The 71,196-nt window shown below is 41.3% G+C and overlaps 5 protein-coding genes and 1 long non-coding RNA gene across 9 annotated transcripts; 4 read left to right on the top strand and 2 right to left on the bottom strand.

The window, feature by feature from the left end:
* Positions 1 to 32,924: 32,924 nt before the first annotated feature.
* LOC122331591 (C-type lectin mannose-binding isoform-like) lies at positions 32,925 to 34,870 on the top strand. 2 transcript variants are annotated; one of them, XM_043229146.1, is made up of 4 exons: positions 32,925 to 33,014; positions 33,336 to 33,698; positions 33,896 to 33,984; positions 34,051 to 34,870. In XM_043229146.1, the coding sequence occupies exons 1-4, from the start codon at positions 32,981 to 32,983 to the stop codon at positions 34,177 to 34,179; spliced, it is 615 nt and encodes a 204-aa protein (XP_043085081.1). In that variant the 5' UTR covers positions 32,925 to 32,980; the 3' UTR covers positions 34,180 to 34,870. The 2 variants fall into 2 exon arrangements, with proteins under 2 accessions (XP_043085081.1, XP_043085082.1); XM_043229147.1 differs by lacking the exon at positions 33,896 to 33,984.
* A 1,177-nt stretch (positions 34,871 to 36,047) lies between these two features.
* On the top strand, positions 36,048 to 38,858 carry LOC122331599 (interferon-induced protein 44-like). The gene is made up of 7 exons (XM_043229153.1): positions 36,048 to 36,120; positions 36,238 to 36,271; positions 37,109 to 37,310; positions 37,400 to 37,546; positions 37,641 to 37,809; positions 38,041 to 38,141; positions 38,228 to 38,858. Exons 1-7 carry the CDS (start codon positions 36,081 to 36,083, stop codon positions 38,393 to 38,395), a joined length of 861 nt encoding a protein of 286 aa, XP_043085088.1. The 5' UTR covers positions 36,048 to 36,080; the 3' UTR covers positions 38,396 to 38,858.
* Positions 38,859 to 42,630: 3,772 nt separating this feature from the next.
* On the top strand, positions 42,631 to 46,462 carry LOC122331609. Of its 2 annotated transcripts, none has more exons than XR_006248231.1 (3): positions 42,631 to 42,788; positions 43,094 to 43,837; positions 44,469 to 46,462. It is a non-coding gene; the product is annotated as an uncharacterized LOC122331609 (long non-coding RNA). The 2 variants fall into 2 exon arrangements; XR_006248232.1 differs by having other exon boundaries at positions 42,646 to 42,788; positions 43,448 to 43,837.
* Positions 46,463 to 49,023: 2,561 nt separating this feature from the next.
* On the bottom strand, positions 49,024 to 50,761 carry LOC122331661 (protein MNN4-like). Its single transcript, XM_043229166.1, has 2 exons — positions 50,758 to 50,761; positions 49,024 to 49,604 (listed from the first exon to the last, which is right to left on the bottom strand). Exons 1-2 carry the CDS (start codon positions 50,759 to 50,761, stop codon positions 49,024 to 49,026), a joined length of 585 nt encoding a protein of 194 aa, XP_043085101.1.
* An 86-nt stretch (positions 50,762 to 50,847) lies between these two features.
* Positions 50,848 to 54,257, top strand: LOC122331562 (gastrula zinc finger protein XlCGF8.2DB-like). Of its 2 annotated transcripts, XM_043229078.1 has the most exons (3): positions 50,848 to 50,903; positions 51,494 to 51,601; positions 52,343 to 54,257. In XM_043229078.1, exons 2-3 carry the CDS (start codon positions 51,502 to 51,504, stop codon positions 53,326 to 53,328), a joined length of 1,086 nt encoding a protein of 361 aa, XP_043085013.1. In that variant the 5' UTR covers positions 50,848 to 50,903; positions 51,494 to 51,501; the 3' UTR covers positions 53,329 to 54,257. The 2 variants fall into 2 exon arrangements, with proteins under 2 accessions (XP_043085013.1, XP_043085012.1); XM_043229077.1 differs by lacking the exon at positions 50,848 to 50,903 and having other exon boundaries at positions 50,910 to 51,601.
* A 7,145-nt stretch (positions 54,258 to 61,402) lies between these two features.
* LOC122331545 (transcription factor Sox-8-like) lies at positions 61,403 to 64,507 on the bottom strand. The gene is given in 4 exon segments (XM_043229058.1): positions 61,403 to 61,794; positions 61,797 to 62,362; positions 63,131 to 63,360; positions 63,909 to 64,507. Coding segments are annotated over 4 exon segments (1,272 nt in total). The 5' UTR covers positions 64,286 to 64,507; the 3' UTR covers positions 61,403 to 61,695.
* Between the last annotated feature and the right edge of the window lie 6,689 nt (positions 64,508 to 71,196).

Genomic DNA, 71,196 nt, shown 5'->3' with positions numbered 1-71,196 from the left:
TCGGGTTCTGAGAGCCTGTGCTGACCAGCTAGCACCAGTGTTCACTGAGATATTTAATCTCTCCCTGAAACAGTCTATAGTCCCCTCATGTTTCAAAGAGTCCATCATTGTTCCTGTGCCGAAGAAACCTCAACCATCTTGCCTAAATGATTACCGCCCTGTAGCTCTGACGTCTGTAGTGATGAAGTGCTTCGAGAGACTCGTCAGAGACTTCATCACCGCATCACTACCGGACACACTGGACCCACTTCAGTTTGCTTACCGCCAAAACCGGTCTACGGAGGATGCCATCACACACCTCCTCCACACAACCACAAGCCACCTGGATTTTAGGAAAGGGAACTATGTGAAAATGCTGTTCGTGGACTATAGTTCAGCGTTCAACACCATAGTTCCCTCCACGCTCACCTCGAAGTTGGAGGTCCTGGGACTCAGCCCATCCCTGCGTCACTGGATCACCAACTTCCTAACTGACAGACCACAAGCCGTATGGATGGGAAAACACACCTCATCCTCCCTCACTCCCAGCACTGGAGCCCCTCAGGGTTGTGTTCTGAGCCCCCTGCTGTACTACTTGTACACACATGACTGTGTGGCCACTACAAACTCCACCACCATCATTAAATTTGCTGACGACACTGTCGTGGTGGGCCTGATCTCCAACAACGATGAGATGGCCTACCTTCAGGAGATCAACAACCTGGAGAGATGGTGTCAGGAGAACAATCTGCTCCTGAACGTCAGCAAAACAAAGGAGTTAATAGTGGACTTCAGCACGAAGCAGGTGCGCTCTTACCATCCCATCAAGATCGACGGGACCCCAGTGGAGAGTGGACAGTTTCCGGTACCTGGGTGTTCACATCACGCAGGACCTGTCTTGGTCCTGTCACATCAACACCCTGGTGAAGAAGGCCCGGCAGCGTCTATACCACCTGAGGCGCTTAAGGGACTTCAGACTCCCATCTCAGGTGCTCAGGAACTTTTACACCTGCACCATCGAGAGTGTCCTGACGGGAAACATCACCTCCTGGTTTGGAAACAGCACCATGCAGGACAGGCGAGCTCTTCAGAAGGTGGTGCGGTCAGCTGAGCGCACCATCCGCACTGAGCTCCCTGTGCTGCAGCACATCTACAACAAGCGGTGCTGTACCAGGGCCAGGAAGATCGTGGAAGACCTCAGCCATCCCAACAATGGACTCTTTTCTCTGCTGCGCTTTCGTTCCCTGAAGGCAAACACAGAGAGAATGAGGAGGAGCTTCTTCCCACAGGCCATTCGGAGTCTGAACCAGAGAACACCCAGCACCTAATTACCGGGATTCCCATGTTCACCCCTCTTTCCCCAGATACTCGCCACTTACTTGGACAATTGCACTAGCCACTTTGCACTGGACATTCGCACAGCCACTTTTACATTTTACACTTTATATTTTATATTCTACACTTATTTACACTTTATTTTTTTAAACTTTGCACACTTTTTATACATAATTTTATACATATTTTATATTTATACATATTTTATATTTATATATATTTAAATTCTGTTTTCTGTTTTCTATTCTGATGCTGGACGGTTGTAAAAACATGTTTCACTGCATGTCGTACCTGTTAGAGTTATGTATTGACATTTTGAATCTCGACCCTTCAGTTTGGTTTTCATCTAGGTGCCAGGCTTTGTCAGCCTGATGAGAACGGAATGTTGGAGTTAAATGTTGACAGTTATGCACCTGTGGCCTTTTAGTTTCAGTTTGATTCTTGGTCATAACATGGCCTCTGCATAATACTGATAGGGCCACCGGAAGAATCTGAAGGAGTGAAGACTCTGACGCATGAGAAAAGTTGCCAATTGTTTTCATTTACTGTATCTTGTCTTTTCCTCTATAAATAAAGCGACTTGCAATCTGAGCTTGGAGACAAAAGGGAGGTTAAGGAGAAACCTGTTTCTCTCCCGCTTGCATTCGACAGCGCAATCTTTGCAAGCCTTTAAAATCCAAAAACTTGTCTTGTGTTTTATTTCGCTTGAGTTGATCCTTCCTGGTAAAGAGCCGTTTGAGTGAAATAGTCTCAACATTTACTTGGTCCTTCGAGCCGGATCCCAACACGACAGAGCGGAGGAGGAGAGGACGAAGAGGGAGCTGAGAGACAGTCTCTGATCAGAGCCAGGCAATAGCTGCCTGCAAAAATCCACCAGCGTGAATTCGAGGGGGTCGGTGATTCTTCGTCTGGAAAAATCAACTTCTCCGGGCTGTCTGACGGAGCCGTTGGAAGGACAACTCAACGCACTGATCAGGTGATATACCGGTATTGTTTTTTTGGGGGTGAAGGTGTGGATGAGATTGCAGCTGCTTTGGAAGCACAGAGCGTAATCTTGACAGACCTGCTTCTGTCGACCAATAGTCTGGGACATTGGTTTGTGTGTGGATGAGACTGCAGTATAATGCCTGTACCGGTGAAGGATCTGAGTTCGTAGCACAGTGATTTGCCTGTTGAGGTGAAGGATCTGTATCGACAGTGAAGCCAAGATTACTAGCTGCTTTGGAAGCACAGTAATCTCGACAGAAGATTCTGTCGACCAATAGTCTGGGACATTGGTTTGTCGACAAAATTGTTCTAAGAGCGCAGGGTATGAATGGTATGAGTGTGTTGTATGAACGTCATTGTGAATCACTAGGATTTACGGTGAATAAGGTGGTTGTTGTGGTTTAGGAATAACACAAACTGATATTTTCCCCACTAGAAGGGGAGTTGTGTTGTTCAAACAATAAAATTTATATTGGGTTTGAGTCAAAATTGAAAAGTTGGTTTGTTCAGACGGCTGTATCCGCAGACAAATTAGTGTCTGTAGAAGCTTGGTGCAGTGGACGATCTGATCAGACGTGTGACTAATCGTTGACTCTTACCAAAAAGCAAAAATGGGTGCAGGAAAAAGTAAATTGAAGGGAGATCCAAAGTTTATGCATACATATTCGGCAGACAGTGTGCGATATCTCAATGAGTGGAATAAAAAATATGATTTCAGTGGTAAATTAGTCAAAAAGGACTGCACTCTCTTAATAAACAAAATAAAAGTTGATATATCCTTAGCCAAGGGAAAAAAGGTTGATCTGTTGAAACTTCAATTAATTGAAGCGACGAAGTGGCAAGAGCAGGCTGATAAAAGACAGGTGGAAGTCGAAGAGAAAAAAAGACAGAAACTAGAAAGATTGGTTGCAGTGCAAAAAGAAGAGGATCCAGCAGATTATGTTGGGAGACCAGAGGCATTGTATAGGCAAGAAAAGTTAAGGGTAGAGAGAGAAGCTAGAGGCCAAAAGACGGCTGCAGCAGCTCAGCAAGAGGAGCCGAGAGAGCAGGCAGCACAAAGCGAAGTGCGAGCAAAAGGGAAAGAGACAGAAAAACATGACCAATCCAAGATAACTGAATTCAGTCCCCCTCGTACTAGACGAAATACACCCTATGCTGAAGTAGTTGCCCCAATAGAGAGAATTAGGGAAGAAAAAGAGCATAACAAAGACCCCTTGAACCCCTCACACCCTTCATCAGAATCAGGTTCCGTTTTTCCAGCCATTCAAGTGGCAAATCCACATTACGGTGTAGAGGGCGATCGCAATAGATACCTTAATGTGTATCGCCCATGGTCAGACCAAGACATTAAAGAGGCAGCCGGGGCACTTGGTCCACTTGAAAATACCGCTGCATGGATAGAGAATTTTAACCAACTGATACGCACGTATCGTTTAAATGGCCAAGAGGTTGACAGAGTTGCGGGATTGGCTCTTAAATACAAATATGGCCTGGTTAGGGATAGTTTCACGGGTCTAGATGGGAATAATGATCCGTTAGCTTATGATGGAGAGGCATTGAAAAATGCAGTAGGAGCATTGACAGAGAGAATTAAAACCAACACCTTGAACGCGCCCAGATTACTCTAATATATCCCAGTGTACACAGAAAGATGGAGAAGATGTGCAGGAATACAGAGCACGTCTGGAAGAAGTCTTTAGGGGTAACAGTGGGATTCAGTATAGTGTCGTGGAGGCTAGTCCATACCAACAGCAATTAAAACAAGCACTCCTTTCAGGATTCAATCCCCAGTTGACACACTACATCAAAAAATATGATATAAGTTGGTCCACCGACTCAGTGAATAGCATAATGACTTATGCCAAACATGGACAGGGGGATTGTTGAAAAATAAAAAGAAAAAAGCAGACAGGGCCCATACTTTCGCTGCACTCACTGCCCTCTCCCAAGGCGGGGCCTCACTTGGTGCAGACACTTATTACCAAGCTAATCGGAGAGGAAGAGGGAGGGGGAGGAAAGCAGCACGTGGTCGAGGTAGAGGGGGAGAGTTGTTGAGACAGAGAAACGATGACAGAGAATATGATAGGTGTTTCAATTGCCACAAGGAAGGCCATTACATCCGAGAATGCCCAGAACTTGTAAAGCCCAGAACACAGGGTAAAAGCCCAGAGGAAAGCCAAAGACCAGCCCCATATAATGATCAATTATGACTAGGTGAGACCAATAATGACCCCCTAGATGACCCAGAAGATGACTCCGATCTAGGCGAGACTGATAATGACCCCAAAACTGACCTAGACTTGCAGAGCAGTATCGAGGCTTTTTAGCTTTGTCAGGAAATACTCAAAACCCGAACGAGAGCTAATAGTGAATGGAACCCGAGTAAATTTCTCTGTGACTCTGGGGCAGACAGAACAGTATTACATGACAGAATTCCAGGATTGCAGCCTAGCTCTAAAAAGATATATGTAAAATCAGCCAATGGGCTGGTTACAGAGAATAAGTTTCTCAACCAATCACCATTAACGATCCAAAAACGGGCCTCAGCACAGACACAGAAGTAGTGTTATGTCCAGGTTGTCCAGTAAACCTCCTGGGTAGGGATCTCATGTCCCCACTTCAAATCTCCATACACCCATTGAAAACAGGCATGGTTGCTATAGGCCAGGATGAGGAAGTGCCCACATACCCAGTGCAGTGTTTAAAAGGCCCAATTACTACTGGTCTTTAGATTTCCCCGATCAAGATCCAGGGAGGATAGGGAAGACTCTGCTAGATTTGTTACCAAACCAACACCCCAAAGACAGAAGTTAAAACTGACAGGGACCTACATGTGACTTTGTATTACAAGCTGTAGACCCAGGGCCCGACCCAGCCTACTCAGAAAGATTTTCAGGCTAGGGCCTCAGCACGTGACATTGAGCACACTATACACAGACAGAAAAGGAAATGCTGTTTGCTCTGTGAAACTTTACAGCCATCACAGCGACTTTTTGAAGGTCAAGACAGACCGCCACATGTATCTTTGTCCAAAACAGATAACATTCAGCCCAGGCAGCCGAAGTTATAGCATTAACAAAAGCGTGCTAAGATCGCGAGAAAAAGACGACACCTACACAGATCAGCCAATATGCATTTTCTACTTTACACCATTTTTCGATCAATGGGCGCGAACAAGGGGGCATGAAAACTGTAATGTCACCGTGAAACACGCCAACCCAGTACAGAGCAACTCATCACACAAAGACTGACCAAAAGTGAAGCAGCTAAGCAAGCTGCACAAGGGAAGCTAGAGATATGTGAAATACATAAAGTAACATCAGTAGAAACTCCATTAGACATGTCAGTAATATCAGACATGCAAAAGCAAGCACCAGCGTCTGAGAAACAAATGTGGTTAACAAAAGGAGCACAATTGTCAGATGACACATACAGACTTGAAGGCAAACTGTGCCTTCCACGAAGTTTGTACAAAACAGCAGCAATCTTGACACATGGGCAAGCACATATGTCAACAGGAGGGATGGTGCATAGGGTAGAACAGTACTTTTATGCACCAGGTTTTAATAACTACTCAAAAAATTTTTGTAAATCTTGTTTGATCTGCTGTAAACATAACTCACAGGGAAACTGCAGGCCTAAGAGAGGTCAATTTCCAAAGCCAGACTACCCTTTTCAGTTTATCCACATGGATTTTATTGAACTGACACCTTGCCAACAGTACAAATACTGTTTGGTGCTGGTAGATCCATTTTCCAAATGGGTTGAAATAGTGCCCAGTAAACATGCTGATGCACTAACGGTGGCTAAAGCTTTGTGTAAGACAATCATCCCAGAACATGGAGTACCTCAGAGACTGTACAGTGATAATGGACCACATTTTGTGAATGATGTAGTCTCTCAGATGTCCATTAATTTAGGCATAGAGCTCAAAAACCATTGTTCTTATCACCCACAGAGTGCAGGATTGGTTGAGAGAACTAATGGCACCGTTAAACTCAGATTGAGGAAAACAATGGAGCAGACAGGCAGAAATTGGGTTGAATGTTTGACGTTGGTCAAAATGTATATGAGAATCACGCCCACTGACAAAGGACTAACACCTTTTGAAATACTGTATGGTAGACCGTTCAGTTTACCGCTGTGTGATGATGTGTGTGAGAAACCACAAGAGCAGCATACACTAGCAGAATGGATGAACAAAATGTTGAAATTTAAAGATGTTGTGAGTGCAAATGACCTGCCAGCCGTTCCTCTGTCTACACAGGAAACCCGAGTGAAACCTGGAGATACCATCCTGATCAAAGCTGTAAAGAGGAAAAACTGGACCTCGCCCAAGTGGGAAGGACCTTTCACCGTGGTGCTGACTACCCCAACTGCCTTAAAGATCGCTGAGAGGTCTACGTGGATTCATCAGAGCCACTGTAAAAAGGTCACAGAGTTTCCTGCCTAAAACGACGAGTACGGGTGTGAAGTCCGGTTACAAAGGGTGGTGAAGGCAATAGGCCTCGCTGGTCTCAACCCGTGAAGAAACCAACAGAGCCCTACTCATTTTTAGCATGGCGTGGAAAAAGATCACCTTTGTGGCAGTAGCAGTCCTGGTGGGGGTCCTGCTGTGGATGGATGCGGAGGAAAGAGAGACAATTGCAGCGGAGCGGAAAGAGGTGAAATTTGACTGGTTCACAGAACAACATGAACTAAAAACTCAGTTTGACTTAAACATGTGGTACGCTTATGCAAAGTTCCTAGCGAATAGCACAAATTCAACCAACTGCTATGTCTGTACTAAAATGCCAGCAGCAAGCAGGAACCCGCGCATGGTTCCTAGACCGTATAGAAATGTTTCGACATTGTTTCCTGAAACACTTGTATCAGCTTACAGCTCTGCTTATTTGAATTCCACTAAGAACAACAAACTGCCTGCACCTGTGAATATGAGCACATTGACTTTCAAAAACTTGTTAATACTCAACACCACAGGGGAAGAGAAACTGTGTGGACCGGTGCACGTAGAAGCAGGGTCCGCTTTTACCTGTTATGAGAATCGAGAGACACTAGGTGGCGCTCCAGAGCAAGCAATGGGAGATGTCCCCTCTGCATACTGTAATCAGACATTTACAGCGTGTGTAGCAGGTAAACATAATGGAATTAATCCTACACTGACAATTTGCAAGTCATATTTTACAGTTCCTGACGTCATGGGAACCACGCCGCAGTCAACACATGTATGGTTATGTGGCTACAATGTTTATTCCAATCTACCTGCGAGGTGGACCGGACGATGTGCCCCTGTCCTGCTGACAGATCATTCCTACATCGTAAGTGCACATCCTAGCAAAGTAAGACTGAGAAAAAGGTCTTTTGAGAGACATGACTCTATCTGGGGACGGACGCTCCCAAAGACCACAAGCTATGGACTGATGGAGAGAAAGTTTTACTGGCCCTTTTTCCATGGGATGGGGTTGGTAAACTAATGTTACGCATGGAGACGGTGGACTACCGTTTTGGTTTGTTCGTGAATAACACCATAGCCGCCATAAAAGGAGTACAGGCAGAGCTGAGAGCGCTGAGACAAATGGAGCTTCAAGACAGACTGGTATTAGATCAACTCACAGCCTCCACAGGAGGAGTGTGCGCAATAGTTGGAACATCATGTTGCACGTTTATACCAGACAATGATGCGGACGGAGGAGTAATCGAACAAGCAATAGCCAACCTCACTGCATTGAGAGATGCCATGGAGAAAGACAGCATAACAACTCAAGGACTGCTATCCTGGCTGTTCAGTGGGGGATGGTGGAATGTGCTGTTGAAAATGTTCACACCAGTAATTGCAGTTTTAAGTTTGCTGTGTTTGTGCATGATCTGTGTTTTACCATGTTTAAGGGCAATGATTACTAAAATGATTAGCCAGACATTTCTCAGTTTTACCATGCTTCTCCACCAAGAGAGAACTGGAGAGCTTTAAGTATCATGTATGAAGTCTCAGTTAAAACCACAGCTGTGACATGGCTGAGTGCTGATGTTTATGATACAAAAGGTACACTGATAAGCTACAGTAGCCGTGCTGAGAACAAAAGGCACTGTTTTTTTATTTCATTCTTCCTTTTCAGTTTATTTTCATATTTTCCTGCTATGCTCATGTTTTAAATTTTATATTGTATACATTATGATTAAGATGCAAGCCTTACAGGTGATCGCCCATGTAACATCTTGGGGGTCGGTTGGGAATTTTTCCTCAGATACTGGGGTTTTCGCCCAACCTTGCTGTTTAAAGTAAGCATCGATTATTTAATCAAGTAATCAGTAGAGATGTAGTTTAATATGCATATGCTTTATTATGTTATTTTTCAGGTGCTAAACGTCAAACAGGAGGAATATGTTAGAGTTATGTATTGACATTTTGCAACTTTGATCCTTCAGTTACAGCTTCCATCTAGGTGCCAGGCTTTGTCAGCCTGATGAGAACGGAATGTTGGAGTTAAATGTTGACAGTTATGCACCTCCTTTTAGTTTCAGTTTGATTCTTGGTCATAACATGGCCTCTGCATAATACTGATAGGGCCACCGGAAGAATCTGAAGGAGTGAAGATTCTGACGCATACAGAAATGTTGCCAATTGTTTTCATTTACTGTATCTTGTCTTTTCCTCTATAAATAAAGCGACTTGCAATCTGAGCTTCGGAGACAAAAGGGAGGTTAAGGAGAAACCTGTTTCTCTCCCGCTTGCATTCGACAGCGCAATCTTTGCAAGCCTTAAAATCCAAAAAACTTGTCTTGTGTTTTATTTCGCTTTGAGTTGATCCTTCCTGGTAAAGAGCCGTTTGAGTGAAATAGTCTCAACAGTACCATGTATGTATGTGTATGTGACAAATAAAATTTGAATTTGAATTTGAAATATGCAAAAAAGGCATATTATAACTTTAATAACTTAAAATAAATGTGTATTACACACAAAGCAGTATTTATGTTACCGTCATTATTGCAATAATGATAAATTAAAACTTACAAATGTTTTGTGCACAATTTTTTTTTACCTATGTATGGAATCATATGTAATGTGATAGATTTGAATGATTGAAATAATTTAGACCTGGAAGCTTTTATGCTCAATACCAGGTAAACGTGTCATGTGGTTGTGATGAAGGAGTGTATGTTTGTGTGTAGGAGATGGGCGATGTTTAGCCTACCCTAATATCTTGCATAATTTAGATCCAGTGCTACACTGGGGGGTCAGGGAATTATTCATTCAGTGTTATGAGGTGTGAACGACCCCTTGTAGTGTCTCCACACCCATCTCCTTGGTGTAAGTTGGTGTAGGTGTGACCAGACATCCCTGTGGAATTCATTCCCCAGGGTTGACAACAGTCAGTCTGAAAAAGAGACTGCAAAATGTTTAGCCTTTTTACAAATTGATTGAATACTGGAGCATCCTGGTTTTCCTGTAATGGCCGCTGCCAAGCAGTTATTGCTGGTGGTTACAATCTAGGATTGCATACCATCAGAAGCAAATTTGTTTTAGTTTACAAAGACATATCACAGTCTTGATCATGCTTTGAAACAAGGCCAAAATGTACAGTGTCAATAGATTTAGAAGTTGGTGTTTTAGCATCTTGCACCTTTTAAGCTGCTGTTACAGCTGAATTCACATAGTCCGCTGTGTTTGCAGGCATCCTAACACCCATATCTGCTGGGAACTTTAACCTTTAAATGATAATGTTTACACTAGACAGATCTGTGTTCAGGGCATTCATTTGCCTGTCTTTGGTGCTGTGCTATTAGCTTAGCAACTTGGGTTTTCTCAAGCTCTTCATAAATTTGACCACTTCCATCTCTGCAGTCTGTAAAGACTTGTGACTTTCCGCCTGACTTTTACATTACACACAACTTTAATGTATCCAGTAAAATTAGCTTTCTGATCAGATTTCTTATATGCTGTCCTTCCCAGGAAGGAATGGTTTAGTTTGCTAGTACTTGCGCCACTGTGTTTGTGTTTGTGTTTTTGTTAAAAGCAGGACAAAAATTATACCTACACTTGTTACTGGATGGAGGATCCATAAAATCTAACTTAAAGCATTTGGGACATTATTATTTTTCTCATTGGAGATTCTTGCACCAATTGCAGATAATAAAGAAGTTCTTTCTCATTAGTTTTTATAATTCCTTTCATTTTCCTTTCTTACCAGTATCTTTACTCACTTTCTATTTCTCTCTTTCTCGTCTCCCAGCACTAACAGAGCTCCCAGATTTCCCTACATACACATTCCCTCTTTCTACATTCTTGATCCTTCTTCATACCCTTCTACACCTTTCTCTCTTCTTTTAAATTGGTGCCAAACTGCTGCTCAATCTGGGGATTTTTGTGATTACAATTTGAAATTGGGCACAATTTTCTTTAGTCTTGAGCTGTGATGTCACTAGGTGCATTCATTCAAGAATCCATTGAGGTGTGAGAAAGTTGGGCAAACCCAGAGCAAATGCAAATGGAACAAACACATGTTGTTTTGATTCCCTTTGATGCTGTTTGTCTAGCTGTCTTTTGCTTTTCCAATTCTGACCCTTCACATAATTTTATCTGATAACACATAACATGTTTGTGTTAATAAACGTAGCATCGAAACCACAGTGTGCAAAATCGAAATGTGTTGAGCTGAAGTCAATGAACCACATTCTTACAAGAGTCTTTCTGTTCCAGGTGATTAAGAGCTAAGTGGAGAGTGTTAGGTATTGCGTCGTCCATGGAGCGGTTTGAATGGTATGCAAACTGGAATGCGTCTAGCGTGTGTGTGTGTGTGTGTGTGAGGCTGGACTTGATGGGATGCATAACTAACCTCTCAAAGCACTTGGAAAGGGTTCCTCCTTTCCCGAAGAACGTGACCTAGTAATCTGTCTCCAATTTCAAGTGATTTTAGTTACATTTTAAATGTAATATAACTGCTGATCCCTCTAGGTGTGTGTGTTGTTGTTTTTGTTGTTGTTGTGTTTTTGAGCATTAACTATAATACTTCCTAATTTCCATTTATCATTCGTTAGGAGTTGCTTGGAGGTTCGCTTGGAGATCTGTTTGGCCAGAATAGACCCAGGGGGGTATTCCATAAAGCTTGGTTAACTTATCATTTGATAAATCATAACCTCTGGGTTGATTTACCCCAAACAGGCATACCATGAGTATGTTGGTTCCAAAACACCTGAGAAGAGTTAGTTTAATCAACCTCCAACTTAGAGTAACAAACATTGTCCTTTCACAGTACATACCTAGGAGTTGCCCACAGATGAGGGTCCTTCAACCTCAGCACACAATCTAAGCAGGGTAACAGTTTGTGTCCAGGTGTCCATATTTTAATTATATTGTCTGACCAAACAATCTCATTTATGAATTTTTTGCCACCTTCCTAGTTGCCAGCAAAGGAGCTGTATAAGGTCCATCTTCAAAAACAAATAAGGAAAAGTGACATGGACCTTATACAGCTTGAAATGGAAGAGAAAAGGCTCCTCGTTAAAAAAGCAGCACTTGAAATTGAATTACTGGAGCATCGCCTTAAGGTGAGAACATGTCTGAATATTAATCTGTTGCATGTTAAAAGTGTTGTGAGTGTGTGTGTGTGTGTGTGTGTGTGTGTGTGTGTGTGTGTGTGTGTGTGTGTATAAAGCAATATAAAATAACATTTTATTGAATTTTACTTTTATTGTTTTTCAGGAAATAAAGAAATAAACTGCCTGGAAGACCAGTGCAAAAAAAACTAATAAAAGTAATTTTGACAGATCCTGTCTCTCAAAAAAAAGTTGGCCTATAAAATCTATAGGTGTTCCTCTGGGTGGCTCTCTCCTCTTTTAGTGGCAATATTGTGAAGCACAACACAAGCCACTATAATGTCGCATGCCCTCTCTGGAGTAACCCGGAGCCCACACAGACACTGAAACCGAGATTTGAGGATCCCTATAGTCATCTCCACCTTGGCCCGTGTTCGGCTGTGAGCCAGGTTAAAGCGTGTCTGTGGTCCAGGCTCAGGTTCAGGGTAGGGTGTCATTAAATAGGGCAGACAAGGGTATCCTCTGTCCCCCAGCAAGTAACCATTGTACTGTCCTGTAATGATTGAAGTGTACAACACAAATATAGTAAAAAGGAAAAAAAATAATTAAGTAAAACATACCCTGCTGAAATGTCTGGCATAAGGATGACTCATGGAATATTCTGGCATCATGCACAGATCCTGGCCATTTTGCCTCAACATCGGTAATGATTTGGGTTGCCTCACATATTACCTAGTTAGTGGAAAAAGATGAATACATGTATAGATATGAATAATATGACTAAATATTAACCAACAGAGATAGAGGGTGCTGTTTGCTCTTTTTGAAGTCCTTCATTCCTTTTTGGAGATCCCTTCTCAGATTAGTTGGCAGTTTTTTTAAAGAAATTAAATTTGCTCCTTACAACTTCATCATGATTGGGGTCAGTGCTATGGGACGGTTAGTCATTCAGACAGGACACAGATGACTTCTTTGGGACTGGAATTATGGAGCTAGATTTGAGACACATTGGGACGACTGCATGCAGCGAGGTGTTGATGTCCTTTAGAACATGCAGCACAGTTTCAGCAGACAACCAGGTACAATATGTTGTACCTCATTTGTACGTCGCTTTGGATAAAAGCGTCTGCTAAATGACTAAATGTAAATGTAAATGTTGTCAGGGCCCGCAGATTCATGTGGGTTAATCCTGGATAGGGTCTTCTTCACATTGACTGGAGAGAAACAGAGTACCGTCATTTGAAGATGTGTGGTTTCTTTACAGGTTTGTTGTTCTGTTGGGATGTTGTCGATTTAGCCATGTTTCAGTGAAAACAAACCATGCAACAATCCCTTGCCTCATGCGGTGTAGACTGAATGACTGAATTTGATTTAAGCCCAGCTTGTTTTCCAGAGAGCGAATGTTTTGAGAGCGTGAGTCAATCAATCAATCAATCATTTTTATTTATATAGCGCTTTTAACAACACAGGTTGCATCAAAGCACTGTACAGTATAATGACAGGGATGTATAGTGACGAGAGTGACCAATTTCTTATTAAATGCAGAGACGGTCTCTGTAGTCAATTCAACGATAGTCACTAGAAGTTAAGTGTCCCCAACCAAGCAAGCCAGAGGCGACAGCGGCAAGGAAACAAAACCCCATGCATACAGAATGGAGAAAAAAAAACCTTGGGAGAAACCAGACTCAGTTGGGGTCAGTTCTCCTCTGACCGGATGCCCAGCACTTAACTTCCAGTTCAATTTTAAACGCAGCTGTGTCAGGTAGTGTAAATGACTTAGTGTGTGCGTGTGCGTGTGTGTGTGAGCATCAGGATCTGGTGATCTGTCGACGGGCGCATCTAGGTGTTCTGGTCTCTGATGAACATAATCTCTGGGTGCTGATCCACCATCTAGTCTGGATACAAACTGTGAAAACAGATTGAGAAAGAAACAGGACTAATATTAGCGTAGATGCCATTCTTTTTACGATGTCACAAGTACATCGTATTGTAGGAGTAGTGTTCCCGGTTCCAGCAAATCTAAGTAATGCAGCCTAAAAATCCTTTAACGGATTTGAATAATAAAAGGTGTGTTGGTGTGTTATGTGTAGGCTAAGTTAAAAGATGTGTCTTTAATCTAGATTTAAACTGGCAGAGTGTGTCTGCTTCCCGAACAGAGTTAGGGAGATTGTTCCAGAGTTTAGGTGCTAGATAGGAAAATGATCTGCCGCCATGTTGATTTTGATATTCTAGGTATTATCAGATGGCCAGAGTTTTGAGAACGCAGCGGACGTGCAGGACTATAATGTGATAAGAGCTCGCTCAAGTATTGAGGAGCTAAACCATTCAGGGCTTTATAGGTAATTAATAAGATTTTAAAATCTATTCGATGTTTGATAGGGAGCCAGTGCAGTGTTGACAGAACCGGGCTAATGTGATCATACTTCCTAGTTCTAGTAAGGACTCTGGCTGCTGGGTTTTGGACTAGCTGAAGTTTGTTTATTAAGCGTGCAGAACAACCACCCAATAAAGCATTGCAATAATCTAACCTTGAGGTCATAAACGCATGAATTAATATTTCTGCATTAGAGGTTGAAAGCATAGGTCGTAATTTAGATATATTTTTAAGATGGAAAAACGCAGTTTTACAGATGCTAGAAACATGATTTTCAAAGGAAAGATTGCGGTCAAACAGCACACCTAGGTTCCTAACTGATGATGAAGAATTAACAGAGCAGCCATCAAGTGATTGTTGAGAATAGCCGGTCTTGTGGGGTTAGCCCTTAGCCTAGCTCATATACCTCCACGCTTACGGTGCTTCTGTCCTCTCTCACTGCTTCTGACGCTGCCTTGTGTCGGTAGGAGTCTCAGGGTCTGGCTTCAGCAGTAAGCAAAGGCCTCATAGCTTCCCATTATCTCCCACAAGAGTTGGTTTTGCATGAATTGCCAATATCTAAAAGACATTGACTATCATAGATGTGGTTTTAAATGACTGCCTTTTATAATTTAGCGGTAGACTGACATTATTTGGAGATCAACAGATGACAATAAAAGACTTTGCATCAGGATCGGCGGGCAAGTTTTATGCTGGCAACAGCCACTGTTAAAAATCTTAAAAATCAGGCTCTCTGTCTATCAACAGGGATGCTTTTATGAGAGGTTATTTGCCTTACGCTTTTAACTTCATGCCTAATGAAGACTATGGTCAGCACATTTCGCTCATCAGGTTTGGCAATATCATTCTCAAAGCATGCTTCAAACAACAACTGATTTACGCTATTAACCTCATTGTCTACGCAGAGTTTGGCCGTATCATCAAGGTGTCTATCCGTAGATAGGTCCTGGTCAATTACTACTGATCAGAAAATGGATACTTCATAACTCGCAGCTATCATGATCAAAATCTTGTGTAACACATTTTCTCTGCATTCTTCAGACCGCTTACCATCCTACAAGACCTCTGAGAACCCACCGGCGATGGCCATCATTAACACACCCGTCCAACTTGTATGGCGATGACGGTGTTAAAAATTATAAAATGGTTTCACTCTTTGAGAGAAAAAAAATTAAGATCTACTGCTTGTATTGAAAACATATTTTGTATACAAACGTGCAATATCTCTGTGATGCATGATTATAAATAAAGATGCTTAAACAATATCATCGGTCTTACTGCTTTTTTTTTTTCATCAATTGGTATACAAATAATTAGTATGAGGCTCCAGGCGTCCGCAGAGCCATAGAAATTCTTGTTTTGCCAGTCTTTTTATAAGAACGTTCAGATTCTGATCTGTGAACGATCTCTCCAGGCTTATTTTTTAAAGAACAAATTGTGTGTCTAACGTGATGATTTGGTACTGTGGAAAATGGTATGTTTAATTCAGCAAACGCCAGTAGAAACTCTGCCCATCCTAGAGGTTTTCTGCCATACCAGGCCTGATGAGGAGCAGTCACATTTTTTAGCAAATCACACGCAGCAGGCACCACAGCTTCAGCCCCCATAAGCCATTAGCCTAGCCCATACCCACTCTGTTCATTGGACCAGATGAACCCACACCAGTCGTACTATGCCCAAATCTCTCTCCCCTATGCCTAAATCATTCCAATTTCAACCAACATATCCATGCTCATTCTCCTTTTTTTAGTTAAGTTAGTAGCTTTTTGGGGGAGCGCTTATGTGTGTTTTTGGCTGTAGTCTTAATTGGCTTTTTTGGGGGGCACTCAGGGAGTGGGTCGGACGCCGAGCCCTGTCCGTAAAAAAACTCTGGACTCGGTAGTCCGCAGAGTTCCAAGCCCTCTCCCTGACAGCACTCTAAACACGCTTACTTTTACCGTTAGTATGATTAACTATATGTAAGTGCAAACGTGAAATACAGATTTTCAGATACAGGTGCTAATTAGCAGATTCAATCAAATACAATCAGAGTTACAAAGTGTGACATTAAAAAAAAATGTACAAGTAGGCATAATCATAAATGTGTGCATAGTTACATCAACATACAGTCATGGCAGAGGCAACGAAAAATAGAATGGTACAGACATTCAAACACAAAAATGGAAATGCAATCAAATCTACCACATTACACATACAAATGTCAGTTTACATGCACAAGATTTAAACTGAATAGTTTAAGGGTGCTTGTATTATTACAATTAAGTTGTATTTCTTTAAAACGGAGTACATTTTAATTGTCTGTCTGCTTTATTCAGACAGCGGGTGTGATAAAGTTGAAGACACAGCCGGATGGACTGATAGCCAGATTCAGGATTGGGATACTGTTTCGTGGAGCAGCGGAAATTCCCCTAAAGGAGGACGCCAAACACCTTTCAAGATCCAGCGGTGAGTGATGACGAACCGGCTGAGAACCACCAAACGACATGCATTCATTGCCCATCAACAAATCTTTTTGCATAATGTACTTTTTTTTTTTTTAGAAAGATTTGTTGATGGCCAATGAATATGCTACATGTAGGATTTGTGGTTTTAATCTTAGGATGCAATACAACACTGTAAAATGTTGAATAGTAATTTAACGATTTTTTTGGATCTAAATTATTTATCTAAGAAAGCATCATAAAAAGAGGCACGGCTTGTGGAGAGGTGTGATGTATCTCCCTCTTTATTTCTGCTTCCGTTCTTTCCACTGTTCTTCATGCACTCTGAATGTCTGTATGAAGTGAAGTGTTTTGTGTACTTTGTGTATAAAAGATGTCATCCACATTTCCATTTAACTGCATCAAGCAAGTATGAAGCTCTATGTATGCAATCAATCAATCATTTTTATTTTTATAGCGCTTTTAACAACACAGGTTGCATCAAAGCACTGTACAGTATAATGACAGGGATGTATAATGACGAGAGTGACCAATTTCTTATTAAATGCAGAGACGGTCTCTGTAATCAATTCAACGATAGTCACTAGAAGTTAAGTGTCCCCAACCAAGCAAGCCAGAGGCGACAGCGGCAAGGAAACAAAACCCCATCCATACAGAATGGAGAAAAAAAAACTTGGGGAGAAACCAGACTTAGTTGGGGTCAGTTCTCCTCTGACCGGACGCCCAGAACTTAACTTCCAGTTCTATTTTAAACGCAGCTGTGTGATGCCACTCTTAGTTACCTTTTTTTGTTGTAATGCTTGCTGCTGCATAATGGCGCCCTATAGTTGTGTACGTTATAATAGGATACTTTAATGTACATTCAGTTTATAAATTTAGCAGACACTTTTGTTAATGTTGCAGACTACGAAATAGCAATTGAAGCTCACTTGTTCTGAACATAATAAATAATACATGTACATTTTTCATTACATTGTTTGTCTCTCTCTGCCCACATACTGTATTCTGATGCATTTTAAATTCTCAAGTGTTTTCCGTTATCAGACAATGGGATAAATGTGAAATAATGACTGAAACACAAACCGTTAAGCCAGCTCTACCTATCTAAGATATAATCGTAATTTGTATAATAATCATAATGTTACAATGCCATTCTTATATATATATGTGTGTGTGTGTGTGTGTGTGTGCACATCATCATAAACAAACAAACAAATATCCTTATACAAGAAATTTAGAATAAAGACATGTAAAGATTTTTTTCATACATTTTTCATCAAGTTTTCATACATTTTGTAAAAATAAATGTGTAATAAAGAACTTTAAATATTTGAGGCTAAAAGTGTAGTACAACTACAAGGTTCTGTGATAGATATAGATATACATAAGAATGGTGCAGTTATCTTGAAATTGTAGTTTACAGTGTAGACCCTGTGTCACACCGTCACTTCCGCCTTCCACCGAACTCACCACCTCAGCACGATCTCAGTCACCTGAGTACTAATCACCAACATCTGCAACCACTCATCTACCACCCCTTATAACCCACGCTCACCACTTCTACGACGGCTGTTCTCAAGGTTACCAACCCGGAACTCTGGTCGTCGCCCGTCTGCCTGCCTGTCTGCCTGCTGCCTGTCTGCCTGTCTGCCAGGAGTAGCTTACCCGGAGGCTCTCAACCCGAGGGAAGAAAGAATTTTACCACCTGAATACCTTCTTGGTTTTTTGAGTTATGTTCGTATCTGAGGCTTGACGCCGATATCTACCTTATTTTCATTAAACACAGTAGATTGAATCTCACCTTGTGCTCTCCTCCTTGACCAGAGTGTGACAGAAGAACAGCCCTCTTTAAAATTGAGATGGAACCCCAAGAGGGCTCAGCCCTCGAATCCCTCCACGCACTCATTCGTGCGCTACACGAATCTCTCGCCGCTTCACCCAGGTCTGCTAGCCCGATAGCTCGTCCAGCCGCCTTCACCGGAGAATCTGCCTCATGCGCAGGTTTTTTACTACAATGCTCGCTGTATCTCGAGATGCACCCGCACCTCTTTTCCACCGAAAAGGGCAAGATTGCCTTTGTTATTTCTCTCCTGACTGGAAGGGCATTGCAGTGGGCAGAAGCGCTCTGGACGGCTAACAGTCCTCAAGTTAACTCCCTAGAGGATTTCTTGGAGCACTTCAAGGAGGTATTTGGCCAGCCCTTAACCGACGTCTCCGTCCATGATGAGCTACTTCAGCTCCGGCAGGCAGACCTCCCCGTCCATGAATATGTCCTGCGTTTTCGTACGCTAGCCATCCGCAGCGGGTGGAATGACACGGCTCTCCTCTCGGTGTTTCGCCAAGGGCTAAACCCTTCTATTCGCCAACAAATGGCGATTTACGACGACAATGTCGGATTAGAGGCATTTCTACGCAAAGCGACCAGCGTGGCTCAACATCTCTCTGCCTGTCTTCCCTCTCCAGAATCACCAACCACCTCTATCGCGCTACCCGCGCCGGAACCTATGATCACGGACACCTATCACCTCACCAGTCAGGAACGATCCTGCAGAATTAGGGAGGGGCGATGTTTATACTGCGGCGCTGCAACTCATTCCCTCCGCACCTGTCCCATTCGTCCACCCTTACCAACGCCTTACCCTTACCCTTACCTTACCCTTCCGCGACATGCTCAACCAGTTCGTCCTCGTATACATAGATGATATCCTGATATACTCACCCAACCTCTCAGTACATCGACATCATGTCAAACAGGTCCTTCAACGCCTTCGCCATCACCACCTGTACTTAAAGGCAGAGAAGTGTGAATTCCATAAAACCACCATTCACTTCCTAGGTTATATCCTCACACCCACCGGAGTCCGCATGGACCCCGATAAGGTTAGCTCAGTACGCAACTGGCCGTCTCCAACCTCTATCAAACAACTACAGAAATTCCTAGGATTTGCCAACTTCTATCGTCGTTTTATTGCCAAATACAGCCGGATCGCCGCACCACTCACTTCTCTGCTACGTCACCATCCCAAGACCCTCCAGTGAAATCCTAAAGCCGAGGCTGCCTTCACACATCTTAAGTCTGCCTTCTGTTCGGCCCCAGCTCTGTCCCATCCAGATCCAAACCAGCCATTCGTGGTGGAAGTGGACACAGCCACCCTAGGAGTCAGAGCCGTTTTGTCCCAGTGGAAAGGTGAACCTCCAGTACTCCATCCATGTGCCTACTTCTCCCAAAAGCTGTCCCCGGCGGAGCAGAACTACGATGTAGGTAATTGGGAACTGCTTGCCATTAAGCTCGCCTTAGAGGAGTGGCGCCACTGGTTGGAGGGAGCCAAATACCCTTTCCTAGTCATAACTGATCACAAAAATCTGCAATACCTGAAGGAAGCCAAACGTCTCAATCCCGGCAAGCAAGATGGTCTTTATTTTTCACTCGATTTAATTTCAAGATCTCCTACAGACCCGGAACTAAGAACATCAAGGCCGATGCGCTCTCCTGTCTACATCAACCTGATCCCACTACTGAAAACCCTGAACCCATCCTACCAGCTTCAACCTTCTTAGCTCCCATACTGTGGTCCCTAGATGATCAAATATGGGAAGCTTCTGTTACGGAACCTGCTCCGCCAGGAGGTCCAGAAGGAAAACTGTATGTTCCATCTACGCTACGCTTGAGCCTTCTGGACTCAGTACACACCTCTCCGGGATCCGGGCATCCAGGTAGCTACCGAACCCTCTCGCTCCTTCGTAATCGCTACTGGTGGCCCAACATGGCCCGGAATGTCGGTCGATACATCAAAGGTTGTGCGGTTTGCGCCATCTCCTCCACTCCGCGACGCTTACCTGAAGGGAAGTTAGTACCACTACCCATTACACGTCGACCATGGTCCCATATTGGCCTAGATTTTGCCACCGACCTACCACCCTCCAATGGATATACCACCATCCTAGTGGTTGTAGACAGATTCTCAAAATCCTGTAAGCTGATTCCCCTACGTGGAATACCCTCTGCGATGGAAACGGCAGAGGCACTATTCCACAATGTGTTTCGTCATTTTGGTCTGCCTGAAGACATAGTTTCGGACCGGGGTCCACAATTCACTTCCCGAGTCTGGAGAAGTTTCTTCCGCCTCCTCGGGACGTCAGTCAGTCTTTCCTCTGGCTACCACCCGCAGACTAACGGCCAAACTGAGCGTAAGATCCAAGAAATCGGTCGATATCTCCGGGCCTACTGCCACCGACACCAAGACAGCTGGAGCCAGTATCTACCCTGGGCCGAATACGCACAAAACTCTCTCCGCCAGAATACCACAGGGTTGACTCCATTCCAATGTGTCTTAGGTTTCCAACCACCTCTGTTTCCCTGGACCGGTGACCAAGCCGAAGTCCCAGCGGTAGATTACTGGTTCCGAGAGAGTGAGAGGCTATGGGACTCAGCTCACGTCCATCTCCAGCAGGCAGTTCGCAGACATCGACACCAAGCAGACACCCGCAGATCCGAGACCCCAGTCTATCACCCCGGGGACCGGGTTTGGGTGTTCACCAGGGACATGCGTCTCCGACTGCCCTGCAGGAAGCTGAGTCCCCGGTATATAGGTCCTTTTACGGTCAATCGGCAAATTAACGAGGTCACCTATCAACTTCACCTTCCTAACAGATACCGGATATCCTCCTCTTTCCATGTGTCCCTTCTTAAACCCTATACTAACCCTCTCCTTCCTCCCTCCACAGAACACCCGAACCCCCTCCTCCCGAGGTCGAACACCGAATCCATCTACCGGGTCAAAGAGATTTTCGACTCCCGACGGCGGGGCGGCCGGCTCCAATATCTGATTGACTGGGAGGATTACGGCCCTGAGGAGAGGTCCTGGATCGAGAGGGACGAAGACTTGGAAGACTTCCATCTGGCCCATCCAGACCGCCCTGCTCCCAGGAGGCGTGGTCGCCCTCGCCGTCGAGCCAGAGTGTCGGGAGATGCTCGTCGAGGGAGGGGTAATTTCACACCGTCACTTCCGCCTTCCACCGAACTCACCACCTCAGCACGATCTCAGTCACCTGAGTATTAATCACCAACACCTGCAACCACTCATCTACCACCCCTTATAACCCACGCTCACCACTTCTACGACGGCTGTTCTCAAGGTTACCAACCCGGAACTCTGGTCGTCGCCCGTCTGCCTGCCTGTCTGCCTGTCTGCCTGCCAGTAGTAGCTTACCCGGAGGCTCTCAACCCGAGGGAAGAAAGAACTTTACCACCTGAATACCTTCTTGGTTTTTTGAGTTATGTTCGTATCTGAGGCTTGACGCCGATATCTACCTTATTTTCATTAAACACAGTAGATTGAATCTCACCTTGTGCTCTCCTCCTTGACCAGAGTGTGACACCCTGCCTGTCTGTCAGAAACATTACAAGAACAGTCTCATAACAACTGCGATTTGGTCAAAGACAAAAAAACGAAAAAAAAAACAACAACTAATGATTGATAAGGAAGAACCATTTATATAACGTTTATAAATCAGTTATATCATAACATAGAAATGAGACTCTTCCAGAAAGTATTCAGACGCCTCTTAAATTTTTTTTCATTCTTATTGCAGCCGTTTGCTAAAATCATTTAAGTTCTTTTTTTTCCTCATGAATGTACACACAGCACCACATATTGAAAGGAAAACAGAATTGTTGACATTTTTGCAGATTTATTAAAATATCACGTGGTCCTTAGTATTCAGATCCTTTGCTCAGTTTTAGTAGAAATACCCTTTTGAGGTGGGGGTTGATGTCCACAAACATGGGATCAAAGGTAGTTGAGGGCTGGTCCCTGTTCCCTACCCATCTCTTTAAGAGACTAATATTATAGAGCTGGTCCGCTCTGCATCATCCAGGCTGATGTAGACAGTAGGTCACTGGCCCATTCCTTTCAAGTAAGGTGTATGGGCCCTGCCCAGGCACCTGTGTGAATGAGGACCATCATTCGGTTTCCGGGTTGGAATTCCCATGGTTGGGCTGTCCAGTTGTATTGGGGAAGAGAGAAGAGATCACTTGTCTGTGATTCTTCACTCTTCTGTCCGCATTCTCCACCAGTGTCACACGGTGAAGAATCACAGGTGAGCTCAAAAACAAGAGGTGGTTATATTTACAAAGGGTGAATCAAAGTGACAAAGACCAAACTGTGTGTATATGCTTTACATGCTCTCTCTCTCCCTGGTGGAGTGGGTCTGTGCCGTGCTGTGTGGAGCTGATTGGTCACACGCTGCTGTCTGGAGGGGAACAAGAGAAAGGCATTAGTCTTCTCTTCCATGGAGGCCATGCTCATCTTCTGGCATGCCTTGTATGGCTTATGTAGCCGTTCCTTAATGAGGAACAGGTGTGACCGATCAGCCAGTGATGGGTGCAGTCAGTTATTCCTTGTTTTCCAGGATGATGCTGATTAATCCTTGGGATGCTTATCACAATACATACACTACTTTGTTCATACATATCTGTGCCATCTCAGTGCACCTAATCACTCAAGCGTGTGGCTTCACTGTTAACATTTAGCTTAGCTCCATTCATTCCTTAGGATTGAAACAGGGATGAATGTAAAAGGCACCAAACAGCTCATTATATACATTATACTTAAAGATAACTATAATGTATATACAAAAGAGCACTTCATAACACTTCGAAGTAATATCATGACTCCTATAAAATATTCCTGTGTCTGGCCTTTTCCCATGTCTGGTATTGTTTCACCCCTGTGACGTGTGTGTGTGTGTGTGTGTGTGTCCTGGCTTCTATGTACACTCCCTTGTGAGTTGGCTAAATAAAGATTAAAATACTGTTATTGTGAATCCTTTATGTCTCCTGCACCGTGACACTGACATACTGATTACACTGATTACCATTTACACTGATTGTTAAACAATACAGCTTCCTTCTTATAGTTCAATTTGTTTTGAGAAGCAGTGCTTGTGTAAGGCGTCTCCCTGGTTGTGTTGTGTTCTTGGTAAAGAGAGCACAACAACTATACATATCGCTAAGATCACAAACAGCCACTGTATTCACTTAAAAGCAGATTTTGTGACAAATTCGCAATACTGTCACATTGACTAAAACATAATCAATTGTTGATATTCTATTGGTCTTCTCGTGTTCATAATTGTGTGGTTATAACTTGTTTCCCCATGCAATTATATAAAAAATGTATGTCCCTCAAATAAAAGAGACTCTTAGCAATTGTGCCAAGATACTGTAAGCATACTGCATATTTATTTTGGCCATTACTATATGGCAGTTAGCTGACTGTCCACCTGACCTTTTGTATTCCTTTTTTCTTTACTGAAAGTTTCCTTCTTTTTTTATCAAGAATTTTGACAATTTCCACCAATTTTAACAGATTAAAGACAGCATAAATGATCATAATTGTAATTTGTAAATCTTTATGTAAGGAGGAGGTGGAAGCCGACAATGAATCCATTTGCAGAACTTTATTAACACATAGAATACACAAACACAAACACATGGATAATCCAATAAATGATAGTGAGAAGGCAGGCAGTGAGTCGTAACCAGAAAGGCAGTTCCGTCAAGGCAAAGAGTCCAAAGGGCAGATCCGTGAAGCGTGAGTCAAACAGGCAGGCAAGGTCTAAACACGTGGCAAACAATCAGATAAACAAGAACGCTTAGTAAGGCAGGTAGACTGGCAATACTTTGCAACGATCTAAAGGAGGGCTCTTGGTTGTAAGGCCCTGGACAGGAAGGCCCAGGTCCAGGGAGTGGGGTACAGCTAGTGCTAGTGGCTGCCTCTGCTGGCTAGGCGTTAAACTTAAAAAAACGGAAATGTCAGTTTCTCAAAGTTATTCCTGTACATCTTCACATTTTTTTTTACAAAAAGACAGCAGTGAGAATGAGGTGTCTTAGTACACAATATAATTACAGAAGTTTTAAATAGGAAAAATATAGAAACATTTGTCATTTTTGAACACTATGCTACTGGTCTATTTGGACTCAATAATCTATGCTAAGCTATGATAAAAGTGCCTTAATCATAATATTATCTTCCTCAGAATAAGTTTAAAACTTAGATTACGGTTGTCCATGTAAATGTTGTCAATGAAGAGCAGAACTGTATGATTTAATAAAAGTCTAATCAAAGATTAAATTATCAAGGACTGATGTAGTGCTTCACAAATATCAGTGACTGCAATAAATTGCTTTTTATTTTTTTTGATGTCATGTAATGGTTTCACATGTTGAAGTTGTGGTTTCATGTGCATTAAACATTCATTGTGTTAATGCATCTTTTCTTCTTTCTTTCAGCTCATTATCTGACAGAATCCCTCTGTTTCCGGAGTGAATTCAGACTATAAAAGAACGAGCATCAGTTCACAGACACCATCATCTACTGATGAACATCTTCAAGACACAGTCTGATCCAGGTAAGGTGATCATTATGTTAAAATCATGTATTGTTTGTTTTTCTGTTTAATGTAGCTTTGAGGGTCTTCTTTCAGGTCCCTGTCAGAGCCTCTTCTCAATAATAAAGTGCTCAGCTCATAAACATCATTGTTATTATGATTTCAGTTTGTTGGTTGTTAACTATATTTGTATGACACTGACTGAATGTCTGAGTGTTTTATTAGTGTTGAACTCTGGATCCTCACACATCGGCTTCTGTGGATTCCTGTTTATTTCTCATTAATTTATTCTCCTTTGTTTGTATCTCAACTATGTTCTTCATCAGGTTAGCAACATAGAAGTGGAAAATGTGACGCTGAAAGCTCTCCTTTGACTTCTCTGTGGAAAAAGAAACGCAAACCATCTGGCCACGTTCTATCATAAATGTAAGTACTTCATATCACACTAGCAGTTGTACTTTATGTCACACAAAAATACTGATTCTGTCCTCATTCACTCACATTTATGTTGTTCCAAACCTGTAAGATTTTAAAGATCACAACTGAAGATATGTTTAATGAAAGAGATTTCTGTCAACACAAAGATCATAAAAGAGCCAAGAATAATTGGGCCGTTGATTTTCTAAATGAACAGATTTAATTGAGGCTTTTATTTAAATATAAACATGAATCAAAGCACACATAAGTTACAGCATTTCTTACATGTTGGAACTGAAGACTGATTTGTTTTTTAGTGCTTCTTACCAGGAATTTGTGAAACAATGGGGGAAAGAAACATCAGCATCAATGACTCAACTGAATCAGACTGGCAGTGGAAACAAGTTTATGCAGAACATGTATTTGTCTGGATCCTTTCAGTCATTGAGATTCCAGTCATGATCTTAACTCTGATTGCTTTGTGTTTTCTCATCAAATCTCGGCCTGCTGCATCAGTTTTTATTAGTCACTTGATACTTTCAGATCTCATACAGGTCTTTTATATGTTAAAAGAAACAGAAAAAAACTCAATTACATTGAATCTGAATTATGCACATTTCTATTGTTTGATTGTGGGTCTGTATTTTATGGCATGTGTTTCTTTTGAACGATATCTTCTGGTTTCTCATCCTATCTGGTACAAATCTCACCAATCACTCAAACTCTCCTGCTTTCTTTCTGTGATCGTCTGGTTTGTGCCTCTGATCTATGCAAAAATTCACCCCCCTGATTTGTATTTTAGTCCTCTACGCCTGTGTATAGCATGTTTAATTCCCTACCCCATAGTCATTCTCTGTTTTGTTGGAACTTGTCGAGGTCTTTCTCGCTCAATATCACTGACTGCTGTGAAGCGTAAATTAATTTTGGGCAGTTTGTTCCTGGTGCTGTTGACTTACACATTTCTTATTCTGCCTTTTGTGATTACATGTATTTTATTTTTTTATCTTCCTTTCGAAAAAACTGCGTTATTTTTTAAATTTTACTACTACACACGAATTCTCCTTTATGTGAATCCACTTGCTGACTGTATGCTGTATCTGTTCATGAGGCCTGATGCTGGTGATTTAATGAAGTGTTGTAGACATCAGAGATGGAAACACAATCAGGACGAACACTCTGTAGTGAATCCACAAAGCAGCTGCTCTACTGTAGTGTGCTGTATTTCAGCTCAAAAACCTGAATCTCATTCATTAAACACCTGCAGCTCAGTTTAACCTGCTGTTAAATGATCTCAAGAACACTGCACTGTATTAAATAGCTGTAATATTTTTGTGTGTTGTATAGATGACTGTATTGTTTCTTCTTTTCTGTCCTTTTATTTTTCATTTTTTGTATATTAAAGAAATCGATGTTCTCCAGTATCTGTTTCTGCCTCTACTTTTTTGACATAACTGTTGATGGTGAACTGTATGTGAATTAGGATTTTTTAAATGTAAATTTATTTATAAAGCAAGTTTATACAGTTAAAAATATAAAGATCGCAAATAAACACATTTCAATTAAATACAAGTGTAACAAGGACGCTGAGGCAGAGATGGATTCCATTTGTGGGAAGTTTATTGAGGGTTGAGACAACAATCATAAACAGGTAGGCAGGCAGCAGGTCAGAACCAGAACAGCAATCCAATCAGGCAGTCAAAACAGAAGGGCAAATCCAACGATCGAGAAACAGGCAGGCAGGCAGGCAATGGTCCTACACAAGATAACAATAGGCAGAATGATAAACGCTCAGTAAAGCAGGTAAACTGGTTATACTTCACATTTTCCTGTTGGAGAGCCTCTGAATATAAAGGCCTCCAAACAGGAAATGATCAGAGAAGAACTAGGGAGCGGGAGCCCAGCTAGTACTCTGGCGAGAGCTCCCTCTGCTGGCTAGATGCTACAACAAGATCAGAATCAGAATCACTTTATTGCCAGGTATGTTTGCACATACGAGGAATTTTGTTTTAGTGACAAAAACTCTACAGTGCAACACGATAACAAGACAAGACAGATATAAAGATATAAAGAGAATTATGTACAATGTACAGATATCTTCTCTCAGACACTTAAATGAATAGTTCACCAAAAAATGAAAATACTCTGTGTTGGAACTTCTTCTAGGAATATACATGTAGTTAAAAGTGGCTCTTCATTAGTGCATAATTAGTTAACATCTTTAGTAATCATTAGTATTTGATGAATTTGCATTAATGTAGACATTAGTAAATGATCTACCATAATTTATATAACGTCTAGGAGGTCCCAGCAGAAGAAGTCCTGACAGGCTCGGACTCAGGACTTCTAAGGGCAGGCCCCTCTGGGGTTTAGTGCCCAGTATCAGCTTACCACTCAGTTAAATTTTTAGGACGTTTAGGACGCTCGTCACACTCCCTATATTTCCCCAGTATTTCTCGCTTAAGGTCCCCATAGCGGCCAGCAGATGCGAGTGGGAGCGAGAAATAGGCGTGCTGAAATTCATTGTTCAGGAGGTGAGCCAGGATCCGTGCCCATTCATCGTGGTGCCAGCCCTTGGCAGTCGCTGTGTTCTCAAACATGGTGAGGGAAGACTCAACGTCATTGTGCACAGTATTTTGGGCAATAGCTTGGTGGCCTTGGCCACACAGATCCGGCAGCGGTACACATTGGGCAGCCGCCATCCTGAGGGCAGCGATCTCTTGTTCGGCTTCGCCCTGGCAGCTGACGAGGTATTCCATCATTTGCTGCTGCTGAGTCGCTGTACAAACTCCTCCATCTTGGGGGAGGAGCGCTTCACCCGGGGACTAAAAAAAATGGAACACAGAAAGAGGAGAAAAAAAAATTGTGCAGGGGAAGAAGATCACTTGCCGGTGATTCTTCACGCTCTTGCCCACATTCTCCACCTGTGTAAAAGGGGGGAAGAAACACACGACAAGGAGAGCTCAAAATAAAGCCCCCCGGAGAGTGGATTTATGTTAGTGACAATACAAAGGAGCGGTGAAGAGGTGAAAGTTCGGTTCTCTGGTGATCCAAGGTGCTCTTTATCCCAGTCTCCGTGGTGCAGTGGGTGCGTGGGTGCTCTGGTGCAGAGGTCGGTCACACACCGCTGTATGAGAGGAGAAAAGAGAGATAACATTAGTCTGTTTGCCATGGAGTCGTAGCTCAACTCGTGGGGCTTTATAGCTCCAACTTGATGAGCTACAGGTGTGACTGATGTCTGGTGATGAGTGCAGCCAGGTGTACTGCGTTGGTTGCCAGGGTGACACTGATTTCTTCTCAGGATGCTCATCACAAAGGGTTCCGCATCCTCACAGCTTGGCGATGAGATCATGGGAGTCAGGAATCAGTCAATAACCACTCGCTCCACTACCTGACCGGCGGATGGGGACCCCTCCAACAACCAGTGATGAACGAGCCGGAATAGTTTTGATGCTTGTGCTTGGGCTGGTAAATGGGGTTTGTATTCCCACGCGTGGAACTGGTGAACCACCAAGATCAATCAATCAATAATTTTTATTTATATAGCTCTTTTAACAACACAGGTTGAAACAAAGCACTGTAAAGTATAAAGCAGAAGAATACATTGACAGGGATGTATAATGACGAGAGTGAACAATTTCTTATTAAATGCAGAGACGGTCTCTGTAGTCAATTCAACGATAGTCACTAGAAGTTAAGTGTCCCCAACCAAGCAAGCCAGAGGCGACAGCGGCAAGGAAACAAAACCCCATCCATACAGAATGGAGAAAAAAAAACCTTGGGAGAAACCAGACTCAGTTGGGGTCAGTTCTCCTCTGACCGGACGCGCAGCACTTAACTTCCAGTTCAATTTTAAACGCAGCTGTGTCAGATAGTGTAAATTGACTTAGTGTGTGTGTGTGTGTGTGTGCATCAGGATCTGGTGATTGGTCCACAGAGTGTAAGGGTTCACCCACCGACCAGAATCCAGTGGCTGGTTGATGGCTGTATGCATGTAGACTCTTTCTGGCGCTTCTGCAAAATCGCTTATATTTATTAACCAATTTTAGTACTGACCTTATATAATTTGATCTGACTCCAATTTTTGTGATTCTGACTATATTAATTTTAATGTTACTGTAAGGGTCCCCCTTTTCCTGCAGAATGGAATCCAGAGGCCCTGGTTGAAGGTCAATGCGTGTTCGGTCTTTTCTTTGCGTCTCGTTTAAAATCACTAATATTTATTCATCTTTTGTGTTTCCAATTATAGTACTGACCTTAGATCTCAAAAACGTGCCCCCGGCTCCATCCATTGATCGTTGATCTGACTCACCCTAGCACGCCAACAATGCGGAAAACCTCAGAAGTCACTAACCTACTAGAAAAGTTATTTCAGACAATATTATAAGTTAACCAAGATTAATGTTTATTTTGCCAGGCAAGAACAGTTTCCAAATTGGTATAATAGATAAACATTTGCACAACTGATCAGCAGTACAAAAATAACACAAAACAAAATAAAACAAACTTAAAAGGTCAGTATACCTGGTCTTTAAAAAGTACATAGTGTAGTGTATGAGGACACACACCACACTACGGGCCGATCTGGCTACAGAATCACTCCTTGTTGTGTTTTGTCACTTTCCTTATATACTCAGACCAGACAAAGAGATCCCAAATGTAGTTGTATAAACCTTTTGGTGTTTAGGCTCCCGTGCTCCAGTGTCACACCTGGCTGGAACATCTTATTGCATTTACAGGTTTTGATTGACCTCCTTACATATCCTTCAGGTCATTGAGCATGTTGTTGTTCTTGTGTATTGTCTTTGGTGTTGTATATGCTTTTATGCTTGTTTATGATAGATCAATAGCTAAAATTACCCATGTTCAATATCTATGGACTCGTCTTGAAACATGCTGATTGAGAGTGTATATTACATGTCGATGCCTGTGCAACATTTCGAGGTTATAAGAATCTTTACTTGTTGCCTATCATACCCTAATCCAGTGTCTATGCAAATGACCATGCTTAGAGATAAAGAGTCATAAAACTCTCCCTCCAAAAGTTCAAGACTTCATTGGCACTTTGACGCACAAGAGGTGTGACCTTCACAGACCTCAAAAGGCCTTGCTTCAATGCCTTGCTTCAGTAGTCTTCTTCCTTCTCCTACATTTCACGACCGCTCGGCCTCAGGGGCTGGAGAACAGACCAGCTACCATCCTGTGGGACACTGAGAGTTTGAGCACCTCTGCAACCCTTAAGTCTGTATGCCAGGCCTCACCTTGACATTCCATTAAACCAATGATCCTCAGATCTCAGCAGATCTCTCTCTTAGCTCTCTTCACCAACCTGGGAAGAAACTCTTAATCATCATGAGTTAGGTCATCACTCTTCAAACCAGAAGTATGTGAGTGCAAGTCTAAAACCTTAAAACTGTCAAGACCGAAACTGCATCTGAACCCTCACCAAAGAATCAATGCAATTTTACACTTAACTAACCTAAACAGAGGTTTAGTACTAGTTATAGACCCCATTATAAACAGCACTGATGGTTTACAGGTGGTTAACTGACTCTTGATTCTCTGCTTTTCCTGATTGTTTACCATGTATTTATGCTTGCGTGTTAATAAAACGTTTGTGCACAGACTACATGAGTTTCTAGTTCTGCCTTGCACTGGTATTCAGGTGCAGAAATGTCATAAATTGTAAAACAGTGTTCTTCACTGCACAAGCTAAAAATATTAAGACATGCAGCAACAGAAAAACTATGTAAAATTCAATTATCATGCGCATTTCATCAGTAAAATATAAAAACGTTTTATTTACCTGCTTGCCATATGACCATTAACCAACATCAAAGGAACCATGATCATACAATTGTGATATGCAAGTAAATATTTATTTAAAAAAGTAAATATATATTGGGTGAATAAGGTTTAGATGACAAAGTTTTGGAATACCTGAATTACAGAAAAATATAATATATAAAATATTAAAACATTTATGTGAATATGTGCATGAGTTTGAAAGGAAAAGCCTTCCAAAGACAATAATACATGGTCAAAATATCAAATGGAAATTAATGTGTTCATCAGTAGTTGATGCAATGTTGAAAACTTTCATAAACCTAAAATGATTTTTGTATATCCAGTGGTTAAATGCTTTGTCTCAACCTGACTAATGACTAGACTATCTGTGAACATCCCCAAAACTGGACTTTGTTAATGCATATAATCAGTAGGCTATTTTAGAAAGGAACATTTAAAAGATGAAAAATAAAAATCAATTATGCTATTATTGCTATCGTGTGAATACCTAATAGTGTAATTCATAAACATCTGTAACATCCAGCCAGCAGAGAGAGCCCTCTCCCGAGTACTGACTCGAGCCGCTCCCTCTGCTACTACTTCCGGGTTAGGGCTATTTAAGCGTAGAGCACCATGTGCTCAGGGCGAAGTATTGCCAGCCTGTCTGCCTTACCAAGCGTTTACCTATTGTTCTATTGACTTCCATTGTGTATGACCATTGCTTGCTTCATCGACTCACGGCTTTACGGATCTTCCTTGTTTGTTACGGTAACCTATCACCATTGAACTTTGTTGTTGACCTTTGCCTTCATTCGACTTTGCCCACGGATATCCCTTTGTGTATGTTTGCCTTCCGGACTGATACTACTGTTGCCAACCCTTGCTTGCATTTGACCATTCTCATCTGTGTGTGTGTTTCTAATAAACATCTGCAAATGGATTCGCAATCGGCTTCCGCCTCCTCCTTACAACATCTTTTAAAAATGTAACTCTAAGCACAAGTATTTAATTTGTCAAATCTGAAAACAGAAAGGATTCCCGAGTTGTTCGCAGGGAGAGAAATGATATGTGTTTTAAACATTAGACTGAGTCTATTACATGTAGCATGAGAAGAAACCCCACATAATGTTCTGAGACTTTAACGTCATACTCTTATAACCCATGAACAATAATAAGAACAAAGAGTTCACTAACGCATTTGGTTCAGAATGCATTGTGCTGCAATTATCACATAGAATCACAATGAAAATGCAAAGTATCCAACCCATAAAATCTAAATGCATTTAGGAAAATGGCCTTTAAATGATCATTTTGCTACACTTTTTGCCTGGGGCAGTGTGGGTAATGCAGTAAGTAGAGCTTACTGTTTATGTGGATGGGAAAGATACACCAAATTCTACTATATGCTGGACATAAGCTATACATTTTTAATAAAGATCCATGTTGATTCAAATTTAAGATTCAATTCCATCTGAAAAAGAGGGTATGAAGTTGTTGATGTGATAAAAAGAAATCCAGCCTTAGGAAAGCTCATCTTCTGACATTTGACAATGGTGTGACTTGGGTGTCATGGAAACAGTTCTGACTCTTTGAATGTGATTTGCAAAACAAATTATGCATGTCAACAAAATTACTGTAAATGGAGCAACACATGGTTTAAAAAGTGGACAGATCCCACACGACCTTCGTGTCTCTGAAAAGAGAAGTTGGAGTATTTGTGATCGTTTGTTGGCGTACCGTCATGAGGACTGATTTGATCTCAGTACTGTTATCAGGTAAGTTTGTAAGGTAATATTACAATAATTTAACAATACATTTGCATGTTCACAGTTCTCTGATGTCACTTACCGGTTACATGATTTACAAGTAAACGTAATATGTAATCTTTTTTTTTAATTTAGCTTAAATTTAATTAGACAATCCATTTTTTTGCTTACCGTAGTGTTTCAAGAATCCAATCAAATCGTTTTATCGCTACGAATCCATTTAAGAACATTCCAATGGAATTTTGCAACTTTTCATTTTGCCATGGTCTTATTTGATATAGTTCTGAAACAATATAAATCACATAAACGTGTTAATGCGTCTCTCCGCAGCTCTGATCTGCGGTGGAAACTCTTACGTGTTTTACTTCATCCCTGATGTCATGAACTGGACCGAAGCTCAGACGTACTGCAGACAGCATCACACCGATCTCGCCACCGTTAATGACCAGACTGACCTCGATGAGCTGTTAAAAACTCTTCCAGAGGGTTTTAAGGCTAACATTTGGATTGGACTCTATCTAAAGGACGGGAAAGCTCCGTGGGTCTTTTCCGATGGGAGCAATTCCCAGTTCAGACTCTGGCTTTCTGGCCAACCAAACAATTATGGTGGCAACCAGTACTGCGTGTACTCTGAACCCAACGGGTATTGGAACGACTGGAAGTGTACAGATGAATTTGCATTTATTTGCTACGGTGAGTTGTTAGCACAAGTCAAACTATTTAATTCTGCCGTTTCTGTGGAACTGCAAAGACACTGATTATTGAGCAGTTAATCCACGGGAGACGCGAGGTGTCATAACTAAAAGAGGTCAAGATCACGATACAGCCTTTTTTGGAAAGAGGCTATCAATAATAATTAGTTTTGTGTTTCTGTGTGTGTGTGTGTGTAGTAGAGAAAAAGAGAGAGATCTTGAGACTGGAGGTGAGATCAAGTCAAAATGTGAATGATCCTACACTGAAGAAAGAGATTTTGACTAAGGTGTGTAAACCGAATATGTGAACAATGATTATGAGTTATTGAGTATTAAGTGTTTCTGTCCTCCAGGTAGAGCGGATCTTGAGGGAAAACGGGCTGAGAGAAGATGCTAAGCTCTCGTGGATGATGTTTTCTGGTGACGCTGCTTTTCACGGGACGTGGTATCAGAAGAAGAATTTCTCGAATTCGCACTGCTGAAACGGGAAACATGAAATGATTGTCTCGTAGTAGCATTATCCTCATGTTTCTACCAACCCACATTTTGAAAACCGCTTCACACTGTTGAAAGTTTGTTAAAAGAGTTTAAAAAGAAAATAAAAACTGGGAAACAAGATGGGGTCGAGGTGAATATCTGTCCTGCAGAGTTTTAGTTTTGTCATTGTACCATTAAACTTAGTTTAAACACAAGTCATCTGTGACCCAAATGTATGTTTCTTAAACATTTTTTTAAAAAGCCGTAATGTCTGCCCTGTAGGAGACAACAATGGCTCAGCGTCATCAAACAGGTCAAAAGTGGGTTTTACTGAACTTGAATGGCAGACAGTTAGACAGTATTTGATCACCGAATGCCGTCAGCCAGAATATTCGAAAGCCATACTTTAATATGAAGAACGCGCATTGTAAACCGATCTTTTTAGGCGTTGTGTGTGTGTGTGTGTGTGTATATATAACTGTATTTCTGTATATTCATCAATTTTAAGGATGTAATCTTCATTTCATCTTACATGTAATGCCTGATAAAACCTAATCAAAAGTATGCGAGCGGAGCATTGTATTGTATAGCTGTTACCAGGGCAACCGATCCACCACTTCAACGGCGCCTCCTGCTGGCAGAGAATGAATGTGCATATATATATACTGTATGCCGCCACAAATAAAACACAAAACATAACGGTAAATTAAAAGCTGCTGTTGAAAACTGATGAGAAATGGGTCCAGTGCAAAGTCAACCTGAAGTTCTTTTTTCCTTTAAAACATAAAAAATATGACACGTCTCATAAAGTGAGAACAAGGAACATACTGGTCCAAAGACGTTAGTCAGTGATCAGTTTAGATTGTAAGCTTTCAAAGTATGTCTCTATATTTGTGCTCCAACATGTATAATATTTCAAAAACATCACTTGATTGCACAATTCCTTTCCCAGTACCGGGATAACAACCTTATACTTTTAACGTTAAATCAACTTTAATAATCATTTAAATGGAATAATACCTTAATTCAATTATCTGCTCTACGAAACTGTGCGAGATTATTTTTGATAAACTTGATCTAATCCATCTGTGTTTTGATCATCATTCACTGATCTGATTACCTTTTTTTAATGAAACCTATCCACAGTCAGTTTCTGAATGCCTGAAGCTAAAATAACTCTTTTAAAGCAGAAACTTTGATCTTTATTTTGATTATATTGTCCGTGCGGATATCCGTACAACAAATTATAATTATAAGGGCCATGACATTTGGGTAAAAATGATACCTATGCAAAGTGTTAGTGTTCTAAACGTCTTTAATAGTTTGTATATTCAGTTCATGTACAAATGACCACGCTTGGAGACAAGGAGTTGTAAACACTCCCTCCAAAAGTGAAGCTCACCATTGGCTCCCCAAGAGGCGTGACTTCCTTTATATCCATCAGTGTTTAGCAGAAACATAATGGTTGGCAACCAAAGCCTCTGATCACCTTCTTGTCTTCTGGAGTCCTCCGGCAGGCCGATCTGCGGTTCTTTAGATACAGTGAAGATGAGAGCAGCCCCATCTTCACAATCCTGAAAAAAGCCAAGCTCCTGGAGGCGTGCCGTGTGGGCAGAACTAAAGTGTGACAAAACACAGCCATTTGATGAGTTTCACTGAATCATGGTCTTTTTTTTTTTTTTTTTTTTACAACTTTATTTTCTTTTAATTGAATTGACGCCATAGAACTGTTTCAGACAGTTATCTAAAAAGAACCGGTTCAAAACCAGTTCACTCCGGTATCACTGTGGTATGAAAGTGAAAGTGAAACCAGTATATATAATGTTTCTGGTGTGGTTCTGACACACATCTTCTGTGTTCCAGGACAAAGCTGACATTAACGTTTAGAAAGGGGGAAGAAAACAAGATGGGAAATTCAGGATCGACACCATCACCACTGAACCCAGGTACAAGGGTCCTACTATTCTTCTACATATTTATAAAAAAATGTTATAAAATAAAAAAAAATAAATATATAAAAAAAAATATATATATATATATACACATATGTTTTTTCTCCTTAGAACTGGATGAACCATGGAGAATATTTGACTGGGAGTAAGTTACATTTACTAGCTATTCTCCCGACCAGTATTAGTTTTTTTTTCAGGCTGTTATCTGTTAATGCAAGATAAACTGACTGGTTTCCTCAGTAAAGACATCAATCATGTGCATGACCGAGCAATCTGTTCAATGCGTAACCCTCGACGGCTGTCCTCATGTACTGCTTCAGGCGGTCTATTACAGTGGTGGGGCTTTACTGAAAGCAATGTGGCTGCAGCATATAATGAACTCAAATGAGAAGAAATATAGACACAGAGTCTCCTGTGACACTGATGTTAGCCCGTCGATTTGATTCTCCTCTGGGAAACTAGTCCCGTCTGAATGTATAGCATCCCGTCTGCATCTTCGGCGTCATACAGCGATGTGATGTGCATGGAAAAATTGCCATGATGAAATTATAGATGTGGAGTCTTTATAAATACCTGTAAAGAAATATTTAGCAATGTTTTTTCGATGATGAAAATAAGAGTGGGCGGGTCCAATGTAGGTTCATCGATCTATCTGCGCCAGTGTACTTCAAGCCGGCCACGCCCAGTGTTGCCAGATTGGGCGGGTGGACAAAATGTGGGCTGCTTTGGCGTCGGTTTGCAAAAAGGGCAAATTGTATTGGCTTTTTTACAACCAAAACCCAAATGTGCATGATGCTGCTATACGGCAAGCTGTTTTGATATTTAGTTGTTAGCAGGATGTGAATTCTTCATATCAACAATACAGTAATCACTACTCATTAACAATATGGGTTGGTATACCATATTTGTTTTCAAATACACATTGTGTTCATTTAAATATGCACATTTTGAATGTTAACACCTGTGTTTTGTTTTAACAGAGAGAAAACTACCTGAAAAGAAAGCTGGAAGACTTCTCTCCGAGTCATCCAGATGTGAAGGACATCAGGATCCTGGTGGCTGGACAAATCGGAGCAGGAAAGTCCAGCTTTATTAACTCTGTCAACAGTGCTTTTCAAGGACGGATCTCCTCTAGAGCCATTGTCAACTCAGCTGCTGGTTACTCTCACAGTTTCACTCAAAACGTAGGTATTTGCTTAAAATTTTGCACGTTTTGGAGCATTTGAGGATTGCTTTTAGACCGTTCACAAATATATTTGGTCTTGATTCGTAGCTCCAAGGATTCACTGTTAGAAGTGGGAGCAAAAAGTTGCCCTTCATCTTCAAAGACATCATGGGCTTGGAGGCTGAAGCTTTGGAAGGGTTACAAGTGGAAGACGCCATCAGTGCTTTTTTTGGCCACGTGAAGGACGGCTATAAAGTACTGATCCACAATATTAAATGAGCAAATAACAGATTAGCCTGTGTGCAGTATATCTAACGTTTCAAATATTTTGCTAAATTTCCAATCTTAGTTCAAGGATGTGCCACTCACTAGTGAGGATCAACATTTCAAGAGTGACCCCAACCTCTCGGACCAATCTTTCTGCCTGGTTTACGTCATAGACGCAAGCACAGTCAGTTTCACAGAAGACAGACTTATTGACAAGCTGAAGATAATCCGCAGGAAAATCAGCGAGAAGGGTAAACCCCTGAATGTCGTCAGCTCAAATACGTTACAAGTTGAAAGAAAGATGGTGGGCTAGGCTTGACTTTGTGTATGCGGACAATGTCAAATTTTTACAGTTTGATTGTTTACATGACCCAGACAGTGGATGGGGATGAATTATGTAGCCTAGCAATATTCTGAAACAAATTAGCAGTATTTTGTTTAGAAAAATATTACTTTTTTCATTGCCTCTGTGTTCCCTGTAGGGATTCCTCAAGTGGTTGTCATGACCAAAGTGGATGAGGCATGTCCGCTGATCAAAAAAGATCTGAGGAAGGTGTACACTAGCAAGAAAATCAAGGAGAAGGTACGTGATATCATCCAAAGAAATATGTGTGTTGCCGTTTTTAATTTTCTAATTGCCTGATTTTCCCACATTCTGTTCCTGTCCAGATGGATTTGTGCACTGCTAAGGTGGGGGTGCCATTGACAAACATCTTCCCAGTGAAGAACTACCATAATGAGATCAACACAAACGATGACGTCGATGTTCTGATACTGAAGGCACTTGAACAGATTGTTTATCTTGCTGATGATAAATTGGTGGATATTGATAGCTAGACATAAACCAAAAACTGTAATTACTGCAATCACCCAATCTAGCTTTCTAATAAATCTAGCTTGGAATATTGTTGGCTGTGGGAGGAATTGCTTTAGTTCCTCTAATGTAAGATGCTTTGGGTAAAATTGCATGAATGTAGACTCAAATTCGAGTTTAGCTGAGTACTGTGGTCTTTGGCTTCGACCAGCATGTGTGCGTTATTTCAGCAGTGTTTCAAATAGAGCATGAATGAACCTCAGTTCTAGTGTATATATAGCACCGATTATTACAGTAATATAACGGTGGCTAGAACCGCAGCATATGTCAGATCTGTATGACTGAAGTGATGGAAAGGAAAAAGTTCCAAGCTGAAAATGTAATTGCATTTACTGTATTATTTCATGTATCCTTTTTTGAATAATAATAATAATTAATGTTATTATTATTTTAAAAAGTGCTGCTATAAATTAAAGTGTTACTCAAACCAGAACAATATATAAAGGGTCTTGTATTTTTTTATTGATACATGACACACAATGGCTTCTTCAATGTTAGTTATGCAAAAAAATAATAAAATCTAATCCCAAGTTATTTTTAAAGAAAATGTCTATTAAAGAATATTTGAACAAATAATGATGTGTTATAATAACGTAATGATATAATATTAGTACTAAGTGAGTGAACTTCAATTTTTGGCCATGTAATTATAGATAGGTTTACTTCACAATGCATTCGCTTTATTTATATGCTTTATTACTTTCTAAAAAGAAATGTATTTCCGAGTAATGAAGTAAATTGGATAAATCGAGATTCTTACCCAGATGAGTTGAATCAGGTGTCAAAATGTGCAGGGTAGTGGGCCTCCAGGACCTAGATAATCCTCAAATGGAAATCCAGATATTAGGTCCACACCTCCATGTATCTGAACATCCTCAGAAAGATCTCTCACAGTTCAGTGCACTTTGAATCAGGACGAAATGTGTGAAATCTCTGGGTTAGCCCAAGAGCATTGTAAGTGACAATGTCTGGACCATACAGTTGACACCAAAACGTGTCAAAAAAGTGTGTGCATTAGTGAAGATCTGCAGACAAGGTAACAACATGAAATTGTTGTAGGCCGATTTCAATCTGCATCGGTCCTGGAGAGCCACAGCCCTGCAGAGTTTGGCTTCAACCCTAATCTAACACACCAGATCGAGCTAATCAAGGTAATGAAGGGTAACTAGGAAGCTAGAGGCTAGAGTTTCAAACTAGTAGAGTAGCTATGGCTAAACAATACTCGGCAACCAGATCATGAACTCAGGGCGTGATGTAGTCAAGGGTATATCTGTGTGGCGTGAGAGTCAACGTGATTGAAGGACGACCTCTTGTGGACAACGGATGGACGCCCATGGACAGAACTTTTTAATGTAATAGTTATGCAATGAGCAATTTTATGTCAAAGGCAGGGACATGTTTGTGTGCATTTTATTTTGAGGTTTCAATTTGGAATTTCAGTTTGGAACAAACGAGCCGTTGTCATGACAATGATCACAAGCAACACATTTCAACGCGTTTTTATTTAAATCGAAATGAAAGAAATTCATTCTCTGCTGCTCGGCTAGAGATGTTTCATTTGTTACAGGTATGTCTGTACCACAAAAAAACACATTTCAGTGACGTAGAAGTCGCATTAATATCCATTTCGTCCACTTACAAGGTAGAGGTTCACATCAAATGAATGAAGCCTAGAAGATCATTTCCATGTAATTGTTTTTTGTGCTTAAATGGTCGAGGGCCGTATCCGATCTGTGCCACATGGAAGAAAAATGATCTATTTAGTGTAAATGCGGCCTAACTAATCAGTGCATGACGTGTTTCTGCCCCAACGGTAAGTAATGTGCTTATTAAATTACTGTATGTAATTATATACATTCTTATTAGTATATTTTTTTAGTAATTGTTTGGCATGTGGTGTGAATGTAATGTAAACCAAGAAACCTCTCGTCTCCTGTAGAAAAACCAAACTACATCTTGAATCAATTGGCTGTTACATGAAAGTGTTTCTCAGATGCAATCAGTCATCCTCATCCGGCCCGAGGGAAGAAAACCTGCAGCTTACACTTTGAATTGTTGTAGCATGAATTTGTTTGTCCACAAGGTGGCAACACTGGCATGGGTTGTAGTTTCACAACAGCAGAAGAAAAGGCCGGTCTACTGGAGACCACAGCATCAGTAAATGGAGGAGCTGAGAAGCGCTTTAGGGAGGGGGTTAGGACATGTTCACAACGTTAGTTTAAAGGGGTTTCAAGTGCAACCAGACTAACACAAGTCACCTTGTATTAATATTAATAGCAAAATTTAAATCTGAGGTGTTCAGTGCACTCACTGATGGTACAGCTGCTTATTTGAATTAAAAAAAGAAGGGATTACCTTCAAATACCTTAAGGAACCTTAGCTACATTCCCCAAAAATACACACCTCAGATGTTCTCCATTGGGTCAGATGCGTTTGTACGTTGTTTAAGATAGCTCCATAAAACATCTCAGATGATACAGAGAGAGCATCTTCATAACACTGGTCCAACACCACACTAAAAAACTGATTAACCAAAAATTGTTTAATTCAGATCAATGTGCAGAGTTGAGGAACTCCAGAAACACAGCTGAGATATGGGCCTGTGGTTTGAGGATGACATGGCACTTCATCTGGAGCTTCACTTGAAGTGACTGTGAAGGGATTGAGCTGCATGCAGGAGATGAGGTGGTTTTTAGCCGTCTTCTGCACCTCCTGAAGAGACAAGGAAGATGTTGCTCATCAACACACACACATCTGTGAAGGTGCTTCTGCTAAGCCACCTGAGGAGTCGTGAGCCTATGTCTGGAAACTGTTGTAATGGGAGGAATTGCTACTTCCAGTCCTGATCGTTGAGGTCCAGGAAACAGGAGCAGAAATCATATGTGTCTCTGATATGAACCACACACGTCGTCTGATCTATACCTGAAAACCTCTGTTGAAATCAATACGCCAATGAATGTGTTTTAAGACTATAAAAGTAAGATCAGTTCAATTAAAAGCGATTCAATCTTTACCTCATCACCTACATGAAACTCATCCCGTGTTTCTTCAGTTAAGCTTATAGTTAGTTTTTGTATCGTTGTGTCATGCATACTGTCCGTCTCTTCAGTTCATCTTTCCTCTAACATCCATATCTTCAGCTCTGGACATTTTCTGTTCTTGTCTCCGGTAAAGTCCCTCTTTTAGACAGTCGTTGACCGGTACGTTTGAGCGTATTATCTCAGTTTACTCGCTCATTTCCTCTCAAATCACCACATCGTGATAAATTATTCAGCCTCACAACATTTGATGGCAGATGCTCATTTTCCAAGAATGCATTAAACAATTATCAGTCCGGAAGCATATTAAAGTCGTAATCCCGATGGAATAGGAATAAAGCCATGAATCTTTTGTTTAATATTTATTTCTCAGGGCATATTATAGAACGGAAATTTACACCACATTAATAATGCAAAGGAAAGCCAATAGAAAACACATTACTACTACTACTAATATTAATAACAACAACAATAAGAACAAAAATAGAAATAAGATCACAGCCGGCACCAATTGGACAGAATGGCAAAGCAAACTGAATTATAATTCCATCCATTCAGAATTAAAAACATCAAACTGACAAATATAGACTACCCTGCTTGTGCTGATGAACGCGTTTAATAATACAAGCTTGCAAATGGATGGCTCGCCCCTCATCTGATGAATTGAATTGAATTATGAGTATAGAGCACTTACGGGCATTAAGTAATGCTTTGAAAGGAGGCTTTTTAATGGCCATCCTGTTCCTCGGCCTGGAAGTTGTTGGTTGTGGCCTTCATCGTGCTACAAAACACTCGACAGCGTCATTAGAGGGAAGAAGAGCAGCCCGGGAAGAAGACGACCGCCAGTGACCCCAAACAGCCTGGTCACAAACTTCATCAAACATCTTCCTTCATGTTCAATTAATAAATTAATTCAATAATTATAATAATAATTAATAATATATATTGTTTTTAATGTATTAGTGATTTAAAAAAATCAATTGTTTTTGTTTCATGTCTCTTTATATTTCTACAAGACATTTAAATTTAGTTAGTCATTTTTTCACTTTTTCTTTTTACATTATTTTGTACTAAACAATATAAAAATACTAAATCTTTTATTTTAGAGATAGATATATACGCCAGCTTCTGTAGAGTTGATTTATTTGAATCAATTCTATCCTGCGTCTTAGTTTCGCTTTCAATACATCAGCGTGGAGTCCCGCCCAGTAGAGTACAGCGAGCCAATCAGCGGCCCGCGGCTCAGAGGCCCCGCCCCCGAGCGGAGTCGGAGATGAAGGCTGTAGAGGTCTTTGCTAACGGAGTGTGTCTCTGTACAGTAAGTACCCACTCTTTTCTACTGTGATGTGTCCTAGTCGAGCGTCGAGTGTATATATATTAGTGTAGATTGCTCACATTTATTACTGCTATGTTCAGATGACTGTCTACTTCACGTGCTTTAGTTAGAGTACATCATTAATTAGAGTCAAAGCTCATCTCTATTCTCTGATTTCAGCTGCTCAGTATTACTGATCGTTCTGTATTTATTCTACAGTATATTCGTTATGGATGCTGTTGTATTATATTTGTTGTGATTGCTGTTATTTTCTATACTTATTATTCTTAATTCTCTTTATTTTGTAGAGGAACCTGGTGACTGAAGCCTCATCTGAGGCTCACATTGACAGCCTGTTATGATTATTATATATCATTGATTGTGGAGACGCCAAAACTTGTCTTTGAAGGCACAGTTCCAGAAATCTCAACCTTAAAAGCTTCTAAAGCTTCATATTAGAATAGAATATTAATCCCGTGAGGAACAGGAGTGCTGTGACTTGTGTTCATGACCACGTGTGTGTGTGTGTGTGTGTGTGTGTTTAAGAGCCACGCCTTGAGCACATGTTCAGCGCTGTCCTGAGACACCTTGCATACAAACCACATCCTGATTCACCCAAGATACTAGATCTGCTGCTTTCTTCTTCTTCTTCTTTTTTTAAGAGTCGGACAAGCCATGGATTTTGAGAATCACAGCCAAGGATGTAAAAACTGCCAAACGGATTGCAATGACAAATGCCAGTGTCACTGCCACACGGTAACCCAAAGTCTCAAACCTATGCCAAGGACTGAGGAGACGACGTCCGAGATGCCTGAAGGGCCTTCAAAAGAGTTTGGCCCCTGTCATTGTGGCTACTGTTATTTCGTCCCCTGTGACTCTGGCCCTGGGGATGGCGGCTCCGGGGATGGTGGCCCCTGTGACTGCGGCCCCTGTGACTGCGGCTCCTGTGATTGTGGCTCCTGTGATTGTGGCTCCTGTGATTGTGGCTCCTGTAATTGTGGCCCCTGTGATTGTATTATTCAGTGAATGTTTGCAGCATATTGGACAGACAGGTAAGAAACATTCGTCTCTTTAAAGGAACACTCCACTGTTTTGGAAATAGGCTCATTCTCCAACTGTTGAAATGTTGAGTTTTACAGTTTTTGAATCCATTCAGCCGATCTCCGGGTCTAGCGATAGCACTTTTAGCATAGCTTAGCATAGATCATTGAATCCGATTAGACCAGTAGCATCGCATTAAAAATGACCGAAGAGTTTTGATATCTTTCCTGTTTAATACTCGACTCGTTACATGGTGCACTAAGACCTGCGTAAACTGAAAAGTTGCAGTTTTCTAGGCTGATATAACCGTGAACCTTACTAATAATAATCAAGGAAGTTGTGGTACGGCAGCCAACTTTTTCTAATTTTCCACCAGCCTTAGTGCACGATGTAAAGATAGTGCTTGTTGTTTGCCGTTTCTCCGAACACAAATGCAGAGATGCTAATGTTGCGAAGCATGATGCCACCCAGTACTAAGTCATTATAATCAGTAATTAAGTCCCCATTGAATGCAACAAATGCCTCATTTGTAATGGCTTTTATCGTTTACTGTGCACAAGTATTACTTCAAGTTAAGTTTGAAACAAATATATTACTTTTTTATAAGATAAATGTATGTAATTATATTTTATTTTTTGATAGTATTAAGTGATTCATCTCTCCGGAGTAGATGGATTTGTGGAGACAACGCAGCACTCAGGACCGGTTTCAGGGGTTTCGAAGACGACAACGATGTGATCTACAGTAAACTTCAGGACGTCTTGAACATCATAAAGACAATATTACATAAATACAGTTCCATACTACAGCCACTGTGTAACCGATACAGATATATGGTTTTTTCTCTCCCTTTTATTAAAAATATTTCCGAACAGTTGAACTATATTATGAAATATCTTGATTCTGAAATATGTAATGCTCCTCACTTCCTGTATACAAATCTACAGCAAAACCAGAGTAAGGACATTTCAGCTTAGAGTGATAAAGAATATACTGTGAATCTAGCCAATTATGTATCAAGTTATTCTCTCATTATAATCGTGTATCTGCCTCTGTGTGTGAAGGCCTGCATGAATGGAATGTGTTTATGGTAAAGCTGTGCATGTTTTAACATGAGACTAAACATACGTGTTGCTGCCTGTTCCTGTAAAAGGAACCTTCCACTTTTTTCTGGAAAAAGCTCCCCCAGAGTTAAGAAGTTGAGTTTTACTGTTTTTGAATCCATTCAGCCGATCTCCTGATCTGTTGATAGCACTTTTAGCATAGCTTAGCATAGATCATTGAATCCGATTAGACCAGTAGCATTGAGTTAAAAATGATTTAAAACTATTTAAAACTGAACTTTTCTGTAGATATATTGTATACTAAGACACACAGACTTTCTAGACTGATATGAATAGGAACTGTACTCTAATTCTGGCGTAATAATTAAAGAAGTGATGTAACTACAGAAGATGCTACTTGGATTCAATGATCAATGCTATCAACAGACCCAGGATCGGCTGAATGGATTCAAAAACGGCAATAAACTCAATTTATTCACTTCTGGGGAATTGGAGGAGGAGCCTATTTTCAGAAGAAGTGGAGTGTTTCTTTTAAAGGTCCCATATTGTACAGCTTTCTGGAGTTTTAAGAATGTCCATAAGAATATATATTTGTGGTATATGTACCTGACACCATCTCAGTATTTTTTACAGCCAAAAGCTGGTAGATTTTGGCCAGTCTAATTAATATTCATGAGCCTCTCTTCTGAGGTTTTGCATCACAGTGCTAGCTAGATATAAAACAAAGGAAAAACTCAAGATTCGGCTACATAAGGAGCTGAAAATATCATCTGGTTGTGGTGTTGGGTGCCAGACTTGACAATAATATAAAATCTGAAATTTTATTGCATACCTGCTCCCACTGCCAGACCAAAAAAATGATGGCAGCTGTGATTAAACGTGAAAAACATGAGCGGACTGGAGAGAAACAAGTTTACACACTTAACAGAAACGTATTGTCTTTTGTTGTTATGTTTTATCGCATGTGCTTAAAACAACAAGTTGAAGTTTTATGTATAATGATGTGTAATTGTATGTGCATTGCTGGGATTAACTGTAGCTGGAATAATAACGTATCTGTAAAAGTAGTAGCCGGGTGATGACTGAATGTAAGTGGATTAGACGTCACATTTTTACGGAAGTCACTGTGAAAAATCACAGCTACTGCACTGTGTGCCGTTTTGAAACTTATATGGTACTTACAAAGCACCTAGACCACACTTATGACAAAAGACAGGAAATTTGACAAAATGGGACTTTTAAAGGAATAGTTGACTCAAAAAATGAAAATTACCCCATATTTTATTCCCCCCGAAGCCATCCTAGGTCTTTATGACTTTCTTCTTTCAGATGAACACAGGCTCTTCTAAGCTTGGCAATGCTACTTGACAGCGGCCATTGTTTTAAACCCCGACATACTACGACATAAAACTAACCTATACACCTTCAGAGTCTATCACATGTCCTCTGAAGCAGAGCGAAGGGGTTGGGGAACTATTCCTTTGAAAATTAATGAATTATAAAATGAATTGGGGTCTACTGTCTCAACCTTATGGTCTCTGACAATAAAGTCTACCTTCTCTGACATCAAAACCCTAGTATTCTGAGAGTGATTTCAGAAGTGTTCAGAAGCTGAATACATAACTCTACATAACTCTTCTTGACATTGTTTCAATAAAAAAACTATATTGACCTTATCTTGTGGTTATGTTGGAAAAACGGTGTGTTCAAGCAGCTTGAACTATTATTATTTATTAGTTTTAAGTTCAGTGTTATCTGAATTTGTATTTTATTCGGCCATTCAACTAAAATGTTTTTATTGGCCAAACATGTAGGGGATTAAGCCTAGTCCTATACTAAAACGCCAATGTGACTGTGTGAACGCTCCATTATTTCGCTCCTCTTCAACACTTCAGATGGGTTAATAATTTGTAAAAATAACAGACCCATAGGGGACTGTTATTTTTACAAATTAATAACCAATCTAAAGTGTTGAAAAGAGATTGAGAGCAAATCTCTGAACTCTGTTGGACACTTCAACTGTCTGAGACGTCTCACAAGTCTTCTTCACTCTGTGGCATACCAAACGAATCCTTGTCGAGCAGCACGTCCTCCAAAAGTTAGGTTAGATACATTTAAGTTTTGTTAAAAATCGATAGCTGTAATGCTTTGGTGTAGAAGGAAGCCCGTGAACCACGAAGGTAAGTTTGCGAGCAGATTATAGTCTGATTTCCGTCTATTAGATGGCCTAAACAGCTCAGTTCTTTATATTGCACCACTTATAGCTCTTAAACCTTTAAAATAGAGTTTAGGAAGATGATTGTAACCACAGTCAGCTGTGTTTAGGTCGTAAAGCCTTCTCTTGTCACTATTGTTACTACAAGTCAACAAACTCTCATATCATTAGTAGACTGTCTGCTTCTTATCTCTTTATTGTGATGGTCTCCCAGCAGACACTCTATAAGAAACTTTTCATGAACATGTCAACTTATTCTAACCCGAACCCTACCGGCCTACTAATACTCTATTGAGAGTCAGTAGAAATGTTGGTGCAGTATTACTTATGATCACCAGAATGTGTTAAAGGGACCATCAAAATAAAGTGAAACCAAATTGTTATTTTGGGGTGGAGTAACCCTGGACTAAATCCAGAAGAATTGACAAAAACAAAACACTTGAAGAAAATTCCCAGCAAAGCTGCTGAAAACTATACACATGATCACTGAGGACAATAGCCGCTTTAAACACGCAGGAAGGTCACATCGAATGTTGAAATTACGTAGTTAATACAAGTTAATATATCAAGAATATCTGTTTAGGGTATTATTTTTGACGTCATCCTCATTTCCCAGCATATTTGTACAAGCGTCTAAAACTTTGAACAGTACTGTAACTTTGCAGCATCTTGGAGACATCGCCATATTTCTTCTGGACTGAGGTCTCGGTTTGTTCTGTTTCTTCATGTCATTCCAGACAGATCTCTGTTAGACAAATAACTCACTGCTTTATTACAATTAATGGCAAAATGAATGTTAGAAAATGTAAAGTGATATTTCCTACTGACACACTGCAGCAAAATAGAGAAAGTAGCTTCTGTAAATACTAGAACTAATAATTTAGCCACCGCTGTATATATGGTCAGCAGATTGGAATCAGTGAGATTTTCAGGATTGTCTCTCATGATCATCAAGGCTGCATTTATTTTATCAAAAATACAGAAATATTGTGCCTGAAACGTATGGCTTTCACTTATGTACATACAAACATTTCCGACACGTATTCATGGTCTACTAAGTGAAGCAGCTGCTGTGTTGTTTATTCTACAGTAGGCCATCGCTTACCGTGAGCAGCTCCTTGGTTCTTCTCCTGGTTCCTATCCTGGTTCCTCTCCTGTTTCTTCTTCTGGTTCATCTCCTGGTTTTTCTCCTGTTCCTCTCCTGTTTCTTCTCCTGTTTCCTCTCCTGGTTCATCTCCTGGTTTTTCTCCTGTTCCTCTCCTGTTTCTTCTCCTGTTCCTCTCCTGTTTCTTCTCCTGTTTCTTCTCCTGGTTCATCTCTTGGTTTTTCTCCTGTTCCTCTCCTGTTTCTTCTCCTGTTTCCTCTCCTGGTTTTTCTCCTGGTTCCTCTCCTGGTTCCTCTCCTGTTTCTTCTTCTGGTTCATCTCCTGGTTTTTCTCCTGTTCCTCTCCTGGTTCTTCTCCTGGTTCCTCTCCTGGTTCCTCTCCTGTTTCTTCTTCTGGTTCATCTCCTGGTTTTTCTCCTGTTCCTCTCCTGTTTCTTCTCCTGGTTCCTCTCCTGGTTCCTCTCCTGTTTCTTCTTCTGGTTCATCTCCTGGTTTTTCTCCTGTTCCTCTCCTGTTTCTTCTCCTGTTTCCTCTCCTGGTTCCTCTCCTGTTTCTTCTCCTGGTTCATCTCCTGGTTTTTCTCCTGTTCCTCTCCTGTTTCTTCTCCTGTTTCCTCTCCTGGTTCATCTCCTGGTTTTTCTCCTGTTCCTCTCCTGTTTCTTCTCCTGTTCCTCTCCTGTTTCTTCTCCTGTGTTTCTTCTCCTGGTTCATCTCCTGGTTTTTCTCCTGTTCCTCTCCTGTTTCTTCTCCTGTTTCCTCTCCTGGTTTTTCTCCTGGTTCCTCTCCTGGTTCCTCTCCTGTTTCTTCTTCTGGTTCATCTCCTGGTTTTTCTCCTGTTCCTCTCCTGGTTCTTCTCCTGGTTCCTCTCCTGGTTCCTCTCCTGTTTCTTCTTCTGGTTCATCTCCTGGTTTTTCTCCTGTTCCTCTCCTGTTTCTTTCTTCTCCTGGTTCCTCTCCTGGTTCCTCTCCTGTTTCTTCTTCTGGTTCATCTCCTGGTTTTTCTCCTGTTCCTCTCCTGTTTCTTCTCCTGTTTCCTCTCCTGGTTCCTCTCCTGTTTCTTCTCCTGGTTCATCTCCTGGTTTTCTCCTGTTCCTCTCCTGTTTCTTCTCCTGTTTCCTCTCCTGGTTCTTCTCCTGGTTCCTCTCCTGGTTCCTCTCCTGTTTCTTCTTCTGGTTCATCTCCTGGTTTTTCTCCTGTTCCTCTCCTGTTTCTTCTCCTGTTTCCTCTCCTGGTTCCTCTCCTGTTTCTTCTCCTGGTTCATCTCCTGGTTTTTCTCCTGTTCCTCTCCTGTTTCTTCTCCTGTTTCCTCTCCTGGTTCTTCTCCTGTTTCCTCTCTTGGTTCTTCTCCTGTTTCTTCTCCTGGTTCCTCTCTTGGTTCTTCTCCTGGTTCTTCTCTCTAGAGGCGTCACACAGATGTTGAACGCTTGCTCTTGTATTTAATTCGGATTCCCACACCTTAATTCAGGGTCCGATACCCTCAAATTCAAGCTTAATCAGTTAAATTTAAGACCTTTTTAATGTCACCTATATGAACCTTGAGACAAAACCCTATTTTTCATATGTATAAATAATTCTGAAGCAATATCTGATCGATTAGCTTTTACATTTATCTGCATACTTTTGATATTAACCTCAGGATGGCATTTACTTTTATAAAGGCCATTTTTTTAGACAGTAGGAGGCAGTGAGACACTTAATGAGTGGGTCTAAACCTCCTCCAAATCATTCAGTAATCTGTGATCTATGTTTGGATCTGTTTTAGTCAGTGAAACAAAACACATGCTTAACTACATCATGTAACAATTTTAAAAAAGAATTCCTGTTCAGCTCTTTTGAATTCTTAAATTAGAGGATTAATCGAGAAAAAGTAGCTTAAATCACTTTGTAGTTACATTTTGTAAGTTGACTGGTTGATATCGAGAGTTGGTAAAATATTCTGTGGAAAAACATTAAGGTTAATTTTTTTGCTATCAGAGCCAGAGCCTACTGGGCCAAACTTACTGTACAAGCCTTAATTGATATCACATGATCCACATTTACCATGGTAAAGACTCAAACAAAGACATGTTTTAAATATGAAAAATATCACAACTCTTTAGTCATTTTTGAACACAATGCTACTGGTCTAATTGGATTCAATGATCTATGCTAAGCTATGCTAAAAGTGCTATCAACAGACCCAGAGATCAGCTAAATAGATTCAAAACTGTCAAAACTCAGCTTACTAACTCTGGGGAGTTGGAGAATGAGCCTATTTCCAGAAAAAGTGGAGTGTTTCTTTAATTAGTGTCTTCACGTGTGTTTGATTAGAGTTAGAGCTGAACTTTGCAGCAAAGTGGATCGACGGAAAACTACAATAGCTATGCTAAGTACCAATAAATGTGCTCTGTCTCTATTATTTCTCAAAAGAAAGAGTCGACTCTGAATCATTGAAATCATTGAAATCTGAATCATTGTTTTTCACTGGGTCTCTAATAAAGGTTTCGTTTGGATGACAAACATTTTATATTTAGAAATCCGCTACATTTTTCTGTAAATGCTCTCTGCACTCATGATAGCTTTCCCTTTCAGACAGAATCTCACACTTTTATTGGCAGTGATTTTCAGGACTTTTTTTGCGCTATTGTAAGGACTTTTATTTTCTTCTGCTGACACGTCATAAAGCCGCGCCGCGCTGCGAGGCGACCGAAGAAAGGTTTGTTTTTAGACGTTTAAAGTGTTTTTAAAACCGCCACCCGAGTTTGTAGTTTTTAACAAGTGATGTAAAATAAATTATTGATCAATACTGCAGTGATCTAACGTTTACGAGCGCTGGGTTGTGTGATTAAAACGCATCCACACATCTGTGAGAGAAGAGTGCGACACATCATGTGTCGTGAATCAGCTGACTGTAAACACTAAGAGATGAGCACGATCCACCCGAAATGATGTGTGATAGGAGTCTTTTTGGGCAGATAGGGCGGTATGCACACAGGGGCTGGGGATGGAGAAACGGAGCTTTCATTTGAGTCAATTGATTCAGTTGATTCAGTGATTCGAAGCTTGAACACACACGATGTAAACACAACGGAAATATAAACGTGTTACTCTCATAAACCTGTCTCAAACCAGCAGTGCCCTGCACTCCTAATACATGTTATTTTGTAATAGTTTATTAGCTTGTCTGTGCTAGGTTATGAACTAGCACTTATCAGTTCGCTGACTACTGAACTAGGGAGCTGATTGGGGCTTGAATGTTTCTCTCTTATCTTGAATGACTGCTGGAGATCCTCCTGACACACACAGGTATAAAGATGGCGTTCATCAAGGAGGAGAGTGAAGACGTGGAGATTGGAGACGTCAAGATCGAAGAAGTGTTCAGTCTGAAACAAGAAGACGGCGAGGAACAAACAGGTTGGCTTTTATTCTTATTAATCTTATTGATCCTTATTAACACGTCCAGCTCTAAAGAAACGATGACATGCGGCACATTCAATCAGAAAACAGTTTAGTTCAACATTCAAACACAGTTTTACTTCTGGATTGAAAACTATGAAAAACAGCTATATACAAACTTATAAGAAAGAGAAAGAACTGAAATCAGTGAAAATAAATATCCAGTCTTTTCAGTTAGTTCAGTATCTTCCACGCTATCATCAACTGAGAGTTTAAATCGTTGTTTGACGTGCCGCCAACATTTACGGTAAGTTTAGCTTGTATTCAATACAATGGCACTTTTTGGACTTGGCTTTTATATAGTCAGGCATTTATTGCTATTCTCTTTTTTTTTAACCAATTGTTGACCGCTTTATTTCTAAAAACTATAATTGATGTCAATAATCGGTGCTCCAATGCGATTTATTTCTTACATAAAAATGATCAAACATTACAGTTTCCCCTGGAAAATCTGGAAGTAACTACAAATGTTCTCTCTCTTAAACGACTCTGTCTTAAAAAACACTCCTAATTCTGGTCCCTGGGAGGTCCACTGAGACACCTTTTTCACCGTTCAGCTGTTTAACCCGTCCTTCTGGTTAAATCTCGGGGGACATGTGCTTGCTCCTGTGAGATCTGTGTCGAGAGCCAAAGAAGTCTCCCTGGGATTACAGGTTCCAGCAACTTTGTGAATTGATTACATTTCATATTTCTCTTTAGACCTGGTGCCGCTGAAAGAGGAGAGTCAGGATCTCGGTCATGTGGATGAAGAACACGAATATTATAAACCAAGGTTCGCGACTGGAGGAAAGGATCTCAGCATCTCCAAGACTGAACATACGGCGAACATCGAAGACCACGTGAAAGTGGAGACCGGAGCGAGACCTTTCGCCTGCCAGCAGTGCGGAAGAAGCTTCGGTCACAAAAAGACCCTCAACAGACACCTGAAAGTCCACTCCAGAGCCAAGTCACTGGCCTGCCAGCAGTGCGGGAAGAGCTTCTCCGATAAGACCAAACTGGACAACCACACGAGGGTCCACACCGGAGAGAGACCCTTCACCTGCTCTGAGTGCGGCAAGAGCTTCACGCAGAAGAAGCACCTCACGACCCACATGACGGTGCACACTAGACAGTGCCCTCACTCCTGCAAGCAGTGCGGCAAGAGCTTCTCCCAGAAAGGGAACCTCAAGACGCACATGAGGACCCACACCGGAGAAAAGCCCTTCGCGTGCGCTCAGTGCGGAAAGAGATTCACGCACAAGAAAAACCTCAACGTCCACGTGCAGGATCACACGGTCAGGCTGAAGGAGAACCTCGAGCGCGGGCGAGACAGGGGCTTCGTGTGTCACCGGTGCAGGAGAAGCTTCCAGGACAGCCGAAGCCTCAAGAGTCACGTGACGACTCACGCCAGGGACAGCCCCTTCATGTGCGAGCTCTGCGGGAGGAGCTGCGCCAGCCGGGCGAGCCTTGAGCGCCACGTGGGGATCCACTCCGGAGAGAAGCCCTTCGTCTGCCCTCAGTGCGGAAAGAGCTTCCCCTACAAAGGGAACCTGAAGATTCACGTCCGAGCTCACAGCGGAGAGAGGCCTTACGCCTGCGTGCGCTGCCACAAGAGCTTCATGTATCACTCGGGCTTGAGACATCACTTACAGACGGACACGCACCGCCAGAGCGAGCTGCACGCCGAGAGCGGCCCGCACTCCTGAGTCTCCTCTGAGAGACACGGCTCCATCACGAAACCAGGCCACGCGCCTGCCTTCAGGTTCTGTCGTTAAAGTGTGACTGCTGTATCGACTTTTATACACTTTACTGACGACTGCTGTACGTGGGAGACCGACATCTGACCAGTCAGAGCAGAGGACGGGGCAGAACTGCTTTGAACCAGTAGTCTGAGCATCGATGGAAAACGGGGGGACGTTGAACATGTATTTTGAGGAAGCAAAAGCGTTTTTTCACCTTGAATGCAAGTAATCCTGCTGTAGGAGACACTCCCAAAACAGTACGAGGAGCCTTAAAGATGCACAGTAGGGGTATTCTCTCTATTCAGAGACAAAGTAACGACTTTACGAAACACGACAGAGAACTGTAGACGAGTAGAAACGTATCTGAATGTGTTTTTCTGAAATAGTCTCTTACAGGTCGTCCTACAGACCTACGTCCTACAAGACGTTTCTGTGAGACCAATGTTTTTGGGGTTTTTTGTGCATGGCTTTTTTGTTTCATCGATCAAGTTAAACAAGATAAATGTCAAACTCTCATTTTGGGATAAACTGTCCCTTTAAGACATATTTATTACATTCCAATGTCAACTCTCTCTCTCTTTCTCTCTCTCTATAAATATATAAATTGTTGTTTTGTTTTAGTTTTCTTACACTAAAGCAGTTTGAGCACTTTTTTCCAGTAAAACAGAAGTATTTGTGTTTTTGTTGCTGCACAGAACAATCAGTTATTTAAACTGTTGAATCAGTGCAAAATAATCGAATGTAATCTATTTTCTTTCAGCAGTTCACCAAAGGAGGGCATCCAAACATCATTTAAAATAAATACTGAAATATAATACATTTCAACTTCAGAGAATATTGATAAGTCAATGAATCATTAATGCTGCACTCAATAAAATATAATATTGATACTTGGTGATTGTTGAATGTTTTTGTCTTTGTCCCTAATAAAGGTTTCATTTCGTTGACAAGTATTTTATAATTAGTAATAAACTAATAGTATCCTAAATGGTTTCTGCACTTATGGTTGTTTTACCTTTCAGGGGGATGATTTAATTGTACTTATTTTAAGAACATCACTGGACAACATATTTTAATGTATACTATACCACATATGATTTTTTGATGCGTAGGACTTTTATTTTGTCCGAGTGATGTGACGTCATAAATCCGCGCCGCGATTCAAGTAAAGAAAGGTTTGTGGTTTTAGCCATTTAATCGATACAACCAGTTGGACCAATCGTAGAGCTTTTAATGGGTGATGTGAAATGTATTATTATTTAATGTGTTAGTGCTCTAACAGTCGAGAAAAGCGCATCAGCACAACTAACAGAACAGATGAATCGGTTGAATCAAAACGATTCAGTGATTCGAAGCGTCTGAATCACAAACTCTTACAAACCAGTATTTAACATTGCGTTCATTAAAAGTTGTAAATGTACAAAAATAACCAATATAAATCATAAATTCTGAACGTTGTAGATTATTTTAAGACATGCTTGACATGAACAAAACTACAACCACAGTAGTTATTATTACAATTTATTCAGGCATTTTGTTTGAATATTTATAATGGCTTCTAGTTTCTCCACCAAACAGCGACTCTATAGGTTGCTTGTGCAAGCACCTTATTACGACCTGTTTGTACATTTTAAAGTTATGCGCCTCTGGCAGGCGTAAAAATAAGGACGCCTTGCGTCTGTTCACATGAAATGATGAAGACTGTCATTACTAGGGCCGGGATAAATCAATAAATCCATTCTGAGCTTTTCCGAATGATTCGTGATTTCTCTGGAATCGATTCTGAACCACAGATGGCGCTGTCTTCTCTCGAATCCTTACACACTTGAGCCTAAAATAATCAAACGGTTGAAGCACAGTACAAGGGTGTTCACCGTGAGCTGCGTTGAAATACACGGCAGACATGAACAAACGTGAGGCGTTTCTTTCTACAGATATCAACCTCGTATCGTGTCACACGTGGAGATGCTGCGCAACGACTGGGAAAGTTTATAATGGGCAGAATGACAATAACACGTGAACCTAGCAGCGGCGGAGAGGGCCCGGACAGGCCGTAAGAGAGGTCTGCTGACAGCTGAAAGAGACGCGCTTCAACACTTTCCCCGAATTCATCCATGTGTCGAGCATTTTTCCACATCTCTTCCTCGTGCCCCCTGCTTAGCCCCTAAAGCCCCCCAACAGCTGAGATTGGTTCTAGCTGGGCTGCAGCTGTTTCCCGCGCTTACAGCTGCAAGTCGTGCGCCAACTGTTGCCGGCCGCTGCCTGAAACGCTGCTCGTCCGTTCGTTTGCGTTCATCTACCCTTTATCTTTGTTAGCGTTTCGAACGTGAAGAACCGTTCTCATTTTTCTGTTGTCGGACCATTGAAAAACATAGACGCGTGACTAAACGCTGTCCGTTAAGTAGAAGATACACCCAGGATGAATGGCTGTGAACCTTGTGTGTGTGTGTGTGTGTGTGTGTGTGTGTGTGCAACAGCAACTCAACAACACTTCTTAACAGTGAAAGTTTGTGCATCTGTTTGAACATCTGACAGCTGGGACAAGTTGTGTAACTCAAGAACTAGTCTGACCAACTCTGAGTTAACCAAGAGGTCATCTAAATGATCATTTATTTAATGACCCATTGGTCCAAAGACAAGTTCAGGGGTGTAGGTGATGCTGAACGTGGGTCTTTTTAAAAGTTTGGTTTCAATTTGATCCTCATGAAAGTGAAGTGAAGTGAAAGAAACTGATTGATGGGAAGAACTTAATTATGCTCGATTTTATTTTAAACTCAAACTGAATTGAAAGCATTTGTAAACTCTTTTTCAGTTATTAGATACGTCGTGAGTTTGATAATAGCATCTATAAAACTCTTTTTCCATCGCAAAAAATATATCAAAATTACGACCTAAGCTTTCAGAGTCAAGTGGAAGTAATAGAAAGTAGTACCAGAAATGACAGTTCCATGAAACTAATTTTATGTTGATATTTATATTTCCTTGTAATGGTAGAATGTTCCCATGTCATTTTGTTCAAGATTGGCCAATAAGCACTTGGGAGTGGAAATAAATCAGGAGGGTGGCAGAAGGCCACTGGAAGAGGTTGCCCTTCCTGCCGAGATCACTTCCTGTGAGACGTCGTGATGAGTGACAGTCACACTCACACTTACATGAACAAGAAATCATCCTGTTTTTACTGCTATTGTGTTCCATCTTACAATAACACATAATAAAAAAGATTTTCTTGACTTCAGTTACCATAGGTTAGACTTTTCTGTCCCGATTGCTCTCTATGTGATTGTGCTAAATTAAATGTTATTACAATATACTCACGTGCACATGCTCTCGAATGGCCTGAAGGACTCTCCACACGGCCAATGCAGGTGTTGGGAGTTCAGTAGATAGCACCTCACGGTGTTCCTTCTAGTCATACGACAGAAAACACTCACGACAGCTTGGGATGAAGGACGTCTGATCTTCAGAGAGTTTTCTAGTTTGCTCTCTCACAAAAGCTCAGTTATCTTTAGTGGTCTTCTAGCAAAACATTTGCCAGCGTTTTATCAGACATTCACACCCGGGTTCTCAGTGTGCATATAATTTGCATGTTATTCACTGAGTTTAGTTTCAGGTGCTCAAAACAAGCCACGAGCAAAGATCACCGATTTCCAAAATGTCAAATTTCTGATGGTCCTGCAGCAACATTAGTCACTGAGACGAATACGGGAGCAATAATAGCATGTTTCTGCTCACGCTAACGTTACGTGCACGTTCTAGGTTTGAAGTAACAAGCATCGTTTTCTAACAAACCTGTTTTCGTTCTTTACACGAGATGACACTTCGGTATTCCTTCATCAAATTTAATTAAGTCTACTTAAACATCTACCCATCATTTTAGCTCGCGGTGCCGAGAGATGGTGTTTAATCCCCATAATGCTTGTTGTGTTGTGTGTCAGGCACGATAAAGGCTCACACATAAAATTCTTCAGGCTTCCTGTGTGTTTTTGTGCCAAACCGACGGGAGAGACTGCTTTTACTTCTAACCCGTTCTCTCTCAGATCTCTCACTTTCTCACTTCTGGTCTCTCTCTTTGTTTCTCCACCTCCGTCCTGTGAGAATATGAAAACTCTCAGCAAATGTTCCTCCCACGCACAGCATTCCAGGGGCAGTGAATATAGTCCCACACGCTGACGGAGGTCTGAACAATAGATGCATACCTGAACACACCTCCTGATTTATCTTCTGTTCTTTATCTAGCTGGGACTGCGTAGAAATGAACACGAGCTGAATTTAAGTGAATATAATGAGGTTCGCTTTCATGATGTGCGTAACTGAATTTCAGTCGTGATCAGGAAAGGTGTATTGAGAAGAGCTAAGCTTAAAGATGCGGCTGCTTTTTAAGGACTGTATTAGTTATCGCCCAAATCTTGCTGCAAATACAGTGATGTTTAGTGAAACTTTAACTTATTTTTCTGTTATGAAATCCAAAAAGTGGCACCAGAGAAAGTTGATTCATGTCGGTTTCATTTCCCTTGCAAATCAGTCCTGAGTTCCCAGAATCCTCAAGCTCTCAACAAATCCACCGGGCTTCTCCTCCTAAAACAACACACACATTTTTCATGTTTTATAGATACTCTCCATAGACTTCATGGTTTTTCTACTGCATAAACTTTATTTCCAATCTTCTTATCCTGAACTTACCGCTTTCTGCATTTAAAAAAAAATCCCCAAAAAACTTAATTCTATATTATTTAAAAGCTGTTTGTCTTGAACCTACTGGTACTACTGTACTTGTGGGTGGGGAAATGTGCAAACACATACAAACAGTCAGTTTTTGTTTTAATAATGGAAGAGATGTTTTATGTAGATGCTTTTGTAGATCTAAGCTTAAATCTCATAGAAAGACTTTGACCTTTTCTTGTTTACCCATGGATAAAGACATCACAGTCATCCACAATTACCAAGTAACGTCTTATATTCAATTCATTAAGACGGATTAATCATCACACTCAACAAAATCCACCCACATGTTTGTTCAGAACTGTTCTGGCTTGTATACGGCGCTTGGTTTGTGCATATTTCTCTCCTGATTCAGAGGAGATGGATAGATTATGGACTTCTATATTTTATCCTAAGGTAACAGTTTCATCATTAACTGATGGACTGGAGTGGTGTGGATTATTGAGATTATGGCTGGAGTTTGAGTAAATGTTTGTTTTCGCCACATGGTCCAGTAGTGGCATTTTGATAAAACCTTATGGAGACCAATCAAAAATGTAAGATCTTAAAAATTTTGTTTGGGTGTAGCATTCGTAACTAGCTGTATGTGAAACATCTAGAAGCTTTACGGAACGTTGTTTGTGATCCCTCGCTTGTGCAGAAACTGTTAGTAATCAATGGTTCCTAAAGGAAGTCTAAATGCATGAAATGAGACCCGAGTGCCTTTATTTCATGCGCTTGAGTCACGTCTGCTCTCTCTTAAGAGTTCCTCCTCAAACTATCTGGCCAACGCAAGAGGAAACGAGAGTTTAACAGAGAAAAACAAGTCTTCCTAAAGCCACCCACATCCCATCTGCTCATTAATTATCAGTTTTATTATTATCATCGCTGTTGTCACGATTATGAGCTGAAGTTTTCCTAATTGCCACACTGGTCATCGGGCTGTATTCCTGTTAAAGCGTACAGTACGGGGGGGAAATCCAGCCGTGTGCGTGTAATCATCCATTCACATCTCTCCTAATGACTGTCAGTTTTCCTGCCCCTCCATTTTCTGTCCAATTAATTCTTTTCTTACTTCCCGGAGAAAGAGAGACAATAGAGCCCTCCAGCACATAATAGAATAGATCATTAAAATTCAGCAGTTCTTTGCGGTGGCACCGTGTTTCCTCCCCGGACTGCTTGGCATGAATGCCAGACCCGCTTTGAAATTCAACCTCGGCCCTCCGCTCTCAGTCTCTCCATGCTTTTCCCATGTAAAGATCGCCCTCGAGAGTTTCTGTCCTGACAAACGCTCTCCACGCATGACTACGGGTGAACACACGTCATTCTCTCGAAACACGGCGCTAAGCAAAACCGCTATCATTTTTTGCTCCGTGTAGCACGTTGGCGATTTAGAGCTGCATTCACAGACGAGAAGAAAGCAAGCTCGCTCGTGTGTCTATTCAGGCGCTGGAATAATTAAAGCGCTTGTAGAGTTGTTTATCATCCCTCCGTTTTCCAAAGTCGTTACGGTAAACTGTTTATGTCTTAGAAAAAACATATTGCAATTAGTCGTGGTAGGAACACGACAGAAGCATTTGTCGAATAAAATCACGGCCGCCTGTCTTGACGCTAACAGCTGCTAATGTCACTGCGGCAGCTGCTTCAAACAAGACACTTATTATTCCACAAAGTATAACAATCGTTCAATAGCTTCTGGTATACATATTTGCTCTGTATTTCCAGAAAACCTTAAAACGTTTCGAATGAACTGAATCTGTTTTTTCATCATTTTGACTCGGTAGCAGCTTAGTGAAAGTTTACACAACCCTTTTTCAAATAAATTTATTTTTCCTCCACAAATATTGCCAGCAATTACTGTTAGCATATTGTAAGAACGAACCTGTTAACAAAAGAGAAGATTCACAGCCAAGTCGTTTTTAAATTATACACAAGAATAAAACAATGTGGAGTAAACACTGTGTTTGAGCTTCACAGCCTAAAAGGTAGCCTAATTAAAAAGTTCAACGGATTGCTATACAATTAAAGAAACATATTTAAGTCAACGCCGACAAACGTGGTATCGATGACTGACGGTGTTAAAAATGCGATTATTAATGAGCTTACTGCAAACGAAGAGCCTTTGACGTGTTAAAGCGCTCACTAAAACGATGCACACGTAGAATAACAATGAGTGAACGATGAATGTCTTTAGTTAGTTGGTGACACGAAACCAGGTTCTGCTGCATCTGACACGTCACTCACGGATACCCCCCTCAGGAATGCTTTCAAAAAGATACGGCTGTTTATCAAAACCATTTCGGCCCTCCACCCTTTCAGCTTTTGTAAGTACTGTAAAACACAAATGAACGCTACAAGACGACAACACAACATAAATATATATGAAACAGTGAAGTAAAAATGAACACGTTTTAGGTAAAAAAAAAGAAAAAAGAAGAGGGTTAACCGGAGAGGTTCATTGGTCCCGATCCTGGAGCGTCCAGCAGTCCTCACAGAGGATTTCTGCTAGCTCCTTAACTTCGTTTAGCACCAACCGGCAATGTTCTGATGTGACGAAAAATCAGCAGAATCACTCGGTTAGTCGCCGCAAACCCCTTCAGAGACTGCCGTCCTTCCATTGGTGCAAAATGTTCTTGGATCAACGTCCTTGTACAACATTCCAAGCAACCAATCAGAATTCAGGGATACATTTCAGGAAATGTCAGGTTTAGCCTTACAACCAGAGTTTCTTTTGGATTTTTGGGTTAGGTTTAGGGCTAAGGTTAGGATCAACAAAAGATGTTGATGCATGAATAGGGTTAGGTATGGATTAAATTTGATCAAATCCAATTCTGATTCTTATCGGATCCCAGTTTGATTCCAATGTGGTTTAAAAAAATGAAGTCCGACATTTAAATATCAAAGATATTATTTTTGCGAAATTTTAAATTGCTACTGAATACCATGATCAGCCGAATCGAACTTGGTTAAGAGCTGTTTGTATGCAAAAATAGAGCGATTATGGATAAATTGATACTTTTGTAAATGTTGTAGTGTAAAGGTTGTAGTTTTCTCACAGTTCTGAAGAGAAAACATTAAAACCTCATGGAATTTATGAAAGGAATGATTCAAAGACTCAAGATATCCGTCAGGGTTTCTGAACGAATCTCTTGAATGAATGATTAAAAAAATTTTGACCACAAAAAAAAAAAGATGATGCACACAGAAATTGACAAGTGGAATGGAAATGTTCATTTTACGACAAATATCTGATTCTCGATTTTTGTGTTCAAAAAATATACAAAATTGAAATCCATTTTCCTAAACGTGTTTTTGGCTTTTCCTGAATCACTACGCACACCTATGTAAGTGTTTATATTGGGGCTATTTAGACCAGTTTGGGTAAGTACCGCAGCGGAGGAGCCCAGTACCTGTGTATTCAGACATAAACAGAAAGAAGTAGCTCCGCCCACAATGTTCTTCCGCAAGATGCACGCAGTTCTGTTTATTAACCGCAGGGGCGCCAAAACTTATGGCCTGCGGCTTTAATTATCCAATTGTGGAATCCCAACCCCATCCTGGAACGTCTTGCTTGGCGAAATCGTGGCGATCGTCCTTCATTATAGTACGGGACGTAGCACGCCGCGCCGGGCCTCACGGCCGGGAGAGCGTGGTGTAAACCGGCTGATCCCAGCTGGCCGAGGGACTGTGTGAGGGCGGCATGGGCAGGCCGTTGAGGATGTTGCTCCCGTGCATGGCCTCCGCGCGGTGGAATGGAAGTAGGGGTACTGGTAGAGGCCGGACGGGTAGCCGGGGTACGGGCTGTAGTATCCCGAGCTCTGGAGGTCTGTATAGTCACACTGAGAGCTGGCGAAGGAGGCGGAGCCGGCCGAGGGCCCGTGAGCGCTGTAGACGCCGTACTCGGCCGAGTGCTCGCTGTAGTGACCCGGGCTCAGCTGCTCCGTTTTAATGTGCGCCCTGTGCTGACCGGCTTCGCTGGTGGCGGCCGGCGAGGACGCCGCGGGGCCCTTGCGGCTCCAGGAGGCCCCGCCGCCGTAGGGCGAAGCGTAGGAGCCGCCGCTCTGCCCGTCTGGAGCGTGGCCGCTCGGGGGCAGGTACTGGTCGAACTCGTGCACGTCGAAGGCCTCCATGTTGCTGATGACGTCCGTGCTCAGCTCCGAGATGTCCACGTTGCTGAAGTCGATGTTCTGTCGCGTGCCGTCGAGCAGGCGGCGGCCCTCGTGCTTGGGGTCTGGCTTTCCTCCGTGATGGAGGTCCGTTTTGGGCGTCGTGGGGGGTGTCGGGGGTCCATGAGGCTGGCCTGAGGATCATAGTAAATTTCTGTCATCGATTGAGATATTTATCAGACTTGTAGATATTTTTTGCCTTTCTAGCTTTATTTGATAGGAAAGCTAGGAAGCTGATATTAAAAAAAAGAACTGCAGAGAAGAGATCTGCCCACTTTTCCGAATACATAATCTGAATAAACAAGCTTCCATTGCTGCATGGTTTGTTGGAGTACGACGATATTCGACTGAGATCCAATTTAAAAAAAATGTTAATATTGACAAAAATATTGTCCGAATGAAGTAATGCATATTACCAATCAAAGATTAAGTTTGAATACATCTATGGTAGGAAATTTGCTAAATATCTGGGCAAAAAAATATAAATAGATAATAAAAATCATTTTTATTATTTAAAGGTATTTTGGGCTGTGAGGGGTTTTGTGGTCCAGAGTCACATATGACACAAAAATATGTTGAAATATATATTTAATATATAATAAATATAATATTTGAAGTATTTTATTCAAAGATGCTGATTATTTTACAAAAAGTATAAATATTGACGAATATCACTCTCGAAGATTCATTGCATTTCGAAACTAATAAAAACAGCTGCCCTAACAAATAGTAGCAAGTTTTTGGTAACGCTTTATTTTAAGGAAGCCCAACAAATGATGCATGATTAGCCATCAGCCGAGGCCTACTCCTGTAGATGCATGACTATCTGGTGTGTGTGTGTGTGTGTGTGTGTGTGTGTGTGTGTGTGTGTGTGTGTGTGTGTGTGTGTGTGTGTGTGAGACCTGTGTGATCGGTGGCGTGATCGGCCGGAGCCCCCAGTCGACCCATCCCCGGTTCAGCTTTATACATGTGCTGGGTGAGATCGGCGCCGGCCTCAGCCTCGCTCTGACCGGGCTTCACACTCTTTCGGCGCCTCGGCTGGTATTTGTAATCCGGGTGATCCTTCTTGTGCTGAACTCTCAGTCTCTCGGCTTCCTCCACGAACGGTCTCTTTTCACTCTCCGTCAGCAGCCTGTTGAGCGAGGTGCATTCGGTTAAAACATTTCTACTCTTGTTATAGTTAAGAAACAGAGAACTACATGCATTTAGTACGAGTGAATTAGACCCGGGCGTGACAAAATATAACCCATTTTAGACCAAAAAAATACTGCATCATGAAATGAAGAGATTTTGACCGTTGACCGTTTTTATCATCCTCATACGTGTAGATTCAGTCATTTCACTTTAATTGCATGGTTTTTTTTTATATGCGTTAAAGTAAAATAGCTGGTCGTGACCTTATGAGCCTGAGAAAAATGCTCATTTTAGAAGAACATTTCAAAATACCGTTTAAATGCATTTAAATTTTTAAGCGATAATGCATAATTGCATGCAAGTGTCCCTAAAGCAAGTGCATGTAGTACATAACATCACTCAACACTTAGATGTGCAATCTAAATAAAGTTTAAGCACAAATGTGCTTAAGTTAACAATAGTAATAGCCATTATTATAAAGCGTTGCCTCTCCGCGCCACGCATTTGGGCATCCAGCTCTAAAAGTGTGCGTAACAGCGCTCTTACCTCCAGAGCTTCCCGAGGGTCTTGCTGAGCTCGGCGTTGTGCAGGTGCGGGTACTGATCCGCCAGCTTCCTGCGCGCCGCTTGCGCCCACACCATGAACGCGTTCATGGGTCTCTTGACGTGCGGCTTGCTCTTGATCGCGCCGCTGCCGCGCGCCGGCATGGGCACCAGGGACCAGTCGTAGCCCTTGAGCACCTGGGACACCGCGTCCCTGATGCACGCCGGGAAGCGCTCGTCCTCGCGCTCCAGCTTCGCGATCATGAGCGCCGCGGGGGACGCCGGCGCGTCCGAGTCGGACTCCTCGGGGGACATGGAGCTGGACGAGGCGGCGGGGCTGCACGGCGGCTCCGCGCCGGACTTATCCTGCTCCTCCGTCATGATGAGCGCTTCGGCGAGGTGTCCCGGGTTCAGACGCTGCTGCGGTCCATCCAGGAGCTCGGAGGCGCACTGACGGAGCTCAGGACGGGCAGCCGGACTTTGAGGCGCTCCTCCCGCGGACGCTCGTTGGCGGACGCTTCAGCCGTGATCGGCTCCGATTGGTTCAGCGCGCTTCACTGAACGAGGTCAGCTGATGAGTGTCACTCAGGAGAGATGCTCAGGGTGAAGGCAGGCCCCTAATTCACTTCTTTTCTTTTCTCGTGGGTGTGTTTAATTATGACCAAACATCGTTTTAAGAAACCCAAGCTGTCTTAGTAATCCACTAAATTCAGGTGTAAAGCCGATACACCAGAATAGTCAGATTTATGGAAGAAATGCAATTCATAAGGGTTATTATTTTTATTATGTTGCCATGTTGAGAGAAATCATCAGAAACGATCTTACCGTGGTTCTAGACTATAATATATATTTACTCATCACTGCAAAAAACTGATTCAACGTTCCTCAAAATGAGGATCCTTAATCATGTCTTTACTGATTTCCTGAGGACCATTCACTTTTTTTACATTATATTTTACAATTTTACATTAGAACCCATAATATTAAAAATAAACATGCAAGTCCTGCCCGGATTGAAACGGTAACCGTCAATAAGTCACTTTCCGTAATTACGTAACATAATTAGTTACTTTTTTAGGGAGGAACGCAATGTTGTAATGAATTATATAAAAAGTAACTTTCATCATATTTGAGTGAATATAATGAAATATTGATGAAAGTCATATCTGCAATAACTTTAGAAACGTAACTCTCCGAAACAGCTTTCCACTCCTCTCATCCTTTCAATCCAGTTTCACCTTCATACCCCGTCTTTCTTTCTTCCAGCTCTGTTTCTACGGGTCACTGAGCCGTCCGCCATTTTGTAAAGGGTTAAGTTAGCAGGTCAAGCGTTCGCGTTCACTTGTAAGTAGCTGAAGGATAGTTTAGGTTCTTTTCAGTGCGCCATAACGGGGTTAAACATCGTACGTGGAACAGAAACGAACTGAGCAAGGAACGAGGTGGCCCACAGCTCTACCGTAACAAACCCTTTCCTACAGAAAGATTCAATCCGACAAACGATTGTTCGACGTAATGAAATGCACGCTTATGTAGTGTGTTATGAGACACATATGCGGATGATAGCGGAGGCTGAATCACTGTCTTTGTTCCAGTGTATCGCAAATGATTTTATCAAACATCTTTCTCATGAAAAGACAATGCCTCGCTTGTCAGACATCTGAGTTTGCTCCGAGCCGCAAGCAGCGTTCGAACATCGGAGCAGAATGAAGCGTTTGGATTTATTTGTTAATTGGAGATCGCTTGCAGCGTGGTAAGTGTTATATATTAAGGTTATAGATACATATATTTGTATTGCTGTAAATCTGATATCATTGCACACGTCATTTTGTTCGTTTTTTCCCTAATATTAGATGTTAAGATACTACGTGCTCGAAGAAATAAGAAATGCAATAATGTACATATCTTAAGAACAAAGATGTTGCAAATAATGCATTGTTTGAAACCTTTTGTATCGCTGTATGTATTTGAATTTAATCATTTTGCGTACTTTTATCCAATGTGACTTAAAAACTAGTAACAAGCGTATCTTTTTTAACTCCTTGCCAACCCGAAAACTATTTTAAAAAGGTGAGTCTCGGTGAAAAAAGCGTGTTTAGCGTGGAAAACGTGATTTTACCGCACTAAAAAACAGCACCTAGTGGCAAAGAACGAATTAGCATTTTCGTTTGGACCAACGCAAAAAGATCAGTAAGCGGCCAGTAAATATGCTAATGCTAATGACATCGTGAAATGGCTCGGGATTCATTTTAAAAACAATTCAAGAGAAAATAAATTTATACGCGGCGTACTTTGAGATTTAAAACTTTTCAGTCACTTTACACACTTTTCAAAAATCCATAATAGAGGAAAATAATTCAAAGACAGTCAATGGCTACCAACTGTTTGGTTATTCACATTCTTCAAAAGATCTACTTTTGAATCCCCCAGAAGAAGAAACTGACCGGACGATGATCGAATTAAAATTTTTGGTTGATTTCATTTGAATTTAGCGCTTGCTTTATGGTAGAACTGTGACTTCAGTGGAGCGAGAGATATGGGTTATCTTGGGCTGACTGAAGAAAGTCTTTTTTGTGCTAAGAGTTGCTCTTAGAAAATTTGTGTTTCCTTGTAACATTGAAGAAAAGATCCTACTAAAGAAAAAGTAATTCAGAAAGCATCTGAAAGTTCCAAAATTGGTGCGGAAGAGAACTTTTGAGACATTAAAGAGTTTCTTTAGCAGTGGGTTAATAAGACGCTACACAATTAGATCGTGTAGGGGTCACGTTTGTGAACGATCTAGAGACACGCTAACATCTTCGGCATCACTATAAATCAACTACATTAATATATTTAGCAAATTGAAAAAAGCTATTCCTTCTAGGGCACAATTTTTTCCTCATAAATCCACAAAAATCCCGGATGCATGGTCCATTTGAAATCAACCAAACTAAATCTAAAGTGCTGCAATAGCATTCATAAGCTTTGCGTGAACCTGCTAGTTGAGACAGATTTCAGTTCGAGAAAATACACATTCATCGTTTGTCAGACACATGCGTTTTGAGTACAACCAAAAAGTAGAAGCGTTTCTGCAGCTTGTAAAGTCAATTCATGTTCACACATATTTACATTCAAACACGGCAGTAAAAAAAAGAAAGAATATTCAGCTTCAGCCCACGGTCTATGTTACGAGTCTTGAAATGAAAGGAAACGCTGGCCACAGCTGGTTTCACTTGATGACAAGCGCTGGAGCTGGTTTGAAAGCGTCTGAGAGTAAGAGTGTCAACAGAGGTTACACATGAGACAACAATGAATCCAGCCGTCACAGCGCTCTGTATTGTGGCGAATAGTTCTGCTTCATTTTTATAATATGAGAAAAAAGAAGGAAAGAGTAACAGATGAGGAAAAGAGGCGTGCATGAACTCACCGTGTCCCAGTGAGACAGAAGGCTTTTATTTCTCGGGGGACACTTTTGGTTTTTGTGTCTGCCATCTATATGTCTTTGTCCTGACCAGTTCCTGTAAAACCCCGACAATCAAAACCATTTTCGCTCAGTGCATGGAAGTATTTATCTTTTTTCTTCCGTTAGGTTTCCTCGATGTTGTACTATATACTGTCTGTAGCTTTTTGCAGGGATTAAACAAATATTTAACCACATAATTAAACATATATCCATTGTTTTTATATGTGAACTTGTTTTGTGTTTGACTGCAGCGTCTCGCAGCATTTTAATACCAATTGTTTCAGACCAATCAGAGGAGACTGGGGCAGGGCAAGCGCTGCTTTTGTTTATGGTAGCAGGTTGGCATGATGGAGGAAAATCATGTTTGAGCACTTTGTCTTTTTTTGTGTACTGCCTTAAAGAAAGCTCCACTTTTTGTCGAAATAGGCTAATTTTCCAACTCGGTTAAAAAGTTGAGTTTTACCGCTTTTTGAATCCATTCAGCCAATCTCCGGTCGGGCGCTAGAACTTTCAGCATAGCCTAGCACAACTTTTTGTTCAATTTTAATGTCTTAGTACATTATATAACTACAGAAGAGTGAAGTATTAAATAGGAAAAATATCGAAACTCGATGCTTCTGGTCCAATTGGATTCAATGATCTATGCTAAGCTATGCTAAAAGTGCTATCACCCAGACATCAACTGAAAAGATAAAAAAAAAAAAAAAGTAAAACTCTGGGGGAGTTGGAGAATGAGCCTATTTCCAAAAAAGTGGAGTGTTGCTTTAATGTTCTCACTGCTTTTGTCCATTAATTGAAAACATACAGTGACCATAAGGTTCAGTTAAATGCATCACAGAGCAAAGAAGACTCTGACAACATGCCGACAGACAAGACATAGTAGGTTACTTCTGGTATAAAACAAAGTCTCAGCTTTCAAATCTTGTCATTTATTGAGAAATTCAAACAAATACCGTTTAAATGTGCTGTGTCAGATCACTTCTGCTCCCCAGTTCAATTGATCATCTCTTTTTCTTTACTAGTTAAAGCGTGAAATAATAAACACGAATGAACATCAGTGGTTATCTTTTTGCATAGTTTCAACTGCAGAAAGGCATTGATTTCAAAATTAAGTTCTTTAAGTAAGTTAATCTACTCTTGTTTGCAAATTTGGTGCTTTGATTGGTCAGGTCGCCTGTCAATCAAGCTCTCCGCAAAGGGTCAAATGACCGTATCAGAACCTGGCAGCAGTTCAGTGATATCAGTGGTGTAATGTGATTAGTTATCAAGGTACACATGATCTAAGTCGGCCTCTGAAGTGAGAGCTGGTCTGAAGATGAACGAAGGTCTGAAGGGCCGTTCACAACATGTTTTTCCATACCAATGCGCTACTTTTCTATTTCTATTTTCTAAAAAAAACGTTTGACGGATGCGTGTAAACGTTACGCTCGCGTCTCTTATCTTTCACAGTGCGTCACGCATGAGCACCACATTTTTAAGTTGTCGTGTCTAGTTAAAAGAACCTTTTACAGGCAGCGCCACTCATCGATGTCAGTTCTAAAGCCATGGACCAATCAGAGGCACTCGGAGGCGTGCCAAGTGTTGTTAGCTTGGCATGACAACTGTTGTATTTGACTGGAGTCACTCTATGCTGCTATCATGTGACAACAGGGTTGACCTCTGATGCGTGTCTGACCCTCACGCTGCTCTCTGACCTCACACTGACCTACACTCATTCGTCTTAATGAAAGGTTTACAGTTCTAATTAGAGGCTTTGTTTAAACATATTAGTGGGAATGTTGAGAGGAGCGGGAGGGTTTGAGGATTCAGACTGAAGGAAACAATTAGTGTGAACGGCTTCGAGTGAATGGCTTGGAGCCATTTTTTAGCTCTGTGTGGAAGAGAGTTCAACTACTTCCAGATTGTATTGGTTGTACGTGTTTATTCCCAGATACTTCACTGTCTTGTTTGTTCAAGAAGGGATCACGCTCAGTCACAGGTCAGATTATTCAGATCAGTAATTGATATTCGACAGAAATGCTAAACGCTTTTCATGTATGTCTACAAGACACAGTCTCTTTCTTTGCTAATGAAACTTTTGCGCAATGCGTTGACAGAGATTTTCCGATATCTGAAAGATGTTTGGCCTCCGCTATATTTTTCGACTGTGACAGGTCAAGTGCTCGAAAGACTAGTAAGATCTGCGTCTAAGTTCTTCGACGGGACAGCTAAGGACACATATTATCACCCCCCCACCCTTCCCACTCCATATGGTCTGGATAAAAGTTGTGGCATCCTCCGTCTTCCAACTCGTCTGTCTTTTTGATCCCATATTCTCATAAATCAACTTCCTAATTTTCATGTTGAATTTAATTTGCATGGGACGTTTGTTTCCGAGCACTGCGATCCACCCCTGCGCTTTTTACGGGAAACGGGATGTCTCCGCACAAACACACGATCACTAGGGACTGCTCGGTTTTCCACAGGCTTGTCTTGTTCCATCGCAAACCCACCAACAGCCTTATCAGCAGCCTTATGCTAAAACAACATACAAACTTATTAAATAGAATGGAAAAAACTGTTAGTTGAAGCATGCGTGAGCAATTAAAGGCTGAACGTCTATTTGAGTACGATACCAGGAGCTCACCTGGATTCGACAATATTCTGCCATTCTTTTCTGCAGATCTCAAGCTCATCATTTTCAGGTCTCTTCAGAGAGGTTGCACTGGGTTCGAGTCTAGTGGCCACTTGAGGACTTTCGCAGAGTCGTCCCTAAACCACTCTTGCATTGTGTGCTTGGGGTCAATATACTACGGTTGTAGCCAGCTATTTCTCATATTCGAAAGTAACATTTTAAGGTCTAATGACTAATTAGCACTTCAGAACTCCTCCTATGAGCGTCCGCATGTGTAATTCTGTTGAGACTAGGCTTTCTAGATTGCCCATGGTGTGAAAATGATGGCGAGCAATTCGTGTGAATGGGGCTTGGGAGAGTTGGCTGTGCCATGTTGCCAGATCCAGTTGTTATAAGACTTTATCTTTTAAAAACAAAAGATTTCAACTTATTTCCTTTTTTGTTTAGAGGTTTTTGTTTTCCTACCGTAAATAAAACAGTAAATAATACAGTTAATACAAAAAAAACCCTTAAGGCTGCAGCAGCAACTGCATCTTTCACAAAGCTTTTAAAATGGTGTCTAATGTATACATGTCTTCTAGTGGAGGGCTGGACTTCCATTGCCTTCAGCCTCAAATAAAAAAAAAAAAAAACTGAGAATTAAAATAAAATACAGCAGGTATATTTGTTTTCTTCGGATGAGGGACTTTGCATATGTGAATATAATGTGCTCAACTTTTGAATGTATTCCTCACGTATAGCTGGACCACTCGGGTCCACACTTCCTACTTGAATGATCATATACCGTTTGTTCCTCTTCTGTGTCTGCATCAGGTATAGTGAAATGTGTCAGTTAGCTCAAACGGCGCACGGCTTGCTCTTACTTCACTATTTTGAACTGCTGACCGTCAATGTCACTGGATGCAAATCTTTACCTGCCGAAAGCGATGAGATGTGTGCGTGTGTGTCACAGCGTGCCTCAAGTATTCAAAGCATTTACCAGTTGACTCACGCTGAATCACAAATTCAGTTTTTCCCCTTATGTGGAAAAAATACACACGTCTTCGGGAGACTACTAAAGGGATAGTTCTAAGAAAAAGGACAATTCTGTCATCAATCACTCATGTCGTTCTAAACCCGTAAGACCTTCCTTCATCTTCAGAGCACAAATGAAGATACTTTTGATGAAATCTGAGCGATATCTGACCTCCATAGACAGCAACACAACTGAAATGATCCAGAAACGTAGTGAATACATCG

This window comes from Puntigrus tetrazona, unplaced genomic scaffold, assembly GCF_018831695.1.
Source record: "Puntigrus tetrazona isolate hp1 unplaced genomic scaffold, ASM1883169v1 S000000001, whole genome shotgun sequence".
In the NCBI taxonomy this organism is placed as follows: Eukaryota; Metazoa; Chordata; class Actinopteri; order Cypriniformes; family Cyprinidae; genus Puntigrus; species Puntigrus tetrazona.
The sequence above is the reverse complement of the archived record's forward strand: the minus strand, read 5'-3'. Positions and strand labels throughout refer to the sequence as shown.

What these genes read in the sequence shown, in the direction of transcription:
- LOC122331562 (XM_043229078.1), top strand. Translation starts at nt 51,502, where the DNA reads ATGGCGTTCATCAAGGAGGAGAGTGAAGACGTGGAGATTGGAGACGTC. An exon ending in AGACGGCGAGGAACAAACAG is followed by an intron (nt 51,602 to 52,342) that starts GTTGGCTTTTAT and finishes ATTTCTCTTTAG; the next exon opens with ACCTGGTGCCGCTGAAAGAG.
- LOC122331599 (XM_043229153.1), top strand. Translation starts at nt 36,081, where the DNA reads ATGGGAAATTCAGGATCGACACCATCACCACTGAACCCAG. An exon ending in ACCATCACCACTGAACCCAG is followed by an intron (nt 36,121 to 36,237) that starts GTACAAGGGTCC and finishes TTTTCTCCTTAG; the next exon opens with AACTGGATGAACCATGGAGA. An exon ending in TGGAGAATATTTGACTGGGA is followed by an intron (nt 36,272 to 37,108) that starts GTAAGTTACATT and finishes GTTTTAACAGAG; the next exon opens with AGAAAACTACCTGAAAAGAA.
- LOC122331591 (XM_043229146.1), top strand. Translation starts at nt 32,981, where the DNA reads ATGAGGACTGATTTGATCTCAGTACTGTTATCAG. An exon ending in GATCTCAGTACTGTTATCAG is followed by an intron (nt 33,015 to 33,335) that starts GTAAGTTTGTAA and finishes GTCTCTCCGCAG; the next exon opens with CTCTGATCTGCGGTGGAAAC. An exon ending in AGAAAGAGATTTTGACTAAG is followed by an intron (nt 33,985 to 34,050) that starts GTGTGTAAACCG and finishes TCTGTCCTCCAG; the next exon opens with GTAGAGCGGATCTTGAGGGA.